Below are 72,089 nucleotides of genomic sequence, written 5' to 3' on the forward strand. Positions count from 1 at the left end.
TTTTTTTTTTTAATTGGAAATACTTTCAGTGAAGACAGCCAAGGTAACCACTTCTCAAACTTACCCAAAAGCGCTTGAAAAGTAACCTACAATAATCACAAAATGTATTTTAAAATAACTGTAAATGAGATGAGTGAAGAGATGGAGGTGGGAAGTGAAGAGAAGCCATAAAGTAATATGTGTATGTAAGATTGCTGTATGGTCGTTTAGTTAGAAAATATCACCAGCTCAAACTCTGTGTCAACATAATTCCAGTGTTTAAAACAATGATTGGGCCAAGTTGATGGTAATTCGGTTTTCATGTGCTCTCTCTTCTCTCTAAGATCATCTTTTCAGCAGTTTGTTTTTTTTTTACATATCATTTCAAAGTCCTTTTCATGCCTGAGATGTACCATCACTACCAATAACTAACCCAGATTCTCTCCAAAGACACCTAAGTGCTAATTTTCTTCATGCTTCCTCCATATCTGTCTGCCATTGTATAATTTTAAAATATGTGATGGCAGAATGTTTAAGGAGGAATAAACCAAAACTGATAGAGCCTTATAAATAAATATCACTAAGTTTATAAAGATATTTCTCCAAGAAAAGTTGAGGGCATATAATTACCCTCTTAGGCTATGGCAGTAAACGAGTGAGGGTATTGTGATGGTGTTACCATCCATTGCTACAATCCATTGTAGATGGATGAGTGTTGTTCCCATTTGAAGGAGTGAAATGTGCTGAAGGAAATGACAAAGGAGGTATTTCTGTCAAAGAAAATTGAGAAAAGTGTTATCATACACTGAGAAAAGTGTTATCAGTCTTTACAATATGGCTGAATGTTATAAAAGGAAGATAATCATATTAGAAACACCACAATTTACCACTGTTCACCTTATCATCTTCTTTCTTCCAGAATATTAAGCCTTTTATAAATTGAAATCTACAGGACAATGGAGGAAAGCAACAACAGTTCTGAAAAGGGATTTCTTCTGCTGGGATTCGCAGATGATCCCCAACTAGAAAGGATCCTTTTTGTCATAATTTTGCTTTTCTACATCTTGAACATTCTGGGGAACACTGCCATCATTTTGGTGTCTTATTTAGCCCCCATACTCCACACTCCAATGTACTTTTTCCTTAGCAATCTCTCTTGTGTGGACATCTGCTTTACCACCAGCGTTGCCCCACAGTTGCTGGTTACCATGAATAAAAAAGAAAAAAACATGAGCTATGGTGGATGTGTGGCCCAGCTCTATGTGGCTATGGGGTTGGGATCCTCTGAATGTATTCTTTTGGCAGTCATGGCTTATGATCGATATGCTGCTGTCTGCCGGCCTCTGCAATACACAACTATTATGCATCCTCAGCTTTGTGCTTCCCTGGCCATCATAGCATGGCTCAGTGGTCTTATCACCTCCTTAATTCAATGCTCCCTTACTGTGCAGCTGCCCCTTTGTGGTCATCGCAAACTGGACCACATTGTCTGCGAGGTTCCTGTGCTCATCAAACTGGCCTGTGTGGACACAACAATCAATGAAATAGAACTCTTTGTGGCCAGTGTGATTTTTCTAATTGTCCCTGTGTCACTCATCCTAGTCTCCTATGGCTTTATAACAAAAACTGTGCTGAGGATAAAATCAGCAGCAGGGCGCCGGAAGGCCTTTGGGACTTGTTCTTCCCACCTGATTGTGGTCATCATTTTTTATGGAACCATCATCTTTATGTACCTTCAGCCAGCCAAAAGTAGCTCAAAAAACCAGGGAAAGTTTGTTTCTCTTTTCTACACCATAGTCACCCCAGTCTTAAACCCCATTATCTATACTCTGAGAAACAAAGATGTGAAAGGGGCCTTGAGAACACTGGTGATGAGAAATGTTTTAGTTTCAAAAAATACATGACTCCTAAGTATGATCTTAGTGGCTGTTCTTAGCGCATGGATTGTTTGTTCTAAGTTTTGGGATACTTGTACATAATACAGGAGTAGTAGTAAAGAAGAAGTAAAACCACAGAATCCTGTAAGAAACTAACATATTCCAGTCACAAGAGTGTTTCATTCTTCCCAAGCATTTTTTGCATGAATCCAAGATCCTGTGTTTACAGAAACTCTTTGCTCTTCTTCATCCATGCCATCCACTTTCATTCACAAACCATTTCACTCTGTAATATATATTTATCTGGCATATTATTCCTAAAAGCTCAACTGAAATGTTACCTACATTCCCTAGCTTACCTGAAATGATATTCATCTCACCCTCTGTGAAGAATTGTGTTATAATATATATTCCCATAAAAGATGAAACATAACTTTATTTCTACATTTTCACACACATTGTGTATTATACACACACAATAACATATATAAGTTATATATCATGTCTTATATATACATATTATATATATAAACATATATATATATATAACAAACTTGGAAATAACATATAATATATAGCCATTTCCTCATTAGTTTAAACCAGAGAATGGACAAGTTTCACTATATCAACTTATTTATATTATGAAAAACATAAATATAATTCAGAATTGTGATATGTTGATTACATTTGTAATGTAAATTATGACTTTATTGTGAAAGCAATGAAACAAGTAAGCTTCTATTAAGTTGATCAATTCAGGGCAGCCCTGATGGCTCACCGGTTTAGCATCACCTTCGGCCCAGGGTGTGATCCTAGAGACCTGGGATTGAGTCCCACGTCAGGCTCCCTGCATGGAGCCTGCCTCTCCCTCTACCTGTGTCTCTGCCTCTCTCTCTCTCTCTCTCTCTCTCTGTGTCTCTCATGAATAAATAAATAAAATCTTTTAAAAAAATTTGATCAATTCACATATTGTTTATTCCCATTCTCTTGAAAGAATTTTAATAATTGAGTGAAAGTGAAAGAAAGTGTGTATCATTCTTTCTGTCTCTGTCCAAAGAGAGTGAAATATGTCAATTGTCAGTCTCAAGTATTTTAGCAGAATTGTACAGGTATAGAAAAATTGATTTTTTTAAAAGATTTTAAAATCTTTATGATCCTGAACTTCAGGATCATGCCCTGGGCCAAAGGCAGGCACTAAACCACTGAGCCACCCAGAGATCCCCGAAAAACTGATTTAATCTATAATCTTACTCATTTTTTATTATGACTCCCACAAGGCAAAAGGAATCATCAAAACATCAATGAAAATAAAAAGTACTCATACTGTGTGGGCTTTCATGTCATTGAAACTTACGACAAAAAAACAAAAAAAACAAAAAACCTGAGGCTCACTTAAAATTCATCTTTGTATTAAAATAACACTGACAGTCTACAAGAGAAAATTTAGACTTGTGTCTACTTCCAAAGACTAATTTGAAGATTAAAAGGCTGCACACATAAGAATGAAAAAAATCAGGAAAATTTTCTGAGTAAATCAGTGATCAGTGATGCCTTTCCAAAAAATACTTTGTGCACTTTATACCCTGTAAACATCTTGGTAGCAGCTGAAATAATGAATATTCAGTTTATGAGAAATAAAAGGCATAAAAGACTAGTTGAGGGATCCCTGGGTGGCGCAGCGGTTTGGTGCCTGCCTTTGGCCCAGGGCGCGATCCTGGAGACCCGGGATCGAATCCCACGTCAGGCTCCCGGTACATGGAGCCTGCTTCTCCCTCTGCCTGTGTCTCTGCCTCTCTCTCTCTCTCTCTCTCTCTCTCTCTCTGTGTGACTATCATAAAAATAAAAAAATAAAAAATTAAAAAAATTAAAAAAAAGACTAGTTGAATTTGCCTTCCAGAATTTTCAAATATGAATAACACACTCACTAATGGAGGAAGTTTTGGGAACCTAATGGGACATGTTAAGAAGCACAAGCTTTCATTTATAATATGCAAGGTGAGAAGTTGTACAGGCAACCTCATGTTTATAGAAGCTTTATTTCTTTATACCCAGTAAAGCTTGACAAGGGAAAAAAAAACCCACATCAGAACATAAATGTATTTAAATGAAATTTGGCATCCATGACACAAATAAGATTACATTTAATAAAATAAACTGTAAAAAAAAAATGAAAAGAAAACCAGATATAAAATAAGGAAAGTAACAGAGTGGCCCAGACAGTTAAGTGTCTGACACTTGATCTCAGCTCAAGTCTTGACCTCAGGGTTGTGAATTCAACCAATTCACATTGGGCATCATGCTGGATGTGGAGTCTGACGGGCACTGAGGGGGGTACTTGATGGGATGAGCACTGGGTGATATGCTATATGTTGGCAAATTGAACTCCAATAAAAAAAAAAAAGATCCCTCTTACTACACTAGTTAAAGTAAAAAAGTAAAATTAATTAATTTAAAAAGTCATACAAAATTTACAAAGAACTACTATAAAAATGCAGAGACAAATTTAAAACTTACTTAAGGGTAATATTGCTGTCCGAGAAACCACCAAGGAGTCGACACCGATGCAAGTACATGAGGGTTTATTTACAAGCTTGAGCTTGGGTCCAAGTATACTCCACACAGCAGAGCAGGGGCTTGGACCCCAAAGTGAGTTACTGCTTGGTTTTTTATGGGCTGGTCTAGAGGATTTTCAGAAGGGGTGGAGGAATTTTTTTCCATTCCAGTATGGGGGAAAGAGTGGGGGAGTTTCTTAAGATTTGATATGGGATTCTCTGCTGAGGGCATTCTGAGCTCTGCTGTCTTTCTGATATGGGATTCCCTGCCGAGGACATTCTGCAGTTTTTCCTGTAAAGTTCAGCTCTTATTCACAGGGGCCTAAGATGGCTGTACTTGTGCTAATGCTAAACTTGAGGTGGAATGGCCTTAATTTTCTCGGCCTCCACAATATGGAAAAGAATTTCTGTGGAAAAAAATAAATAACTACTATACACAACAAATTACTGCCAATGTAGTTTATTAAATACAGTAAAATAGCTAAATATGCTATTCTATACAACAAAGAGATAATAGGCAAATCCTGCAAAAACAAAGCAGAAATAATATAAGAGGAACAAAAGACACATGGAAAGGAAGTTTACTAAAATGACTTAATAAAAATAAAAACAATTTTTAAAATCCAGTTACTTTTTTTTTAATGTAATGCCAAGTTTTTCTAAGATGGTATAGTTATATTGCTTTTGCTGTCGTGGTACATATACAATTCTATATTATCTTTTTTACTTATATTATTGTGAGCTTTTCTATTATGATTTAGTAGTCTCAAAAAAATCCACAATTTATTATTTTTTTTCCTTACTATTGAAGGGTTTACATTTTTTCTTTAATTAATAGCTGCATTGAGTACACCTCCACATTTTTAGACTATGTTTATTATTATATGTTTATATGGAATTTTTAGAAATGCAATTGGTAAGCCAAAAACGGGGATACATAAGTCAATTTACACATATTAACAACTTACTTTCTAAAATGGTTTTCCATGTTATTCCCACAAGAAAAAGGCAATATTGCCTAGCTATTTAATCATACAATGTTATCATTTTTAAAAACTATACAATGAAAAAAAAGGTGTAATGCATATATGGTTCCAACATTCCTTCAAATACTATGAAATGGCAGAAATGTAGTTTTTTTATTTTTAAAGATTTTATTTATTTATTCATGAGAGACATAGAGGAGAGAGGTAGAGACAAAAGCAGAGGGAGAAGCAAGCTCTCTGCGGGAAGCCTGATGTGGGACTTGATCCCAGGACTCCGGGATCACGACCTGATCCAAAGGCAGACACTCAAACACTGAGCCACCCAAGCGCCCCTGAAATGTGTTTACAGGCACTGAAGGGGGGCACTTGATGGGATGAGCACTGGGTGTTATACTGTATGTTGGCAAATTGAACACCAATAAAAAATAAATTTGTTATTAAAAGAAAAAATAAATAATAAAATAAATAAATATAAATAAAAATAATAATAAAGTAAGAAAATGATGCCCTTTGTCAGAATACTGAAGAATCCAAGGAACAGAGAAAACGTATAGAAGATTTCATTTTTTTTTATTTTTTTAGATTTTATTTATTTATTCATGAGAGACACAGAGAGAGAGAGGCAGAGATATAGGCAGAGAGAAGCAGGCTCCATGCAGGGAGCCTGATGTGGGACTCGATCCTGGGACTCCAGGATCATGCCCTGGGCCAAAGGCAGATGCTCAACCACTGAGCCACCCAGGCATCCCCATAGAAGATTTTAGAAACAGAACCTGCAGCACAAAATCTAGCCCAAATTATGAGGAAAATAAGTGGAAATACTTTGAATTTTGAAGTTCATAGACACAGATACAGGAATTAAAAAGAGGCTCATTTAGAATTATTTTAGGGGGGAGCTGAGGATCATGACTGTCATTCTACTTATGTACCAAGAAAAGTCATTTAGTTCAAGCAATGAAAAAGAAAGAAAAGGAATCTCCAAAATGAAAAGCAAATAAAAGTCTTACCTACATATGAAACAAAGAGTCTCAGAAAGCAGATGATTTATATTTACTTCTTGGAAATCTCGTGTATGGAAGTTAATTTCTCTTACACAGAAATATTTTCTTACATTTTTATTTCTTTTTTTTACATTTTTATTTCAAGAGAAACAAATTTTTATAATTTTGTAGCTGTCATGTTGTATCTTTTGTGCTTTTTAAATAAAAAGATTTTATTTGTTTATTCATGAGAGACACAGGCAGAGGGAGAAGCAGGCTCCATGCAGGGAGCCTGACGTGGGACTCGATCCTGGGACTCTAGGATCTCACCTCGAGCTGAAGGCAGATGCTTAACCACTGAGATACCGAGGCATCCCATATATTGTGCTTACATAGTGCTATTTTTTTATATATGATGTGCTCTAAAGTGAAATATTTTATATTTTAAAGAGAAGTCTCTATTCCTAGATAACAGCATATATCATATGGAAATTGGTTTCAGTTCCCACTAGAACTTTTATATATTCTATGTATCCTACAATGCTTTCATAGAACAATAGCTAATTAAATGTTCTTTTTCTTCATATACATATGTTACTCATCATTATATGCCTGAGGCAAAAATTAATTGTATCTTTTATCATATTCTTAAAAAACCTCGGTTTTATCATTTATTTTATCCTGTGCAAATAAAATTTATTTTATCCTTGCTTCAAGTTCTTCAATCTCCTTCAACTATATTTAATTACCTATAGCATATGCAAGTGACTTCAGACTCATAAATTTCATCTTAATCCTCTTTTCTTTCTTATCTATCTCTTACATCTTCAACGACTAACACAGGGACAGGACAGGGACAAGAGAGACGCAGTGACATATGCAGGGTGAAAAAGTAAATCAACGACTGTTGAAGCTTATAGCATATATAATCAATATGCTGATGACTTAATTCAGCTAATGACACATTACCTGAAAACAACGTGGTAAAGATCCATTTACTAGAAACAAGCAAAGCTTTTTTTTTTTTTTTTTTTTTTTAAATTTTCTATGCCTTTGCAATATATCTAGACTAGGAGCTGCAAGTATAGAACGCCTCAATATCTCCTAAGGATCTGAGTTTCCTGTGTGCCTTCCATGCTCTTTTCCAATAGGAAAGTGCTCACATCTTTTCTGACATCTAATGAGCACAGAATGCTATATATTTAACTCGGGAGTCAGTAAGAATGGAGATGCCAGAAAAAAGACCTCAGGCAGGAAAGTTTGCAGGCATCTCCTAAGCAGTTTCATCTGTTGTCTAACCCTACCGCTGATTTGCTTTTTAACCAAGTATGTCACATTAACTTCTGAGATGGAGCAGTTAGAAAATGAAGAAAGACAAAAATCAGAATGCATAAATTTTGTAAGTATAACATTTCCCTGGATTTGAAGAGAGCTTTTTAATTTTTTAAAAAATGTTTAATTAAAGATTTTTATTTATTTCTTCATGAGACACACAGAGACAAAGGCAGAGAGGGAAGCAGGCTCCTCACAGGGAGCCTGAATGAGACCCGATCCCCAAAGTTTCACACCCTGAGCCAAAGGCAGACACTCAACTGCTGGGCCACCCAGGCGTCCCTGAAGAGAACTTAGAATACATAAGAATTATGTATTATGCTTAAGGTATGAGAGGTATTTTAAGATGCACAAATTATTATTATCCTCTTTACTTCCTCAGAGATCTTGTGCTATAAATGTCAAATTTCTGAGTTAAAAGAAACACACAGAGGAGGTGGAGCAAGATGGCAGAAGAGTAGGGTCCCCAAGTCACCTGTCCCCACCAAATTACCTAGATAACCTTCAAATCATCCTGAAAACCTACAAATTTGGCCTGAGATTTGAAGAGAAACAGCTGGAATGCTACAGAGAGAAGAGTTCACGCTTCTATCAGGTAGGAAGACGGGGAAAAGAAATAAATTAAAAAAGCTCCAAGGGGGAGGGGCCCCGCGAGGAGCCGGGCTGAGGCCGGGGCGAGTGTCCCCAGGACAGGAGAGCCCCGTCCCGGAGGAGCAGGAGCTGCACCGACCTTCCCGGGCGGAAAGGGGCTCGCAGGGAGGTGGAGCAGGACCCAGGAGGGCGGGGATGCCCTCGGGCTCCCGGGGACACTAACAGACACCTGCGCCCCGGGAGAGTGCGCCGAGCTCCCTAAGGGCTGCAGCGCGCACGGCGGGACCCGGAGCAGCTCGGGGGGGCTCGGGCAGAGGAAGAGGCTCCGCGGAGGGGGCTGCGGGGCGGGAGCAGCTCGGAGGGCTCGGGGGCGGCTCCGCGGAGGGGGTTGCGGGGCGGGAGCAGAATCCAACAGCGCAGGCCCCGGAGCACAGGGAGCACAGGAGCCCAGGATCCGGCCTCCTCCAGGGACAGGCAGAGGCGGGGAGGGCCCAGGACAGCAAGGACGCTCCTGCCCCGAGCTGAGCAGATCAGCGGCCCCGCCCCGGAGCCTCCAGGCCCTGCAGACGGAGAGCTCTGGGGTTACTGCGGGAGCTGACTCCAGGGCTCCAGAGCTGGCCCCGCCACTGGGATAGTTCCTCCTGGGGCCTCACGGGGTAAACAGCCCCCACTGAGCCCTACACCAGGCAGGGGCAGAGCAGCTCCCCCAAGTGCTCACACCTGAAAATCAGCACAACAGGTCCCTCCCCCAGAAGACCAGCTAGACGGACAAGTTCCAGGGGAAGTCAAAGCTCTTAAAGTAGACAGAATCAGAAGATACGCCCTCGTGTTTTTTTTGTTTGTTTTGTTTTGTTTTGTTTGCTTTTTGATTTGTTTTCTTCCCCCACCCTTTTATTTCATTTCTTTCTTTTTCTTTCTCTTTCTCTTTTTCTTCTTTTTTCTTTTTTTTTCCTTCCTTTTTTTTCTCTTTCTCTTTTCTTTCCTTCTTTCTCTCCTCTCTTTTTCTCCTTTTCCCAATACAACTTGTTTTTGGCCACTCTTCACTGAGCAAAATGACTGGAAGGAAAACCTCACCTCAAAAGAAAGAATCAGAAACAGTCTTCTCTCCCACAGAGTTACAAAATTTGGATTACAATTCAATGTCAGAAAGCCAATTCAGAAGCACTATTATAAAGCTACTGGTGGTTCTAGAAAAAGCATAAAGGACTCAAGAGACTTCATGACTGCAGAATTTAGATCTAATCAAGCAGAAATTAAAAATCAATTGAATGAGATGCAATCCAAACTAGAAGTCCTAATGAGGAGGGTTAACGAGGTGGAAGAACCAGTGAGTGACATAGAAGGCAAGTTGATGGCAAAGAGGGAAACTGAGACAAACAATTAAAAGACCATGAGGATAAGTTAAGGGAAATAAATGACAGCCTGAGGAAGAAAAATCTATGTTTAATTGGGTTTCCCGAGGGCGCCGAAAGGGACAGAGGTCCAGAATATGTATTTGAACAAATCATAGCTGAAAACTTTCCTAATATGGGAAGAGAAACAGGCATTCAGATCCAGGAGATAGAGAGATCCCCCGCTAAAATCAATAAAAACCGTTCAACACCTCCGCATTTAATAGTTAAGCTGGCAAACTCCAAAGATAAAGAGAAGATCCTTAAAGCAGCAAGAGAAAAGAAATACCTGACTTTTATGGGGAGGAGTATTAGGGTAACAGCAGACCTCTCCACAGAGAACTGGCAGGCCAGAAAGGGCTGGCAGGATATATTCAGGGTCCTAAATGAGGAAAACAAGCAACCGAGAATACTTTATCCAGCAAGGCTCTCATTCAGAATGGAAGGAGAGATAAAGAGCTTCCAAGACAAGCAGGAGCTGAAAGAATATGTGACCTCCAGACCACCTCTGCAAGAAATTTTAAGGGGGACTCTTAAAATTCCCCTTTAAGAAGAAGTCCAGTGGAACAACCCACAAAAACAAGGACTGAATAGACATCATGATGACACTAAACTCATATCTTTCAATAGTAACTCTGAACGTGAACGGGCTTACTGACCCCATCAAAAGGCACAGGGTTTCAGACTGGATAAAAAAGCAGGACCCATCTATTTGCTGTCTACAAGAGACTCATCTTAGACAGAAGGACACCAACAGCCTGAAAATAAAAGGTTGGAGAACCATTTACCATTCAAATGGTCCTCAAAAGAAAGCAGGGGTAGCTATCCTTATATCAGATAAACTAAAATTTACCCCGAAGTCTGTAGTGAGAGATGAAGAGGGACACTATATCATACCTAAAGGATCTATCCAACAAGAGTACTTAACAATCCTCAATATATATGCCCCGAATGTGGGAGCTGCCAAATAGATCAATCAATTAATAACCACAGTTAAGACATACTTAGACAATAATACACTTATACTTGGTGACTTTAATCTAGCGCTTTCCACACTCAATAGGTTTTCTAAACACAACATCTCCAAGAAACGAGAGCTTTAAATGACACACTGGACCAGATGGATTTCACAGATATCTACAAAACTTTATGTCCAAACTCAACTGAATACACATTCTTCTCAAGTGCAAATGGAACTTTCTCCAGAATAGACCACATACTGGGTCACAAATCGGGTCTGAAACGGTGCCAAAAGATTGGGATCGTCCCCTGCGCATTCTCAGACCATAATGCCTTGAAATTAGACATAATTCACAACAAGAAGTTTGGAAGGACTTCAAACATGGGGAGCTTAAGGACCATCCCGCTAAAAGATGAAAGAGTCAACCAGGAAATTAAGGAACAATTAAAAAGATTCATAGAAACTAATGAGAATGAAGATACAACTGTCCAAAATCTTTGGGATACAGCAAAAGCAGTCCTGAGGGGGAAATACATGGCAATACAAGCAGCCATTCAAAAACTGGAAAGAACTCAAATACAAAAGCTAACCTTACACATAAAGGAGCTAGAGAAAAAACAGCAAATAGATCCTACACCCAAGAGAAGAAGGGAGTTAATAAAGATTCGAGCAGAACTCAACGAAATCGAGACCAGAAGAACTGTGGAACAGATCAACAAAACCAGGAGTTGGTTCGTTGAAAGAATTAATAAGATAGATAAACCATTAGCCAGCCTTATTAAAAAGAAGAGAGAGAAGACTCAAATTAATTAAATCATGAATGAGAAAGGAGAGATCACTACCAACACCAAGGAAATACAAACGATTTTAAAAACATATTATGAACAGCTATACGCCAATAAATTAGGCAATCTAGAAGAAATGGACGCATTCCTGGAAAGCCACAAACTACCAAAACTGGAACAGGAAGAAATAGAAAACCTGAACAGGCCAATAACCAGGGAGGAAATTGAAGCAGTCATCAAAAACCTCCCAAGACACAGAAGTCCAGGGCCGGATGGCTTCCCAGGGGAATTCTATCAAACGTTTAAAGAAGAAACCATACCTATTCTACTAAAGCTGTTTGCAAAGATAGAAAGAGATGGAGTACTTCCAAATTCGTTCTATGAGGCCAGCATCACCTTAATTCCAAAACCAGACAAAGACCCCACCAAAAAGGACAATTATAGACCAATATCCCTGATGAACATGGATGCAAAAATTCTCAACAAGATACTTGCCAATAGGGTCCAACAATACATTAAGAAAATTATTCACCATGACCAAGTAGGATTTATTCCCGGGATGCAAGGCTGGTTCAACACTTGTAAAACAATCAATGTGATTCATCGTATCAGCAAGAGAAAAACCAAGAACCGTATGACTCTCTCATTAGATGCAGAGCAATCATTTGACAAAATAAGCATCCATTCCTGATCAAAACTCTTCAGAGTGTAGGGATAGAGGGAACTTTCCTCAACATCTTAAAAGCCATCTACGAAAAGCCCATAGCAAATATAATTCTCAATGGGGAAGCCTTTCCCCTAAGATCAGGAACAAGACAGGGATGTCCACTCTCACCACTGCTATTCAACATAGTACTGGAAGTCCTAGCCTCAGCAATCAGATAACAAAAAGACATTAAAGACATTCGAATTGGCAAAGAAGAAGTCAAACTCTCCCACTTCGCCGATGGCATGATACTCTACATAGAAAACCCAAAAGAACGTAAAGACTGCAAACTCTGGGAAACGAACTAGGGGTGGTAGAAGGGGAGGAGGGCGGGGGGTGGGAGTGAATGGGTGACGGGCACTGGGAGTTATTCTGTATGTTAGTAAATTGAACACCAATAAAAATAAATTAAAAGAAAACAAAAGAAAACCCAAAAGCCTCCACCCCAAGATTGCTAGAACTCATACAGCAATTTGGCAGCGTGGCAGGATACAAAATCAATGCCCATAAGTCAGTGGCATTTCTAGACACTAACAATGAGCCTGAAGAAAGAGAAATTAAGGAGTCAATCCCATTTACAATTGCACCCAAAAGCATAAGATACCTAGGAATAAACCTCACCAAAGAGGTAAAGGATCTATACCCTCAAAACTATAGAACACTTCTGAAAGAAATTGAGGAAGACACAGAGAGATGGAACAATATTCCATGCTCATGGATTGGCAGAATTAATATTGTGAAAATGTCGATGTTACCCAGGGCAATTTACACATTTAATGCAATCCCTATCAAAATACCATGGACTTTCCCCCAAGAGTTAGAACAAATTATTTTAAGATTTGTGTGGAATCAGAAAAGACCCCAAATAGCCAGGGGAATTTTATTTTATTTTTAATTTTTTTTATTTATTTATGATAGTCACAGAGAGAGAGAGAGAGAGAGAGAGGCAGAGACACAGGCAGAGGGAGAAGCAGGCTCCATGCACTGGGAGCCCTACCTGGGACTTGATCCCGGGTCCCCAGGATCGTGCCCTGGGCCAAAGGTAGGCGCCAAACCGCTGCGCCACCCAGGGTTCCCAGCCAGGGATATTTTAAAAAAGAAAACCATAGCTGGGTGCATCAAAATGCCAGATTTCAGGTTGTACTACAAAGCTGTGGTCATCAAGACAGTGTGGTACTGGCACAAAAACAGACACATAGATCAATGGAACAGAATAGAGAATCCAGAAGTAGACCCTCAACTTTATGGTGAATAATAGTCGACAAAGTCGGAAAGACTATCCATTGGAAGAAAGTCTCTTCACTAAATAGTGCTTGGAAAATTGGACATCCACATGCAGAAGAATGAAACTAGACCACTCTCTTGTACCACACACAAAGATAAACTCAAAATGGATGAAAGATCTAAATGTGAGACAAGATTCCATCAAAATCCTAGAGGAGAACACAGGCAACACCCTTTTAGAACTTGGCCACAGTAACTTCTTGCAAGATACATCCACGAAGGCAAAAGAAACAAAAGCAAAAATGAACTATTGGGACTTCATCAAGATAAGAAGCTTCTGCACAGCAAAGGATACAGTCAACAAAATAAAAGACAACCTACAGAATGGGAGAAGATATTTGCAAATGACATATCAGATAAAGGGCTAGTTTCCAAGATCTATAAAGAACTTCTTAAACTCAACAGCAAAGAAACAAACAATCCAATCATGAAATGGGCAAAAGACATGAAGAGAAATCTCACAGAGGAAGACATAGACATGGCCAACATGCACCTGAGAAAATGCTCTGCATCACTTGCCATCAGGGAAATACAAATCAAAACCACAGTGAGATTCCACCTCACACCATTGAGAATGGGGCAAATTAACAAGGCAGGAAATCACAAATGTTGGAGAGGATGCGGAGAAAAGGGAACCCTCTTACACTGTTGGTGGGAATGTGAACTGGTGCAGCCACTCTGGAAAACTGTGTGGAGGTTCCTCAAGGACTTAAAAATAGATCTGCCCTATGACCCAGCAATTGCACTGCTTGGGATTTTCCCCAAAGATATAGATGCAGTGAAACACTGGAACACCTGCACCCCAATGTTTCTAGCAGCAATGTCCACAATAGCCAAACTGTGGAGGGAGCCTCAGTGTCCATGGAAAGATGAATGGATAAAGAAGATGTGGTTTATGTATATAATGGAATATTACTCAGCCATTAGAAACGACAAATACCCACCATTTGCTTCGATGTGGATGGAACTGGAGGGTATTATGCTGAGTGAAATAAGTCAATCTGAGAAAGACAAACACTATATGGTCTCATTCATTTGGGGAATATAAAAATTAGTTAAAGGGAATAAAGGGGAAAGAAGAAAAAAATGAGTGAGAATATCAGAAAGGGAGACAGAACATGAGAGACTCCTAACTCTGGGAAACGATCTAGGGGCGGTGGAAGGGGCTGTGGGCGGGGGGTGGGTGTGACTGGGTGACAGGCACTGAGGGGGGCACTTGATGGGATGAGCACTGGGTGTTATTCTGTATGTTGACAAGTTGAACACCATTAAAAAATAAATTTATTTAAAAAAAAAAAGGAAAAACAGGTTTTGGCAAGGGTGCGGAGAAAGGGATTTCTCTTCCGCTGTTGGTTGGAATCCAAACATGTAGCCACTCTAGAGAACAATCTGGAGGTTCCTCAAAATGTTAATAAAAGAACTACCCTATGATCCAGCAATTGCACTACTAGGTATTTACCCAAAAAAAAGAAAAATAAATATTTGAATGGGTGCATGCTCCCCAATACTTATAGCAACATTATCAACAATAGTCAAACAATGGAGAGAGCCTACATAATATTATTCAGCCATCAAAAAGAGTGAAATATTACCATTTGCAATGATGTGGACCATCATTCAGATGTATGTATTATGAATGTATTATGCTAAGTGAAATAAGTCAGTCAGAGAAAATCATATGCCATATGATTTCACTCATATGTAGAATTTAAGAAAGAAACAGTGGCACCTGAGTGGCACAGTCTGTTAAGTGTCTGGCTCTTGGTTTTGGCTCAGGTCATACTCTCAACGTCCTGGAATTGAGCCCCACATTGGGCTTTGTGCTGAGCATGGAGTCGACTTAAGATTGTCTCTCTTGGGGAATCCCTGGATGGCTCAGCAGTTTGGTGCCTGCCTTCGGATCAGGGTGTGATCCTGGAGACCCGGGATCAAGTCCCACGTCGGACTCCCTGCATGGGGCCTGCTTCTCCCTCTGCCTGTGTCTCTGCCTCTCTCTCTGCGTCTCTCATGAATAAATAAATAAAATCTTTAAAAAAAAAAAAAAGAATGTCTCTCTCCTTCTGTCCCTTCAACATGTGCTGTCTTTCTAAATTAAATAAATAAAATTTGAAAGAAAGAAAGAAAGAAAGAAAGAAAGAAAGAAAGAAAGAAAGAAAGAAAGGAAGGAAGAAAGGAAGAAGAAAGAAAACAGATGACCATATGGAAAGGGGGAAAGAAAAAAAAGGAGAGTGGGAAACAGATCATTAAAAGCCTCTTAATGATAGAGAACAAACTAAGGGTTACTTGAGGGAGGTGGATGAGGGATGGACTAGATGGGTGATAGGTATAAAGATGGCACTTGCAATGAGCAGTGGGTGTTGTATGTAAGTGTCTAATCACTGAATTCTACTCCAGAATTGTATGTTAACTAACATTTAAATTTAAAAAGATAATTTTTTAATTATATTTTTTCTTTGTTTCTAGTCAGTATTTATCTGGATCAAAATTAAAGTCTGTTTTTGTTTTACGTTTCTCTTTGTATATCTCACATATAGTATTTGAGTACTATTTCACAGAAATACCATGTTATTACTTATTTAAAGAAAACAATCTCAGGGGCACCTGAGTGGCTGGCTCAGTGGGTTAAGCATCCAACTCTTGATTTCAGCTGAGGTCATGATCTCAGTGTTGTGAAATTGAGCCCCATGTGGGGCTCTGTGCTCAGCAGGGAGTCTGCTTGAGATTGTCCCTCTCTTTCCCTCTGCTACTCCCTTTGCTCACCCTCTCTCACCCTCGTTCTCTCTTAAAAAGGAAACTATTTTAAATATTTTTGTGCATGTTGTAATTTTCTAATGATTATACCTTGCCTTATTATTTTTATTTATTAATTTTTGCTTTTGATATATAATGTTGCCTAAAAGTAAATATTTTATACTCTAAAGCAATTAATTGCTTTTCTCAGCTATTATTGAACTGTAGCCAGAAACTGGTTTTGTCATTATATGTTCTCATTCATTTGGGGAATATAAATAATAGTGAAAGGGAAAATAAGGGAAGGGAGAAGAAATGTGTGGGAAATATCAGAAAGGGAGACAGAACGTAAAGACTGCTAACTCTGGGAAACGAACTAGGGGTGGTAGAAGGGGAGGAGGGCGGGGGGTGGGAGTGAATGGGTGACGGGCACTGGGTGTTATTCTGTATGTTAGTAAATTGAACACCAATAAAAAAAAAATAAAAAAATAAAAAAAAAAAGAAACTGGTTTTGAGAGGCACCTGGGTGGCTCAGTGGTTGAGCATCTATCTGCCTTTGGCTCAGGGAGTGACCCAGGGGCCTGGGATCAAGTCCTGCATTGGGCTCCTTATCAGAAGCCTGCTTCTCCCTCTGCCTATGTCTCTGCTTCTCTCTCTCCATGTCTCTCATGAATAAATAAGTAAAATCTTTAAAGAGGAAAAAAAAGAAATTGGTTTTGAAATATGTTTAAGCCTTTTATATAGTGTATGCAGCTCTCATAAAACAATTAATGAACAATTTAACAGTCCTGTATATATTTGTTACACATCATTGCATTCCCCTCTGATTATTTTTGTAATAAAAAGCACTTGTAATTAATTTCAGACTGATAAAGAATATTGTCTTGTTTCTGTTCCTCTTTTGTTCCAATTATATGACCAATACAGAGATGGTCATGCAACAGCGATTTAATGAATATTTGTAGTGTGAGTAAATAAACCAAAGAGTAGTAAACCATAGAAGATATAATTAACAAATTGCTTTATTCAGTTATTGAGGACCACTTTAAAATAGTCTACCAAAAACACTTAATGTGTTATCTCAGTTCATTACTGAAAACAAGGGAAGAATATTTTTCATTTTCTCTATTTCTGTAACATTTGGGAACTGATAGTTAATTACCTGCATGGATAGATCCCCAGGGACTTTCTGAGAATCCCAGTCCCCTCTGTGTTCATACTAAATGTATAGTATGTTCATACCTTTTCTTCCTATCTCTTAATGTCTACATGAGGCCATATATTTAACTGAGCAGCCACTAAAAATGAAGGAGCCTAAGATAAGATCTCAAGGTAGGAAGGTCCACAGGTGACTCAGTAGCAGGCTAATGTTTGCCCAGTTCTGCCACTAATCTGCTTTCCAACCAGGTAATTCCATTTTTGGGATCCAACAGCTAGAATATAAAGAAGTAAAAGAGTCAGAGTTACATAAAGCAGAAGGCATAATATTTCCCTGGGTTTGAAGAGAATCTATGCTAATTTCTGTGGAGTTTTATGGAAAAATATGTATTTTAAGATGCACATATCATAATTGTGCTCTGTTCATCATTAATTCATGCTGTATATTTACTGTATATTTACTATATATATAATACCGTATATTTACTAATTTGTACGTCAAAACACACAAGTAACATTGTTTCCATGATTGTTTCTTCATAGTGTTTCATTTATCATACTGGAATGGTGAATTTCTTAAAATTGCTTATATTGAAAAAGGCAGAAAGTATTAAGAAGTGGATTGTTTAGTAAAATATATTTCAAAAGAACTCTAGTGTTTATTTTGTGTTTAGATATTTATATACGCTAACAAGAAAAAGGCTAAGCTTTAGGAACGCTATGGCATAGTTCAAACTAAAATCTACATAATTAGCTACTTAATAAATACTACTGAATGACACCAGTAAAAGTTTCCTGTGCCATAATTTTGAAAATATACCAGAGATAGAGGGAGTGAGCATGAGTGACAGAATGTTTTCCTCCAAACAGATTGGTTAAATTTTGGTCATATCAATAAGAATGGAATAAACTGCTCCCTACCATAATGATAGCAGAGTTCTCTGAAAATACAAGCAGCAAATGGGTGTCTAGGTGGCTCAGTCAGTTAAGAATCAAACTCTTGGTTTTGGCTCAGGTCACGTTCCCAGTATTTTTAAATCAGGCTTGGTGCTGAGCAGGGAGGCCACTGGAGATTCCCGCCCTCTCCCCCTCTGCGCTATCCCCCACTCCTGTGTGTTCTCACTCTCTCTCTCTCTCAAATAAAGTTAATCTTTAAAAACTTTTTTTAAATGCAAATGTAAGCAGCAAAATTGATTTTAATATTTAATTTAAATAATTAATTTAAATTGATTTAAAGGTTTAATTGATGTAAACATCTAATTGATTAAATGAAACTGTTAAATAGGCAATTGTGTGGGTAAAGATTTACCTAAACTATGAACAATGCCAATGTAGAAAATATCATGAAAAATTATTTAAGATTTGAAAAATGAAAAAAATGCATACTTCTGAGGAGAAAAGGAGATTGACCCTATTAAAAGATCCTTTAAAGTTGAATCTAATGACAAATCATAAGCTAAAATTCTGCACTAAGAATCTCTTAAATATTAATTAAAAAACATTAATTCATCAAATTTTAAAATGACACAAATTTTTTGTGAAGACTTTGCAAACAACTTGTAAATACCAAACCACACATTATCACAAAAATGCAAATTAAATCCACAATAGGTCCCCATTATTACTTGCTAAATTATAAAGAGAAAAAAATAGAGGATTATCAGTGGCAATGTGAGTAAAATAACTAACTACTGCCATCTGGGGGTCCATCTAGTTAATCTTTGATGGGAAGCAACCTGACTGCATGAATCAGAAAAGGATACGATTATCTTAATTAAAAAATGTAAGCACAGAAGCAAGGAATTGTTTATAGAGAAATCATCTCAGTGTTTTTTAGATTAGCAAAATTTTGGAAGAAATTTACATTTAAAATAATAGAAAAATGTTTATAATTTCTATTACTAAGGCAAAATATTAAAAGCTTTGTATTAAAAAGTTATCTTCTAAAGCATTCAGTTATGAGAATATATACATGATTATACTATGTAGAGAAATATTGTTATATACAGTGTGACTCTTTTCTGTATCTGATTTTATACACTACATCAATCAATATGTTATTAAACTATATATTGAAAATAAGAAACCAAATTTGTATAGTATATATTATATTGATGGGAGGATGAGAGTTGCCTTCATTTCTTTTCTGTTTCATAAATATCTTAAGTCATATTACATTGTTTTTGAAATGCATTCAATGAATGGAAAAGACAATTTTTACAAACATAAGTCAACATAAGTTTATCAGAAAACAGTACATAATACCATCAATCTGATTTTTTTTTTTTTTTTTTTGCATAAGGAAAAACTGAACCCTGGTCACTTCAAAAACAACTGAACGACTTGAACATTCTTATCCAAATGCCACAGTTTAATGCAACATTGCATTCTTAAGTGAAGATAAATTGATAAAATAGAACTGCAGAAACAGAGAACTAAAGAGATGGAGGCGATACAGTCTGATGGAAGAAAATAGGCATTTTGTATTTAACTCAGAGTGCTTTGCAGAGAAAAAAAGGGATATCAGTTCGGGGTATGATCATGAGAACTTTGAATGCAGAAGGTGAGTTTGCGACATCTAACATTTGCAGTGCACAGGGCCTAGACCTCCCAGTCCATGCTGGAGCTCTTAGAGCTGACAATTCCTGCACCCAGCCACATGCTCTCCTTATTCCCCTAGAGTGAAATAATCTTCCTTTGGGTCTTCAATCTTCCACTGATACCCTGACTTATAATACCCTGATTTCCTCCCTTTTTCATGGTAGTTATTATCAGAAATAGTTGAATCCTTATAATTTGCTCATTTATTCACGTTCTTTTCACATTAATTGAACTGTAAGTTTTTTCTTATCAGTTTCAGAGGCAGAGGTCAGTGATTCATCAGTTGCATATAACACCCAGTGCTCCTCACCTCACATGCCCTCCTTACTGCCCATCACCCCCATTACCTGATCCTCCAACCCCCTCCCCTCCAGCAACCCCCAGTGTGTTTCCTAGAGTTCAGACAGAACTGTAGGTTTGGTAAATCAAAGATTTCATCTCTGTGTTCACAGTATATTCCCTCAGTATCATTCAGTGTGTGGCACAGGATAGGTATTCAATAAATATCTGTGAAGCTGCTATTTAATAAAATCAGTCTCAAAAAAAAAAAAGGAAAAAAACTGGAATCTGCCTCCCATAGTGTTTTGATTTTTGCATTGGTTGCTCACTTTCGAATTTAAATTTTTACTATATGCAAACTCTGTTTCTTTCACCAAAGGGCAACTTTTTGCATCCTATGTCTTACATTCTTGACTTTTTCTTGAACTATTCTTCAGTTTTTCAAATATATAAAATTAATATTAAAGGAAATTTTTCCTAAATCGTACTCTGCAGGTTTGTATTCTTTAGATAATGGTAATGCACCATCTTTCTCTCCTGCCCATGAAACAAAATTTTAAAATAATCAAATTTCATAATTTTGTTACTTTGATTTACTTACATCTTTTAGTTATGATTTTTGGAAATTTATTATTCCCTATTGATTACTGAAGAAAACTAATAAGAGAAGTTTACAGGGTGGTAATTATATAGCATTTATACAGCAATTAGAGTGCTTTCTGTTCTCCTAGTTTATAATGTTAAATGTTTTTATCTCAAAGGGACAAGTACTGTTATAACATTATCCCCATTAATCTGGGCCCAAATTCTCTGAGATGAGAGTTACTATAACTGTTACTAAGATAAGAATAGTGTCAGAATTTTAAACTTGTTTACTTAAAGTAACTAGAGTTAATTTAGTTAAGGTTAAGCAACCAGGTATTTCCAACCTAACATTGCTTCATTTAAAAACTAGTGTGTTTCCAAAAGTAATAAAAACTAATAACAAAATTAAAAATTAAAATAAATAAAAACCGGTACGTTACCTATCCCAAGGTGGCTTTTTTTTCCAAAGTGGCTCTTCAGACATTCAGAGGATGATTTATGTTCAAAGTTTCACTGGTTAGTGTCTGTATTTAGAGCACAAGGTCTTTGTTCCTAGGATAATCTCCATTTCTCGTGTTCTTACTAACGTCACCAAATAATGCAAATTAAACCCAAGCAATACTGGGGACTACTTTGTATGCAACATTTTATTCCAAATATTCTGAAGAGATACTGTATATGTGGCTAAAAAGAAAATCTGGGAAGAACATGAATATGATCTATGGTAATCACATAAGGGTATATATTGGGATTGATGTGAGTATATCCCAGAGAGAAATCCTCTGGGTAGTATTGATGCAAGGCCTTTTATCATAGCATGTGGACAGGACTTGTGAGCAGAAAGAATTGCATTTGTGATTGTGAGAAGAGAATGCTTATATACCTTTAAGTTTGTGGATGGAGCAGGGGTAGAGATAAGGTAAGTTTCTAAGGAATTTCTATATGGTGAAAATATTCTACAGGACCTTGGAGGTCTGACAATTAATAAGGTTGCTTTTAGTCTTTAATGAAATATCAACATTGAGGCAGCCAAGAGTCCCTTGAAGAATGTCATAGTGTGCATGCCTCAGGTATTTATCAGCAAGCTGTAAGTCGTAAGGAGATTTAATTTTAACTACATTTTGTTGTGCCCGAGATTGTGAATCCGAGAAACCACCGAGGAGCCCACACCAATGCAAACACATGAGGGTTTATTTTTATTTACAAGCTCGAGCTTGGGTCCAAGTGTACCCACACAGCAGAGCAGAGACGTGGACCCCCAGGTGGGTTTCAGCTTAGTTTTAAGGGCTGTTCTCAGGGACCTCCAGAAGGGCTGGAGCAATTCTTCAAGTTCTGTTTACATTTTGATATAGGGCCTTCAAGGGCATTGAGCTCTGTTCTTATTTTAATAGGGGCTTCCTGCCACTGGCTTGGACTCTGTTTTCATTCTAATAGGGACTTCCTGCCCTTGGCTTGGGCTCTGTTTTTATTCTAATATGGGGCTTTCTAGGACGTTAAACTGTAAGCTGTTTTCTTCCTGTAACTGAAGTAAGGTAAAGTTCAGCTCTTATTCACAGGGGCCTGGGATGGCTGCACTTGTGATAACGCTGAATTTAAAGTGGAATGGCCTTAATTTTCTCTGCCTCCACGCATTTCTCTTGCCTTTGTTCTCCTCATCAGTATCTTACAAATATCCCTTTTGTATAAAAGCCACAACATTATGGAAGAGAGATTGTATAATATTGCTGATTATATATGGGAAAGCACATATATGTTCTATGACCCAAAACCCCCTGGAAAACTAATAATGCTTGTAGTACAGCTTTCTTTAAAAATTCATTCACAAAATCTTACTTACAATTATGTCCCCACCCTAATGCCAAAAGCACTAGGAATTACAAACAACAGTTTCCAAGTTGGCTTTATACTTCTGGGCTTCTCTGAATGGCCCCATCTAGAAATGATTCTCTTCTGGATTGTGATCATCTTGTACACCATGATCATCCTCTCCAACTCAACCATTATCTTGCTCTCTTATGTGGACCCTCATCTCTACACCCCCATGTACTTCTTTCTTAGCAATCTTTCTTTCTTGGATCTCTGCTTCACTACAACTGCTGTGCCCCAGATGTTGTACAATTTGTGGGGGCCAGACAAGAGCATCACCTACACAGGCTGTGTCATCCAACTCTCTGTGTTGCTCTGTCTTGGTGCCACAGAAGGTGTCATGTTGGTGGTGATGGCATTTGACCGCTATGTAGCTATTTGTCAGCCCCTGCACTATACAATCATCATGCATCATCAGTTCTGTTGGAAGCTGGTGCTCATAGCCTGGATGTCTGGATTGATGGAATCTGTGACCCAATCCCCCATCACATTCCAACTTCCTTTATACACCCACCACCATTTGGATGATTTTATTTGTGAAGTTCCTGCTTTCATACGCCTGGCATGTGGAAATACCTCTGCCATTGAATGGCAAATGACCATCTCTGCTGACCTTTTCACCATTGTGCCAATGGGGTTAATCCTGACTTCTTATGGCTACATAGCTCAAGCCTTAGGTAAAATCCAATCCAAGGATGGAAGGCAGAAGGCCATTGCCACCTGTTCTTCTCATCTCACTGTGGTCCTCATGTTTTATGGGACAGTGGCCATGGTTTATACAGACCCTAAGAATGACTTTGCTTCAAATTATGGCAAGTTATTCACTTTCTTCTACACTTTAGTCACACCATTGTTGAACCCTCTCATCTATACCCTAAGGAACAAAGAAGTGAAGGATGCTCTGCAAAGACTCCTGAAGAAGTGGATGTGTAAATGGAAAAAGTAGAAATTGATCTTTTGAACAAAAAAAAAGTTGAAAATCATGATGTTCACATGCTCTCCATTAGAGATGCTTTGAATCATTATTTTACAAAAGAGTAATTTTAATATGAAGGCAGTAATTTGTGACTTATCCTTTATTCCTATGATTTTATGTATCATTTTGTTTTAAAAAAAAATCTGTACAGAAACAATGCCAGCTTTTTACATATAATAAGTAACTCAGAATATCTTTGCCTAGAAAGAGACACTATTCTCAGAGTTAACATTTAAAGCAACATAAGCACCATGAACTAGACAGCTTTAGAAATATAATAAATCATCTGTTATATGTTTTTAGGAGTATAAAGGACTGTTTACTATGGATTGATTTATGTAGACTTGAATGGAATAAAATTTCCCTGGAGCTTCCCTTGGTTTCTAATACACATGCAATGTTTCCTTTTTAAATTTAACTCTTAATAACAACTGGAGTATAAGAAAAGTTATGCTAGTTTCAGATATTGTGCTATTTTCTCCTTTTTTTTGGAATTTACACAAGATGAAGCCATGATGGTGAAGTGCCATGGAGACACATGTATTCAGAGGAGATCTCTTATTCCATGAGACACATATATCATTGAATGTCATCCATACTTAATTTAATCTCCACTTGATTACAAATAAGGTAACCATTCAAAAGTATTTATGTATCTGCAAAATTAATAATATTTAATATTTTTAAATTAATAACATTTGAAAATTATACAAATAAGTATAAAAACTGTCTCATGGTTTCTCTGTTATCTTCTTTGTTATGAAATTATACAAAAATAATTTTGCCTATGTCTAATTAATATTTTTCCAGTGAAACTGAGATGTTAAAAAGTAGTCCTGGAAGTTTCCATTAACATTTGCTGAAATATTCTAAAATACCATAGAGTTTGTAATATATATCTATTCTCTGATTTATCATAGGATCTTCGGGGTTGTTATCAAATATCATTATCATGAATTAATTAAGCTAGAGGTCTGTGTGTGACATTGATGGAAAAACCTATAGAAAACAGCTTAGAGCTAGAAGCTAAAATTAATATTTACAAGAGACCCTTATAAAGGGTTATATTAACATATTAACAATGTGTATGAGGATACCAAGGTAAAAACAACAGATTGTCAATGCCTTAAAAACATAGGTTTATTTCTTAAACATTTAAAGTCCAAATTGGGTGACCATGACCTTCTGGGGCAGTGTCTTTTATTTGTTATCTGACATTCCAAGTTGATTTGTCCTTAGGATGTCTCCATTTTTACATGTTCCCAAGACAGAAGACATGACTGGAGGGTCAAGTTCTGATTACTAAATACTTCCTCTCAGAGGTTCTTTGTATCACTCCCTCTCATATTTCCTGGGCTGTAACAAGGCATATGGTCATAACTAACTTGACTTGAGAGTTTTTTATATTTCCCATACTCTAAATGTAGAACAGAAGCAGATGTTAAGAAATAGTGTGATACCTATCACATGGACAAAAGATGTAAGAGGTCTCTCTTTTAAGCTGAAGATGTTTTCTAAAGATGACAAAAAGGGTTATGTTTATTAATAAAGTTGTAGGTTAATCAAGAGTTTCTTCTTCAAAGTAGTTGTATGGATTGAGTGTTTTTGTAAAATCCTAAAAAAAACTTCAGAGAAGAAAGAATCCCAGAATAACTGCTTGTTGCAGTTTCTGGTGACCAATGCAATAGTATTATCTGTTATCTATATAAATTGATGCTTTTGAACTGAATTCTATCACTGCTTTCATACTGAGTCAATATTAATAAGCACAAGGAAAGATGAAGGGTTAGAATTGCCCAACAGATGGAGTATTGATTATTATTATTACTATTTTAGATGTAAGCTCAGTTTACAAAGTGCCCAAAAAGAATTCTTCAAATTGACACTGACATTTCCTTACTGAAAGATTCAAAAGAGTGATTAAGAAACATTCTGAAAAATGAGTAAATATATACATACATACATACATAAAAGCTTGGCCTTATGTAGGCTGGGAGAATAATGTGAATGAAAGATTCTACCAAACAAAAACAGAAAATACATATTTTTTTTCAAGCACCCATTCATTAATAGGCCATATGCTCCACCATAAAATAAGGATGATCATTTTTTAAAAACTGAAATTATATACATTTTTTATAATTTAATGGTACCTATGTGGAAATCAAAGATACAATTTTTAACATTTTTAGAAAAAATCTCTAAACATGTGGAAATTAAACATATACTTAAATAAATAATACATAGACCTAAGAGGGAGTCTTAAAAATATACTGAGAAAATAAAACTATCAATCCTGAATTGCAAACCCAGGTAAATTACCATTCAAAAGCAAGGACAAATTAATTTATTAAAATAATTTTCAGATATTTTTTAGACCTGGATGTTTACCACTTCCTGAGGGAACTACTACGTTAAACGCATAAATACACAGACCAAGAGGCTGAGAGAAAACAGAATAGTAATAAAGTTTTAAAAGGTAGAAAGCAAAGCAAAGAGATACCTAATATTAGGCTTAATAGATCTAAAAAGGAATAAAACTAAGTTAACACTGGGGAAACCTCAAAAATCAAGTTAAATTATGCTAGAATAACTCTTCTAATAGTGCAGACTGTACAGCCTTTAACCATCCAAAGAGCCTAATTAACAGAAATCTCACAGAGGAAGACATAGACACGGCCAACACGCACATGAGAAAATGCTCTGCATCACTTGCCATCAGGGAAATACAAATCAAAACCACAATGAGATACCACCTCACACCAGTGAGAATGGGGAAAATTAACAAGGCAGGAAACCACAAATGTTGGAGAGGATGCAGAGAAAAGGGAACCCTCTTGCACTGTTGGTGGGAATGTGAACTGCTGCAGCCACTCTGGAAAACTGTGTGGAGGTTCCTCAAAGAGTTAAAAATAGACCTGCCCTACAACCCAGCAACTGCACTGCTGGGGATTTACCCCAAAGATACAGATGCAATGAAATGCCGGGACACCTGCACCCCGATGTTTCTAGCAGCAATGTCCACAATAGCCAAACTCTGGAAGGAGCCTCGGTGTCCATCGAAAGATAAATGGATGAAGATGTAGTTTATGTATACAATGGAATATTCCTCAGCCATTAGAAATGACAAATACCCACCATTTGCTTCAACGTGGATGGAACTGGAGGGTATTATGCTGAGTGAAATAAGTCACTCGGAGAAGGACAAACATTATATGGTCTCATTCATTTGGGGAATATAAATAATATTGAAAGGGAATAGAAGGGAAGGGAGAAGAAATGTGTGGGAAATATCAGAAAGGGAGACAGAACATAAAGACTCCTAACTCTGGGAAATGAACTAGGGGTGGTGGAAGGGGAGGAGGGCGGGGGTGGGGGTGACTGGGTGGCGGGCACTGAGGGGGGCACTTGACGGGATGAGCACTGTTATTCTGTATGTTGGCAAATTGAACACCAATAAAAAATAAATTTATTATTAAAAAAACAAAGCCTAATTAATTTAAATACGTAGCTATTGAACATCTATTATAAGTGGCAAAGTATAGACATTGGAAAACCATAAATAAATACATGGTTCCCTCACAATAGGAATACTGAGTCTGTAGAAATAGGGATAGGAAGGATTATTTATGTAATTAATTGTATTTACATTCTATCTGCTAGGCATCCTGATAAGAACACCAAATGGATAATCTAATAATCATGCTTAGTGAAATTCATAAATTGAACCTCAGTTGGGTTTCCTAAAGTTGTTGTACAAACCTAAAACCTCTGTTTAGTTCATTGACCCTCCTGGTCTCTGAGATGTTTTTTTTCCTCTGAACTATCTGCTATTAACTTATAGACACTTTCCTTGATTATAATTCCATTGAAAAAATAAAAGTAATCAGAGGAAAGCTTACTTGTATCACACATGCTGTGCCTTATTTCTTACTGTGTAGAGCAAACTGGATATGCCCTTACAAAATATTAACCTCTCCACTTCACACTGGTTTCTTTGCTCTCCACCACTCTCAAAGATATGCTTCTGGAAGGTTTTCCATTTTTCATCCATGATAATTCTTCTCTCTTTTTTTTTTTTTTTTTTTTTTTTCCGGAGAACCTATTTTTATGCCCGGTTGAGACCCTGAGTTTCTTCTCTCCATGTAGAAGGGTACAGCAGTGTCAGGGCACAATGAGGTCAGTATCTGCTCCTCACCAAACCACCCCCACCAGCTGCTGGGCCACCGCTCTAATGCCAACTGATGAGGAGCTGAGCCAGCCAGCTTTCCTCAGGATGGACAATGGCTTCATGAGAAACACAAAAATATTCGCAGTAAAATAAGGAGTCTCTATCTTAACCAGAAAGGGGGTGCGAATGGTGGCATCTCAGGCACTGAGGCAGGCGAGGGGAGATGGGGTTTGAGGATTAAGGGTCTCCCGCGGTGCGGGGGGGGGGCTGTCCTCCCCTCTCTGTATTGACAGTATCTGATCCCCATCAGGCTGCTTCCCACCTACTCTCCTCTCGAAGTGCAGGTACCTCTGAAACCCCCTCAGAGAGCCCAGAAGGTGGCCACATGTCTGACACACAGGCCCCAGATCCTGCTCGCCCTTGGCTTGGTTAACATTTTGATTGTTAAAACTTTTCTACTTTCTGCCCTAAAGTTTTCAGTATGTAATATAAATTTATTATATATACTTTATACATATTTGTAATTAATCTAAACCCACATTCAAATGACATTATACTGTTTCATGGGTAGTGCAGATACCTTAGAACATAGTTTTCCCAACTCCTCTCACCTCCTCTCTTATTACATCACTGTCATTCACTTCACTGTCCCTAAGCTATAGTCAACTATCTTCTTGCTACCATTATTTTAAACAAAGTGTTTAAAATCAAGGTTTGTATTTTATCATTGTTTATCTGTTCTTTATTCTTTTATTTATATAATTCCAAATCTCTGAGCTCTGTGATTTGTTGTTCTCTATGAAGAGCATCATTTGACATTTCTCAAAGGCAGCTTTTTTGGCAATAAATTTTCTCCATTTGTATCTGAGAAAGCTATTATCTCTCTTTCACTCTGGAAGTTACTTTTACTGCATACAGAAGTATAGGGAGTTTTTATCTTCCAATACTGAAATATTTATTTCACTCTATTTTCTTCTTGCTTAAATGGTACCTGTAGAGAACTCCAATGCATTTTTTTTATCCTTGCCCCTTTATTTGTAAGGATTCTGCCACACATAAGGTTATTATTTGTATTTGATATTCTGAAGTTTTAAGGTAATATACATTAGTATAGATTTTTTTTGTCTTTATATTGCTCAGAGTTCTCAGGGTTTTCAGATTTTTATGGATTGGTTGTTAGTAATTCATTTTGGGGGAAAAAATCAGCCATTATTATCCCAAATATTGTTTCTGTTTCTCTCATTCTCTTTTTGGTATTTTCATGATGTGCATGTTGCATATTTTGTCTTTGCTCTACAGTTCTTGAAAATTTCCTTCTGTCTTTCTTCTTTTACCTTTCAATTTCAGTTTTTGAAGTTTCCACTGACAAATACTCAACCTGAAAAATTCTTTCCTTAGCTATGCCCAATCTACTGATGAGCATAAATTATGCAACCTTCATTTCTGTTATACTGTTTCAATTTCTAGCTTTGCCTTTTGATTCTTTACTGGAATTTGCATCTATGCTTACATGATCTATCAATCTTGAATGTTTTCCACTTGTTTACCATTAGAAATTATAACATATGTTTATAGTATTATAAAATTCATAGTCCTATATTTCCCAAAATGCTACCTAAGTCTCGTTGTGATACTTATTCTTTCCTTTCAGGCTGTTTTTAAAATGCCTTATAATTTGTGTTCAAAGTCATTGTATCTCTTTTTTTAATAATGATAACATGCCAAATATAAACAAATTGGACACTATTAACATGATAAGGATAAACTATTACAAAAGTGAAAGGTCCAAGGACACCTGAGTGGCTCAGTCAGTTAAGTATTCAATCTTGATTCAGGCTCAGGTCAGGATCTCAGAATTGTGAGACTGAGCTGTCAGGTTCTACAATGGGCATGGAGCCTGCTTAAAATTCCCTCTCTCCTTCTTCCCTACCCCCTAGTCCCTTTCTTTCTCTCTTTCCATATCTAAATAAATAAATAACAAGGTTTACAGCTTGAATTGAACTCAATTTGATGTGTACAAGGGTTATTTAGTATTTTAAAGAGAATATGAGAAATAATGGTGAGAGTGAACAGAGACTCACTAGAGTCTTGGTAGCAAAAAATGTCACATACATAAAAAAATAAAAGACAATAAAAGATAAGATATTAGTACATATGAAACACATGGAAGTATATGAAAAACATACAGTTAATATCATTTTCAATGGGAAAAAACTGAGAGCTTTTTCTCATGGTCAGGAAGAAGACAGGGATGCCCACGCTCACCACTGTTATTTAACATGGTACTGGATGTTCTAGACACAGCAATCAGATAGCAAAAAGAAACAAAAAGCATCCAAACTGGTAAGGAAGAAGTCAAACTCTCCCTATTTGCAAATGACATGATACTTCTATAAAAAACCTGAACGTCTCCACCAAAAATTTACTAGGAATGATATATGAATTCAGTAAAGTTGCAGGATACAAAATCAACTTACAGATACCTTTTACATTTACATACACCAATAACGAATCAGTGAAAGACAAACTAATGATTAGTCACATTTAAAATTGCCCTCAAAATAATAATATAACATGGAATAAACCTAACCAAATAAGTAAAGGCCTGTACCCTGAAAACCATAAAACATTGATGAAAGAGATTGAGGATGACACAAAGGAGTGGAAAGGCATTCCAGGCTCATGAAGTGAAAGAACAAACATTGTCAAATTGTCTAGACTGCCCAAAGCAATGTACACACTGCATACAATCACTATCAGAATGCCACTGGCGTTCTTCACCGAGCTAGAACAAGATGCAGAAGAGGAGAACACAAGTAGTATCTTCTTTGACATCAACCATATAAACTTCTTTTTAGACACATATCCTGAGGCAAGGGAAACAAAAGCATAATAGGCTATTGGGACTTAAAAAAAAAAAAAAAGCTTTTGCACAGCAAAGTAAGCAATCATCAAAACTGAAAGGTAGCACATGGAATGGAAGAGGTTATTTGCAATGATGTATCTGAAAAACAGATAGTATTCAAGTATATAAAGAATTTATATAACTCATCACCCATAATACAAGTATTCCAATTAAAAAATGGACAGAAGGCAAGAAGACTGAAGAGTAGGGTCCCCAAGCCACCTGTCCCCACCAAATTACCTAGATAACCTTCAAATCATCCTGAAAATCTACGAATTCGGCCTGAGATTTAAAGAGAGACCAGCTGGAATGCTACAGTGAGAAGAGCTCGCGCTTCTATCAAGGTAGGAAGACGGGGAAAAAGAAAGAAAGACACAAAAGGCCTCCAAGGGGGAGGGGCCCCGCGAGGAGCCGGGCTGAGGCCGGGGCGAGTGTCCCCAGGACAGGAGAGCCCCGTCCCGGAGGAGCAGGAGCTGCACCAACCTTCCCAGGCGGAAAGGGGCTCGCAGGGAGTTGGAGCAGGACCCAGGAGGGCGGGGATGCCCTCGGGCTCCCGGGGACACTGACAGACACCTGCGCCCCGGGAGAGTGCGCCGAGCTCCCTAAGGGCTGCAGCGCGCACGGCGGGACCCGGAGCAGCTCGGGGGGGCTCGGGCAGAGGAAGAGGCTCCGCGGAGGGGGCTGCGGGGCGGGAGCAGCTGCGGGGGGCGGCTCGGAGGCGGCTCCGCGGAGGGGGTTGCGGGGCGGGAGCAGAATCCAACAGCACAGGCCCCTGGAGCACAGGGCGCCAGACACAGCCCAGGATCCGGCCTCCCCTGGGACAGGCAGTGGCCGGGAGGGCCCAGGACCCCGAGGACGCTCCTGCCCCGAGCTGAGCAGATCAGCAGCCCCGCCGGGAGCCTCCAGGCCCTGTAGACAGAGAGCTCCGGAGTTACTGTGGGGGCTGACTCCAGGGCTCCAGAGCTGGCCCCGCCACTGTGGTTGTTCCTCCTGGGGCCTCACGGGGTAAACAACCCCACTGAGCCCTGCACCAGGCGGGGGCAGAGCAGCTCCCCCAAGTGCTCACACCTGAAAATCAACACTACAGGCCCCTCCCCCAGAAGACCAGCTAGAAGGACAAGTTCCAGGGGAAGTCAAGGGACTTTCAGTATACAGAATCAGAAGATACTACCCTTTGTTGTTGTTTTTTTTTTTCTTATGATTTCAATTGGCTACCCCGCCCCTTTTTTTCTTTTTCTGTTCTCTTTTTTTTTCTTCTTTCTTTTTTCTTTTTCTTTTCTTCTTTCTCTTCTCACCTTTTTCTCCCTTTCCCAATACTCCTTGTTTTTGGCCACTATGCACTGAGCAAAATGACTAGAAGGAAAACCTCACCTCAAAAGAAAGAATCAAAAAAAGTCCTCTCTCCCACAGAGTTACAATTCAATTGTAACTCTGGATTACAATTCAATGTCAGAAAGCCAATTCAGAAGCACTATTACAAAGCTACTGGTGGCTCTAGAAAAAAGGATAAAGGACTCAACAGACTTCATGACTGCAGAATTTAGATCTAATCAGGCCAAAATTAAATATCAATTTCATAATATGCAATCCAAACTAGAGGTACTAATGATGAGGGTTAACGAGGTGGAAGAACGGGTGAGTGACATAGAATACAAGTTGATGGCAAAGAGGGAAACTGAGGAAAAAAAAGACAAACAATTAAAAGATCATGAGGGTAGATTAAAGGAAATAAGTGACAGCCTGAGGAAGAAAAATCTACTTTTAATTGGGGTTCCTGAGGGTGCCGAAAGGGTCAGATGTCCAGAATATGTATTTGAACAAATCATAGCTGAAAACTTTCCTAATCTGGGAAGGGAAACAGGCCTTTAGATCCAGGAAATAGAAAGATTCCCCCCTAAAATAAAAAATAGTGAATAGGGAAGCTTGCAAATTCCAAAGATAAAGAGAAGATCCTTAAAGCAGCAAGAGACCAAAGATCCCTGACTTATATGGGGAGAAATATCAGATTAACACCAGACCTCTCCACAGAGACCTGGCAGGCCAGAAAGGTCTGGCAGGATATATTCAGGGTCCTAAATGAGAAAAACATGCAGCCAAGAATACTTTATCCAGCAAGGCTATCATTCAGAATAGAAAGAGAGATAAAGAGCTTCCATGACAGGCAGGAACTGTAAGAATATGTGACCACCAAACTAGCTCTGCAAGAAATTTTAAGGGGGACTCTTAAAATTACTCTTTAAGAAGTCCAATGGAACAATCCACAAAAACAGGGACTGAATAGGTATCATGATGCCACTAAACTCATATCTTTCAATAGTTACTCTGAGCGTGAATGGCCTTAAAGACCCCATCAAAAGGTGCAGGGTTTCAGACTGGATAAAAAAAGCAGGACCCATCTATTTGCTGTCTACAAGAAACGCATTTTAGACAGAAGGACACCTACAGCCTGAAAATAAAAGGTTGGAGAACCATGTATCATTCAAATGGTCCTCAAAAGAAAGCAGGGGTAGCCATCCTTGTATCAGATAAACTAAAATTTATCCCGAAGACTATAGTGAGAGATGAAGAGGGACACTATATCATACCTAAAGGATCTATCCAACAAGAGTACTTAACAATCCTCAATATATATGCCCCGAATGTGGCAGCTGCAAATATATCAATCAATTAATAACCAAAGTTAATACATTCTTAGATAATAGTACACTTATACTTGATGACTTCAATCTAGCGCTTTCTGCACTCAATAGGTCTTCTAAGAGCTTTAAATGATACACTGGACCAGATGGATTTCACAGATATTTACAGAACTTTACATCCAAATGAAACTGAATACACATTCTTCTCAAGTGCACATGGAACTTTCTCCAGAATAGAACACATACTGAGTCACAAATCGGGTCTGAACCGATACCAAAAGATTGGGATCGTCCCCTGCATATTCTCAGACCATAATGCCTTGATATTAGAACTAAATCACTACAAGAAATTTGGAAGGACCTCAAACACGTGGAGGTTAAGGACCATCCTGCTAAAAGATGAAAGGGCGAACCAGGGAATTAAGGAAGAATTAAAAAGATTCATGGAAACTAATGATAATGAAGATACAACCATTCAAATCTTTGGGATGCAGCAAAAGCAGTCCTGAGGGGGAAATACATCGCAATACAAGCATCCATTCAAAAACTGGAAAGAACTCAAATACAAAAGCTAACCTTACACCTAAAGGAGCTAGAGAAAAAACAGCAAATAGATCCTACACCCAGCAGAAGAAGAGAGTTAATAAAGATTCGAGCAGAACTCAACAAAATCGAGACCAGAAGAACTGTGGAACAGATCAACAAAACCAGGAGTTGGTTCGTTGAAAGAATTAATAAGGTAGATAAACCATTAGCCAGCCTTAGTAAAAAGAATAGAGAAAAGTCTCAATAAAATCATGTATGAGAAAGGAGAGATCACTACCAACACCAAGGAAATACGATTTTTAAAGCAAATTATGAACAGCTATACACCAATAAATTAGGCAATCTAGAAGAAATGGATACATTTCTGGAAAGCCACAAACTACCAAAACTGGAACTGGAAGAAAGGGAAAACCTGAACAGGGTGATAACCAGGGAGGAAATTGAAGCAGTCATCAAAAACCTCCCAAGACACAAAAGTCAAGGGACAGATGGCTTCCCAGGAGAATTCTATCAAACGTTTAAAGAAGAAACCACACCTATTCTACTAAAGCTGTTCAGATAGATAGAAAGAGATGTAGTACTTCCAAACTTGTTCTATGAGGCCAATATCACCTTAATTCCAAACCAGACAAGGACCCCACCAAAAAGGAGAATTATAGACCAATATCCCTGATGAACATGGATGCAAAAATCTCAACAATACTCCTACTGCTAGCAAGTAGGTTACAACAGTTCATTAAGAAGATTATACACCATGACCAAGTAGGATTTATCCCCGGGATGCATGGCTGGTTCAACACTCATAAAACAATCAATTGATTCATAATATCAGCAAGAGAAAAAACAAGAATCATATAAATCTGTCAATAGATGCAGAGAAAGCATTTGACAAAATACAGCATCCATTCCTGATCAAAACTCTTCAGAGTGTAGGGATAGCGGGAACATTCCTCAACATCTTAACAGCCATCTATGAAAAGCCCACAGCAAATATCATTCTCAATGGGGAAGCACTGGGAGCCTTTCCCCTAAGATCAGGAACAAGACAGGGATGTCCACTCTCACCACTGCTATTCAACATAGTACTAGAAGTCTTAGCCTCAGCAATCAGACAAGAAAAAGACATTAAAGGCATTCAAATGGGCAAAGAAGAAGTCTAACTATCCCTCTTCACCGATGACATGATACTCTACATAGGAAACCCAAAAGATGCCACTCTAAGATTGCTAGAATTCATCCAGCTATTTGGCAGTGTGGCAGGATACAAAATCAATGCTCAGAAGTCAGTGGCATACCTATACACTAATAATGAGACTGAAGAAAGAGAAATTAAGGAGTCAATCCCATTTACAATTGGACCCAAAAGCATAAGATACCTAGGAATAAACCTAACCAAAGAGGTAAAGGATCTATACCCTAAAAACTACAGGACACTTCTGAAAGAAATTGAAGAAGACACAAAGAGATGGAAAAATATTCCATGCTCATGGATTGGCAGAATTAATAGTGTGAAAATGTCAATGTTACCCAGGGCAATGTACACGTTTAATGCAATCCCTATCAAAATACCATGGACTTTCTTCAGAGAGTTGGAACAAATTATTTTAAGACTTGTGTGGAATCAGAAAAGACCCTGAATAGCCAGGGGAATTTTAAAAAAGAAAACCATAGCTGGGGACATCACAATGCCAGATTTCAGGTTGTACTACAAAGCTGTGATCATCAAGACAGTGTGGTACTGGCACAAAAACAGACACATAGATCAAGGGAACAGAATAGAGAATCCAGAAGTGGACCCTCAACTTTATGGTCAACTAACATTCGATAAAGGAGGAAAGACAATCCACTGGAAGAAAGACAGTCTCTTCAATCTATGGTGCTGGGAAAATTGGACATCCACATGCAGAAGAATGAAACCAGACCACTCTCTTGCACCATACACAAAGATAAACTCAAAATGGATGAAAGATCTAAATGTGACACAAGATTCCATCAAAATCCTAGAGGAGAACACAGGCAACAACACCTTTTTGAATTCGGCCACAGCAACTTCTTGCAAGATACATCCACAAAGGCAAAAGAAACAAAACCAAAAATGAACTATTGGGACTTCATCAAGATAAGAAGCTTTGCACAGCAAAGGATACAGTCAACAAAACTAAAAGACAACCTACGGAATGGGAGAAGATATTTGCAAATGACGTATCACATAAAGGGCTAGTTTCCAAGCTATTGAAAGAACTTATTAAATTCAACACCAAAGAAACAAACAATCCAATCATGAAATGGGCAAAAGACATGAAGAGAAATCTCACAGAGGAAGACATAGACATGGCCAACATGCACATGAGAAAATGTTCTGCATCACTTGCCATCAAGGAAATACAAATCAAAACCACAATGAGATACCATCTCACACCAGTGAGAATGGGGAAAATTAACAAGGCAGGAAATCACAAATATTGGAGAGGATGCGGAGAAAAGGGAAACCTCTTGCACTGTTGGTGGGAATGTGAACTGGTGCAGCGACTCTGGAAAACTGTGTGGAGATTCCTCAAAGAGTTAAAAATAGACCTGCCCTACGACCCAGCAATTGCACTGCTGGGGATTTACCCCAAAGATACAGATGCAATGAAACGCTGGGACACCTGTACCCCGATGTTTATAGCAGCAATGTCCACAATAGCCAAACTGTGAAAGGAGCATCAGTGTCCATCAAAAGATGAATTGATGAAGAAGATGTGATCTATGTATACAATGGAATATTACTCAGCCATTAGAAATGACAAATACCCACCATTTGCTTCAACGTGGATGGAACTGGAGGGTATTATGCTGAGTGAAATAAGTCAATTGGAGAAAGACAAACATATGATCTCATTCATTTGGGGAATATGAAAATTAGTGAAAGGGAATAAAGGGGAAAGGAGAAAAAATAAGTGGGAAATATCAGAAAAGGAGACAGAACATGAAAGACTCCTTATGCTGGGAAATGAACTAAGAGTGGTGGAAGGGGAGGTTGTAGGGCTGTGGGGGTGACTGGGTGGCAGGCACTGGTGTCAGCACTTGACGGGATGAGCACTGGGTGTTATTCTGTATGCTGACAAATTGAACACCAATAAAAACTAAATTTATTAAAATAATAATAATAATAAAGATACAAAAAAAATAAATGGACAGAAAACATGAATAAACATATTTCCAAAGACACACAGATGGCCAACAAACACATGAAAAGGTGCTCAACATCACTGATCTATCAGCGAAAATACAAATTAAAACTACAAAGATATATTACCTCACACCAATCAGAATGATTAAAATTGAGAACACAGGAAACAACAGATTTTGGAAAGCATATGGAGTCAGGGGAATCCTCTTGCACTGTTGGTGAGAATAAAACTTGTGCAGCCACTGGAGATAACACTATGGAGGTTCTTCAAAAAATTAAAAATAGGGATCCCTGGGTGGTGCAGCGGTTTGGCGCCTGCCTTTGGCCCAGGGCGCGATCCTGGAGACCCGGGATCGAATCCCACGTCGGGCTCCCGGTGCATGGAGCCTGCTTCTCCCTCTGCCTGTGTCTCTGCCCCCCTCTCTCTCTCTCTCTGTGTGACTATCATAAATAAATAAAAATTAAAAAAAAAACATGTATAGTTATAAAAAAAATTAAAAATAGAATTATACTATCCAGCAATTGCACTATTATGTATTTACTCAGAGAATATTCACAAATTAATCAGCATAGTACATTACATTAATAAGAAAAAAAATTATATGATCCTTCCAGTAGATGCAGAAGAAACATTTGACAAAGTACAAAATACATTGATCATAAAAATCCTTCAACAAAATAGGCTTAGAAAAAACACAACTCAACATGATAAAGGCCATATATGAAAAACCCACTGCTTACATCATACTGAATGGGGGAAAAACTGAGAGGTTTCTCCATAAGATCAAGAACAATGGTAATATGTCAATTTTCACTTCTATTCAACCTAGAACTGGTAGTCCTAGCCACAATATTCAGGCAAAAAAGAAATAAAAGGCATCCAAATTGGTAGGAAGAAGTAAACCTTGAAGTATTGGCAGATGACATGATACTCTATATAAAAAACCTGACACTCCATCAAAAAACTACTAAAACTGATAAGTGACTTCAAAATGGTCACAGGATACAAAATCAAGGTACACCTGTTGAATCCTTTTACACTAATGATAAAGCAACAGAAAGAGAAATTAAGAAAAAAAATCCCATTTACAATTACAGCAGATAAATAAAATAAAATAAATGAAATAAAATAAAATAAATAATAAAATACCTAGGAATAAACTTAACCAAGGAAGTGAATCATCTTTATCCTGTAAACTACAAAACTTTAATGAAAGAAATTGAAGGTGACACAAATGGAAAGATATTTCATGCTCATGAATTGAAGAATAAATATTGTCAAAATGTCTATATTACCCAGAGGAATACACATAGTTAATATAATCCCTATCAAAATGCCAACAGCATTTTTCACAGAACTAGACTAATAATCCATCCAGAAATTTTAATTTCTATGGAACCACAAAAGACCTCAAATAGCCAAAGCAATCATGAAAAAGAAAAAAAAAACTGGAGGTATCACCATTCTGACTTGTTACAGTGCAAAACTGTATTGGTCAAAATAGTATGGTATTGGCACAAAAATATACACACAAGTCAATAGAACAAAGGGAAATAAAAGCAAAAATAAACTATTGGGACTACATCAAAATGAAAAGCTTATGTACTGTGAAGGAAACAATCACCCAAATTAAAAGGCAACCTATGAACAAGAGAAGATATTTGCAAATGAGATATTCAATAAAGCATTAGTATCAAAAATATATGAAGAACTGAGACAATTCAACACCCTTAAAAACAAATTTTTCAATTTAAAAACTGGGCAGATGACATGAATAGACATTTTGCCAAAGAAGACATACAGATAGCCAACAGTCACATGAAAAATGTTCATCATTACTCACCATCAGGGAAATGCAAATCAAAACTACAATACCTAATACCTGTCAGAATGGCTAAAATCAAAATGCAAGAGACAAGTGTTGATGAGGATGTGGAGAAAAAGCAACTCCACTGTTAGTTGAAGTGCAAATTGGTACAATTACTGCATAAAACAGTATGGAGTTTCCTCAGAAAGTTAAAACTAGAACTACCTTGATCGAGTATTCACACTACTGGGTATTTACCCAAAGTATACAAAAAACACTATTTCAAAAGTATATATGCACTCCTAAGTTTATTGCAGCATTATTTACAACAGCTAAATTATGGAAGCAACCCAAGCATTCATCAATAGATGAATGGATAAAGAATGATGTGTGTGTATACATACATCCATACATATATTCATATATGTATACATATGTATACATACAGATTGTATGTATGTATATACACATATGAATATATGGATGTATGGATATTATTCAGCCACAAAAAAAATAATAAAAGCTTGCCATTTGCAACATCGATGAAACTAGAGAATAAAATGCTGAGTGGGATAAGTCAGTCATAGAAAGACAAATACCATATGGTTTCACTCAAATGTGGGATTTAAAACAACTTGGAAAAAAGAGAGAGGGTGTGGCAAGATGGCAGAAGAGTAGGGGTCTTCATCTCATCTATTCCTGTTAATTTAGCTAAATAATTATCCAATCATCCTGAACGCCTAGGAATTCAACCTGAGATATAAGAAAAGAATGACTGGAACTAAACAAATAGAAAGTGACCACTTTTTGCAACATAGGAGTGTGGAGAAGAGAAACGGAGGGAGTATGTGAGAAGATAAATGGCAGGGGAAGGGAGCCCTTGTCCCTGGCTACTAGAACGTGATATGGCCCTGCAGCCCGACCTCAGGACCTTCCGAAATCTGCTCCAGTGAGAGATTTCCCTTCTGGAAAGGTTCTCAGTGGTGAAGGAGGGCAGAATCACAGCTGGGATGGTGGGTCTCAAGATCCCCAGGGTCAGAAAAAACAAGGATGCCTGAGCTGGCAACATTCCCCAGCATTGGAGCAGGGAAACTGGTTTAGGTCAGCGAGGCTGGGAGGTGGCTCTCAGCTCCCTTTGTCATGAACCACAAACCCTGGATGCTCTGGTGGCCACTCTCCACATTGGGACCCTGCAAAAGATGAGAATGCACTAACCCTCCCACCTCGTCAGGGAGAGGCAGAGTGGGTGCTCACTCCGCGAGGTGAGCGATCTCCATGCCAGGGCCCTGAAAAGGACAGGAACGGTATAAGCTTCTGCTTCCTCCAAGAGGGGCAGGCCAGGTGAGCCCACAATCTGGCAAAAGGTCTCCCTGCTGGGGACCTGAAATTGCACAAGTCAGTGACCCTCTGACTTCCCCAGAAAGGATCAGAGTGCTGGGGCACCATTGTAACCCACAGAGTTTAGCACACATGGCCATCTTTCAGCTCCTGGTCTGGAGATCAGTATGGCCATTTTGATTTTCACTCTATAAAGAGGTGTGGAAAGCCTTCAGAAAACAAAAGCCACACACAGCAGTTTACACTGGGCCAGGCAACTCTCCCCAGGTACAGACACCTGAGGATCACTGCAGCAGGCCCTCCCGCAGAGGACCAGCAGGAAGAACAAGTGAACAGCAAGTTTCCAGGCCACATAGGACTCTAGAACTCCAGGGCTGGGGAAAATAGTGTATAGAACTCCAGGTTTTTTCTTATGATTTGTTTATCTTTCAATTAAAATTTCTTAATTTTTTTTCATTTTTTCCAATTTCAATTAATTTCTTATTTTATCAACTCTTTGATTTTAAGTATTTCTTTTAGCTTTCATTTTTTACAAAAATATGTTATATTCTTCATTTTTGGCTTCCTTTCACTGTATTCAATAAAATTTTTGTATATATATGTAAAAGTATTGTTGTCTTTATAATTTTGGAATGTAGTATCTTCTAACACATGGACCAAAATACACTCAGGACCAAGAGGATCACACTGTTTTGTCAACTTGGTGAGATTATATTCTCTATTCCCCATCCCACTACCCTCCCCCTTTTTTCGTTTTGTTTTTCTTTTCCTTAGTTGTTTTCTTCTCTGGTTTCTGATTTCTTCAGCTTTGTCTACAGTGGGCATTTTGCTTGGGTCATGGTTGGTATTTTTTATTAGATTCACTCGTTTCAGCCTGCTTTACTGGAAAAAATGACTAGAACAAGGAATTCAAAACAACAACAAAAAAAGAACCAGAGGTAATACTATCACCACAGAACTAATAGATATGGATTTAAGTAAAATGTCAGAGATGGAATTCAGGATAACAATTATAAAGTTTCTAGCTGGGCTTGAAAAAAAAATAAAAAACTCTAAAGGATTTCTTAGTGCAGAAATTAGATTTAAGCAGGTAGAAATTAAAATACTCTGAGATCCAGTCTAAACTGGATGCTCTAATGGCTAGAGTAAATGAGGCAGAAGACAGTATAAGTGTCCTAGAAGACAAGTTGATGGAAAGGAAGGAAGCTGAGGAAAAGAGACAAAAACAACTAATAGCCCAGAGTAAAGGCTTCAAGAAATCAGTGATGCCATTAAAAAAAAAAGAACATTAGAATTATTGGAATCCTGAGTGCACAGAGAGCAAAGGAGGGCCAGAAGGTATATTTGAGCAACTCATAGCTGTGAACTTTCCTAATCTGGAGAAGGAAATAGGCATTCATATCCAAGAGGTAGAAAGGACACCTTCCAAAATCAATAAAAACAGGAAAACACCCAACATGTAAGAGTGAAGCTTGCAAATTTGAGAAATAAAGAGAAAATTCTCAAAGCAGCTTGAGACAAGAGATTCCTAATCTACAGAGGTGGGAACATTAGATTGGTGGCAGACCTATCCACAGAGACCTGGCAAGCCCGAAATGACTGGGATGACAAATTCTTTTTCTTCAGTTTTTGTGTAGTTGTTACCATTTTTTAAATTGTGGTTTCCATAAGTTTTAATTTGACATTCCATCCATATAGCAGTACATATTAAGTTGATGGTTGCTTAAGTTTGAACCCATTCTATAAGCAATAAACTTTTACTTCTCCTTTCATCACATTTTAAGGATATGATGTCATACTTCACATCTGTGTACATAAATCTCCTGACTGACTTCTTACAGATATCCTTAATTTTACTGCTTTTCTGCTTCCTACATTTTTTTCTTTTTACTTCTGCTTAAAGTCTTTCTTTAACATTTCTTTATTCCATTAAGTCTTGTTTAGTGGTCATAAATTCCTTTAACTTTTTTTTTTTTTTTTTTTTTTTTTGGTGTGGGAAAATTTATGTCTCCTATTCTGAATAATAGCCTTGCTGGATAGAGTGTTATTGGTTGTAAGTTCTTGTACTTCCAGCACTTTGAAGACATCATGACACTCCCTTCTGACCTACAAATTTTCTATTAAAAATCAGCTGATAGCCTTCTGATGTTTCCCATGAATGTGACTATTTTCTTTTCTCTTGCTGCTTTAACAATTCTCTTTTTCACTACTTTTCTTGCCATGTCTTACCATGTGTCTAGATGTGGTCCTTCTTGGGTTGATTTTCTTTGGTGATCTCTGTGCCTCCTGAATTTGAATTTCTGTTTTTCTTCTCAAGATTTGGGGAGTTTTCAGCTATTATTTCTTCAAATGTATTTTCTGCTCCTTTTTCCCTCTCTTCTCCTTCTGAGATCCCTACAATGCAAATGCTATTGTGCTTGATGTTGTTGAGTTCCATTTAATCTATCATTTTAATTATTCTTTTGTCTCTCTCCTGTTCAGCTTGATTTCTTTTCATTACTTTGTCTTCCAGGTCACTAATCCATCCTTCTTTCCTGTATCCTAGTACTTAGCCCACTACTGTATTTTTAATTTCAGTTATTGAGTTCTTTATCTCTGATTGTTTTTTTTCATTTTTCAAGTTTTTATTTAAGTTCTAGTTAATTAACATACAGTGTAATATTAGTTTCAGTAGTACAAATTAGTAATTCATCACTTACATATAAAATTCATTGCTGGGATCCCTGGGTGGTGCAGCGGTTTGGCGCCTGCCTTTGGCCCAGGGTGCAATCCTGGAGACCCGGGATCGAATCCCACATCGGGCTCCCGGTGCATGGAGCCTACTTCTCCCTCTGCCTGTGTCTCTGTCTCTCTCTCTCTCTGTGACTATCATAAATAAATAAAAAAATTTAAAAAAAAATTTTTTAAATAAAATAAAATTCATTGCTCATCACAAGTGCCCTCCTTAATACCCATCACTTATTTAGCCCATCCCCTGCCCACCTCCCCTCCAGTAACCCTCGGTTTGTTTCCTATAGTTAAGAATCTGTTTTCTGATGAGAGACACCTAACTCTGGGAAACGAACAAGAGGTAGTGGAAAGGGAGGTGAGTTGGAGGTTGGGGTGACTGGGTGATGGGCACTGAGGGGGGCACATGGCAGGATGAGCACTAGATGTTATGCTATATGTTGGCAAATTGAACTCCAATAAAAAAAATTTAGGGAGGCGAGGCAAGAGGGCAGAAGAGTAGGGTCCCCAAGTCACCTGTCCCTACCAACTTACCTAGATAACTTTCAAATCATCCTAAAAACCTACGAATTCGGTCTGAGATTTAAAAAGAGAACAGCTGGAATGCTACAGTGAGAAGAGTTTGTCCTATCAAGGTAGGGAGACAAAAAAAAGAAATAAAAAAGCATCCAAGGGGGAGGGGCCCTGCAAGGAGCCAGGCTAAGGCTGCAAGGCAGTGTTCCCAGGACAGGAAAGCCCAGTCCCGGAAAGCAGGAGCTTAACCAACCTTCCCAGATGGAAGGCACTCGCAGGGAGTTGGAGCAGGATCCCAGGAGGGGCAGTGGAGCCCAAGATTCCCAAGGGCACTAACAGAGGAACTGCCCCAGGGGGAGGGCGCCACACACCATGGGCCTAACTCCCAAAAGGACTGGAACACGTGCCCGGCACAGCCTCTGGAGCAGCTCAGAGGCGGCTCCGGCAGCGGCCCGGCGGGGAGGGGCTGTGCAGCCCGGGAGCACATTCCAATGGCAAAGGCCCCAGAGCCCAGGACGCTGTGGAACACAAGCCAAGAACTGGCACTCCCCCCGGGACAGGCAGAGGCTGGGAGGACACAGGAAAGCAAGGACGCTCCTGCCGCTGCGCAGCCCGAGCTGGGCAGATCAGTGCCCCCGGCCCCTGAAGCATTGAGGCCACTGCGGACTGGGAGCTGCAGTAGTTCCTGCAGGAGCTGACTCCAGAGTTGGAGAGCTGGCCACCGCCACTGATGTTGTTCCTCCTGGTGTCACCTTGTACCTGGGACTGAGCAGGGGCCTCACAGGATAAACAGTTCCCACTGAGCCCTGCACCTGACAAGGGACTGAGCAGCTACCCCAGGTGCACACACCTGAGAAGTAGCACCGCAGGCCCCTGCCCTAGAAGACCAGGTAGAAGGACAGGGGAAAAGCCAGTTATTGACCAAGTGGCACAGGAAAGTTCCAGGGGAAGTAGAGGGATTTACAGTATACAGAATCAGAGGATACTCCCCTTGTTTTTTGTTTTCTATTTGTCTCCCCTCTCCCCCCCCCCCTTTTTTTCTCTTTTTCTCCTTTTTCCAGTACAACCAGTTTTTGGCCACTCTGCACTGAGCAAAATGACTAGAAGGAAAAACTCACCACAACAGAATCAGAAACAGTCCTCTCTCCCACAGAGTTACAAAATGTGGATTACAATCCAGTGTCAGAAAGCCAATTCGGAAGCACAATTATAAAGCTACTGGTGGCTCTGGAAAAAAGCATAAAGGATTCAAGAGACTGCATGACTGCAGAATTTAGATAAAATCAGGCCAAAATTAAAAATCAATTAAAGGAGATGCAATCCAAACTGGAGGTCCTAAAAACGAGGGTTAACAAGGTAGAAGAATGAGTAAGTGACATAGAAGACAAGCTGATGGCAAGAAAGGACACTGAGGAAAAAAAGAGAAAAACAATTAAAAGATCATGAGGATAGGTTAAGGGAAATAAATTACAGCCTCAAAAGGAAAACTCTATATTTAATTGGGGTTCCTGATGACGCCGAAAGGGACAGAGGTCCAGAAACTGTATTTCAACAAATCATAGCTGAGAACTTCGCTAACTTGGGAAGGGAAACAGGCATTCAGATCCAGGAGATAGAGATATTCCCCCCTAAAATCAGTAAAAACCACTCAACACCTCGACATTTAATAGTGAAACTTGCAAATTCCAAAGATAAAGAGAAGATCCTTAAAGCAGCAAGAGACAAGAAATCCATAAACTTTACGGGGAGAAGTATTAACAGCAAACCTCTCCACAGAGACCTGGCAGGCAAGAAAGGGCTGGCCAGATATATTCTGGGAACTAATTGAGAAGAACATGCAGACAAGAGTACTTTATCCAGCAAGGCTATCATTTAGAAAAGGAGACATAAAGAGCTTCCAAAATAGGCAGAAACTGAAAGAATATGTGAACCCCACACCGGCTCTGCAAGAAATATTAAGGGGGACCCTGTAAAAGAAAGAGGAACTCCAAGGAAACAAATCACAGAAACACGGACTGAATAGGTATCAAGATGACACTAAATTCATATCTCTCAATAGTAATTCTGAACGTGAATGGCTTAATAACCCCATCAAAAGGTGCAGGGTTTCAGACTGGATGAAAAAGCAAGACTCATCATTTGCTGTCTATAAGAGACTCATTTTAGACCTAAGGACACCTACAGCCTGAAAATAAAAGGCTGGAGAACTATGTACCTTTCAAATAGTCCTCAAAAAAAGGGGTAGCCATCCTTATATCAGATAAATTAAAGTTTATCCCAAAGACTGTAGTAAGAGTTGAAGAGGGACACTATATCATACTTAAGGATCTATCCAACAAGAGGACCTCACAATAATGAATATTTATGTCCTGAGTGTGGGAGCTGCTAAGTATATCAATTAATAACCAAGTTAAGACATACTTAGATAATAATACACTTATACTTGGTGACTTGAATATAGCGCTTTCTATTTCTATTGATAGGTCTTCTAAGCACAACATCTCCAAAGAAACAAGAGCTTTAAATGACACACTGGACCAGATGGATTTCACAGATATCTACAGAACTTTACATCCAAACTGCAACTGAATACACATTCTTCTCAAGTGCACATGGAACTTTCTCCAGAATAGACCACATACTGGGTCACAAATCAGGTCTGAACCGATACCAAAAGATTGGGATCATCCCCTGTGTATTCTCAGACCATAATGCCTTGAAATTAGAACTAAATCACAACAAGAAGTTTGGAAGGACCTCAAACACGTGGAGGTTAAGGACCATCCTGCTAAAAGATGAAAGGGTCAACCAGAAAATTAAGGAAGAATTAAAAAGATTCATGGAAACTAAAGAGAATGAAGATACAACTGTTCAAAATCTTTGGGATGCAGCAAAAGCAGTCCTGAGGGGGAAATACATCGCAATACAAGCATCCATCCAAAACCTGGAAAGAACTCAAATACAAAAGCTAACCTTACACCTAAAGGAGCTAGAGAAAAAACAGCAAATAGATCCTACACCCAGCAGAAGAAGGGAGTTAATTAGGATTCGAGCAGAACTCAACGAAATCGAGACCAGAAGAACTGTGGAACAGATCAACAAAACTAGGAGTTGGTTCGTTGAAAGAATTAATAAGATAGATAAACCATTAGCCTGCACCCCGATGTTCATAGCAGCAATGTCCACAATAGGCAAACTGTGGAAGGAACCTCGGTGTCCATCGAAAGATAAATGGATAAAGAAGCTGAGGTTTATGTATACAATGGAATATTACTCAGCCATTAGAAACTACAAATACCACCATTTGCTTCAACATGGATGGAACTGGAGGGTATTATGCTGAGTGAAATAAGTCAATCGGAGAAGGACAAACATTATATGTTCACATTCATTTGGGAAATATAAATAATAGTGAAAGGGAATAGAAGGGAAGGGAGAAAAAATGAGTGGGAAAAGTCAGAAAAGGAGACAGAACATGAAGACTCCTAACTCTGGGAAACGAACTAGGGGTGGTGGAAGGGGAGGTGGGTGGGGGGTGGAGGTTAATGGGTGACAGGCATGATGGGGGCACTTGACGGGATGAGCACTGGGTGTTATTCTGTATGTTGGCAAACTGAACACCAATACAAAATAAATTTATTATTTAAAAAACAAAATGGATGAAAGATCTAAATGTAAGACAAGATTCCATCAAAATTGAACTGCAATAAAAGAAAAAGAATACACACAGAAAATCAATCAATATCAGGAAACAGAGAGATATATCCAAAATGAAACAACAGGACAAAATCACAGCAAAAGAACTAAATGAAATGGAGGTAAGTGATACACATGGCAAAAAATGTAAAGTAATGCTCATAAAGGCACTCACTGGACTTGAGAAAAGAGTGGGGGACTTCAGTAAGACCCGAGACAAGAGATGAAAAAAAAAAATCCAATGTGGAATTTAAGAACAAAACATGGTGGAAAACAGAAAAGCAAAACATAAACAGATTCTTTTTATTTAATTTTTTAAAATTATTTACTTACAATTATTTATTTTTTATTTAACTTTTTATAAGAGTTCAATTTGCCAACATATAGCATAACACCCAGTGCTCATCCAACCTAGTGTCCCCCACAGTGCTCATCACCCAGTCACTCCAACCCCCCACCTGCCTCTGTTTCCACTACTCCTTGACTGGATCCCAGCGTTAGGTGTCTCTCATGTTTTCTCACCCTCACTGATATTTTCACACATTTTCTCTCCTTTCCATTTATTCCCTTTCATTAATTTTTATATTCCTCAAATGAATGAGAACATATAATGTTTCTCCTTCTCCGATTGACTTACTTCACTCGGCATAATATCCTCCAGTTCCAACCACGTCGAAGCAAATGGTGGGTATTTGTCGTTTGTAATGGCTGAGTAATATTCCATTGTATACATAAACCACATCTTCTTTATCCATTTATCTTTCGATGGACACCGAGGCTCCTTCCACAGTTTTACTATTGTGGACATTGCTGCTATAAACATTGGGGTTCAGGTGTCCCGGCATTTCACTGCATCTGTATCTTTGGGGTAAATCCCCAGCAGTGTAATTTCTGGGTGTAGGGCAGGTCTATTTTTAACTCCTTGAGGAACCTCCACACAGTTTTCCAGAGTGGCTGCACCAGTTCACATTCCTACCAACAGTGTAAGAGGGTTCCCTTTTCTCTGCATCTTCCCCAACATTTGTGGTTTCCTGCCTTGTTAATTTTCCCCATTCTCACTGGTGTGAGGCGGTATCTCATTGTGGTTTTGATTTGTATTTCCCTGATGGCCAGGGATGCAGAGCATTTTCTCATGTGCTTGTTGGCCATGTCTATGTCTTCCTCTGTGAGATTTCTCTTCATGTCTTTTGCCCATTTCATGATTGGATTGTTTGTTTCTTTGCTGTTGAGTTTAATAAGTTCTTTATAGATCTTGGTAACTAGTTCTTTATCTGATATGTCATTTGCAAATATCTTTTCCCATTTTGTAGGTTGTCTTTTAGTTTTGTTGACTGTTTCTTTTTTGTTTTTTGTTTTTGTTTTTGTTTTTGTTGTTGTTTTTTTTTCTGTGCAGAAGCTTTTTATCTTGATGAAGTCCCAATAGTTCATTTTTGCTTGTTTTTTCCCCTGCCTTCATGGATGTATCTTGCAAGAAGTTACTGTGGCCGAGTTCAAAAAGGGTGTTGCCTGTGTTCTCCTCTAGGATTTTGATGGATTCTTGTCTCACATTTAGATCTTTCATTCATTTTGAGTTTATCTTTGTGTAGGGTGCTGGTCTACTTTCATTCTTCTGCGTGTGGATGTCCAATTTTCTAGAGCCACCAGTATCTTTATAATTGTGCTTCTGAATTAGCTTTCTGATATTGAATTGTATTCCAAATTCTGTAACTCTGTGGGAGAGAGGACTGTTTCTGATTCTTTCTTTTGAGGTGAGTTTTTCCTTCTAGTCATTTTGCTCAGTGAAGAGTGGCTAGAAACAATTTGTACTGGAAAAAGGAGAAAAGGAGAGAAAAGAGGACAGAACAAACAAAAAGAAAAAACAAAGAGGGGTATCCTCTGATTCTATATACTGTAAGTCCCTAGACTTCCCCTGGAGCTTTCCAGCGCTGCTTGGTCAAGAACTTGCTCTTCCCCTGAACTTCCAGCTGGTCTTCTGGGGGAGGGGCTTGCTGTGCTGATTGTCAGGTGTGTGCACCTGGGGGAGCTGCTCCACCACCTGCCAGGTGCACTGTTCCATGGTAGCTGTTTATCCTGTAAGGCTCCAGCTCCCTGGTGGCCATGCTCAGTCCCAGGTACAAGGTGACACCAGAATGAACAACAGCAGTGGTGGCATCCAGCTCTCCAGCCCTAGAGTCAGCTCCAGCAGTAACTACTGCAGCTCCCAGTGCACAGGGGCCTGGATGCTCCAGGGACGGGGTTGCCGATCTGCACAGCTTGGGGGGCACCCAGTGGCAGGATTGTCCTCGCTGTCCTGTGTCCTCCAGGCCCCCACCTGTCCCAAGGGAAGCGCTGGATCCCGGGCTGTGTCCCTGGTGCCCTGGGCTCTGGGGCCTGTGCTGCTGGAATCGCTCTCCCGGGAGGCGCATCCCCCTCCTCGTGGAGCTGCTGCCCGAGCCACCACCTGAGCTGCTCCCAGGCTCTGCTGGGCACACGCTCCAGCCCTCTAGGGAGCTCGGCCTGGGGTGTGTGGCATGCTCTCCCCCGGGGTGCAGTTTCTCTGTTAGTGCCCCTGGGAGCCTGAGGACATCCCTCCCCCTCCTGGGATCCTGCCCAAGTTCCTTCCACCGCCTTTCCGACCGGGAAGATTGGTACAGTTCCTGCTTCTCCAGGACGGGGCTTTCCTGTCCTGGGGGCACCCGCCACGGGGCCTTAGCCCGGCTCCTCTGGGGCCCCTCCCCCTTGGATGCTTTTTTATTTCTTTATTTTTTTCCGTCTTCCTACCTTGATAGAAGCGTGAACTCTCCTCACTTAGCATTCCAGCTGTTCTCTCTTTAAATCTCAGGCCAAATTCATAGGTTTTCAGGATGATTTGAAGTTATCTAGGTAAGGTGGTGGGGGCAGGTGACTTCGGGACCCTACTCTTCCGCCATTGTGCCCCGCCTGATCTCTGGGTGTATTATGTGTTTGGAAAGTCAGTTATATCTCCTGCTCTTGAATGTATTGCCCTTGTGAGGAAGAGGCCCTATACTTCCCTGCAGTCCAACGTTTCCTGTTCACTAGAGCCTGACACTTCAGTGGTGTCTCCTATGTGTGTTTCCTACACCCTCCTATTGTGGCTACATTTGCCTTCAGTCCAGTTGTCTGTGATGAGTCTTTTTGGCTGTTGTGGGCAGGGTCTTGTCTCTGTGTTGGTGGTGGGCTAGTCTGGGGCTGCCTTGGACTTGAGCTGAGTCAGACCAGGCATTTGCCAGAGCTCTGGTAGCACCACTGTGTAGAGCACTCTCACTGTGTTGTCCCATGAGAAGCTTTCATTGGTGGGCAGTTCTTGCAGTCAGACAAGTTGTCTGCCCACATCCCACTGTTGGGGTGCAGCTGGATTGGTGTGTGTGGCTGTCTTCCCCCTCTGCTCAAGGCAGGAGATTCTTTAAAGTAGTAGTAGGCTGGCCCCTATACATGCTACTTGCATACTGCCATGTTCATGTCTCAGCTTTGGATGAATCCATGTGGAGGACAGATCCACAGAAAAGCATGATGGTGGGGTGCAGTTAGGAAGATTTGTGCATGTCCACTGTGGAAGGGAATCTTGATTCACTTTAGAAAACTTCTACTATATGCATAGAGAGGGCAAGTCTGCAGAAGAATATTTGTGTGTGTGAAACATGGTGCCAGCAAGATTAATGCAGGTCACTGAAGGAGGAAATGCAGGAAAGCCCCTGTCCAGATGGGCTGGGTTGGAGAGTCAGATCTGCAGAAGCACTCAAAGGGCCAGGCACACTATTAATAAGCTAGGTGGAGAGTGTTCCCACAGGTGTCTTTGCATTTAGATTGGGGGTGGGAGAGGAAAGTGGCACCTGCCAACTCTGTTATTTTTGAAGTCTCCTGAAGATCCTTGCACCTCCAGAACATGCTTTGAGATTAGTAAACAAATCTCCCTCCCATATACCCTAGGTGTTTTTCAAACTGATGCTTTTATGCTGTGTTTCAGTATGACTGTCTGTTGTACCATCTCTTTAGGGACAGGGACTCCATTTCTTATTACCCTCCTAGCTCTTCCAGTTCTGAGCCCACTCATCTTTTTTTTTTTTTTTTTTAGTTTTAAACACATCTCTATTACTCAGAGGTTGCCACATAATTGGATATTTCTTTACTTGTTACACAATAATTCTTACTCTCCACAGAAAAGCTGCTTCGTAACTTTTCATCTGGTGATGACAAGAACTAAAATCTTGATTTTAACAGAATAGTGGTAAAAATGCCTCAGTGATTTAATTTGAAAATAGTACACTGGTACATGGCTCTTGAATTCAGTTATCAAGAATGCACAAATGTCTTTTTCATTCAAAAATACAAAATAAATTATCTTTAGGCATGGACAATGACCGTAGTAAACCATTATACTTTGCCAAGTGAAACCATCAACTGATGATTATAGTAATTTTCTTAAACATTAGCCAGGCTTTTCTTCAGTCATTTACTTCAACTGGCTTCTCTGCAGTTATTACTGAGGACCACTCTCTTGAGCTTCCTCTCACAATTCATTAATAATAGTAAAGCACTATTCTAGGAACTGGAACATGCCACCTCCTATAATACCTCCCATTCTACCAATTCCACCCATTCCAGGGTCCTTATCTTCTTTAGGAATTTTGGTGACCACCATTTCTCCTATGATTAACAGGCCATTCCAGGAGAATCCAATTAAGCAGTTCTTACAACCTTAGCGGGATCAATGATTCCTTTTTCCAACATATTCACAAAATCACCAAGCATAACATCATAACCAACTTCTGGGGAACTCTGCATAATTTTCTCAACTATCAGTGATTTTTCAGCACTTGTGTTCTTAGGAATGGTCATTGCAGGAATTCTGAGTGTTACAATAATTTCTATACTAATTTTTCTACCTTCATTAGCTGAAATTATTGAATCCAAGGCTGAAATGCACTGAATCAGGGCACAACTCCCAGAACAATACATTCTTCAACAGGAGCTCATATAGCATTGAGGGCATTTAAAACTCTTTCTTATCATTCACTTCACTGTCCCATCAACTTTCAGCACAGCTACTCCATCTGAGAGTTTTGCTAGATGTGCATTCAGCTTTTCCTTTTCATATTCACTAGTTGTGATATCTAGTTGTTCAATGATTTCTTGAATATGTTTTTCACTTTGAGACATGTCATCTTTTCCTTTTAATAGCATGGCAGCATCTTTGGTCACAATGACCTCTCCAACTTTTCCTAAGTTGTGAGACTGAACATCTTTGAGAATTAGAGTCAATACTTCTCCAAACATTGCGCCAACCAGTAGCAATAGCCATGTCTTTAAGCTGGTTCTTTCTATTGTTTTTTGTTTTTTTTTTTTAAATTTTTATTTATTCATGATAGGCACACAGTGAGAGAGAGAGAGAGAGGCAGAGACACAGGCAGAGGGAGAAGCAGGCTCCACGCACCGGGAGCCCGACATGGGACTCGATCCCGGATCTCCAGGATTGCGCCCTGGGCCAAAGGCAGGCGCCAAACCGCTGTGCCACCCAGGGATCCCGGTTCTTTCTATTGTTATCAAAACCTTGTTAGCGGGGGATCCCTTTTTTTTTTTAAAAAAAAAAAAACAAAACCTTGTTAGCAATGACTGCTACAGTCTGAAGACCAACTTTAAGCCTATTCAAAATGAACATACTCAGAGCTTCTCCATCAACTTATTCAGCAATTATGCCCAAGGATTTACAGTGAGCATTGGCAATTCAAGAACAGGTACAATAGATTGGACACTAGAAATTTTCTTTTCACTCAGCAGAATGTAGGCATCTTAGAATTCACATTTCTGACCCTTTTATGTATTAAAATAGTATGGGAAAATGTAACCTCAATCAAACTTCATGCCTTCAATAATTTCTAATTTATTTAGTATTTTCCAATCTTTTAACGTCATGACACCCTTTCTTCCAAACTTTTTACTTTGCATCAGAAGTAATGCTACCAATTTCTTTGCCTCAATTTGCAAAAATCATAACAACTTTAGCAATTTCTTCAGGGTTGTCACAAGTTTAGACTGCTTTTTAAGTTCAGCGATTACATCATCAACAGCTAACATTACAACTCTCCTGATTTCCACAGGATTAGCACCTTTGCTAATCTTCTCAAAGCCCTCCTTGGCAATAGAGTGTGGCAAGACAAAAGCAGTAATGCCATCCCCAGCTTCTCCATTTGTGTTATTGACAACATCTTGAAGAAATTGAGTGCCAATATTTTCATATTCATCTTTTAAGTGAATTGATTTTGCAATGGTCACACCTTCTTTTGTTACTTTGGGACTCCCCCAGATCTGTTCAATAATCACTGTTCTTCCTTTTAGCCCCATAGTAACAGCTACAGCATTGACTAAAATGTCTACACCATGAAGCAGTTAGCCTTCGGCATCAACACCAAATTTTATATCTTTGTCATAAGCACAAATGAGATGAAAACTGAGTGCCCTGAACCCTCTTACACTGTTGGTGGGAATGTGAACTGGTGCAGCCACTCTGGAAAACAGTGTGGAGGTTCCTCAAAGAGTTAAAAATAGACCTGCCCTATGACCCAGCAATTGCACTGTTGGGGATTTACCCCAAAGATTCAGAAGCAATGAAACCCAGGACTCCTGCACCCCAATGTTTCTAGCAGCAATGTCCATGATAGCCAAACTGTGGAAGGAGCCTCGGTGTCCATCGAAAGATGAATGGATAAAGAAGATGTGGTTTATGTATACAATGGAATATTACTCAGCCATTAGAAACGACAAATACCCACCATTTGCTTCAATGTGGATGGAACTGGAGGGTATTATGCTGAGTGAAGGAAGTCAATCGGAGAAGGACAAACAGTGTATGTTCTCATTCTTTTGGGAAATATAAATAATGGTGAAAGGGAATATAAGGGAAGGGGGAAGAAATGTGTGGGAAATATCAGAAAGGGAGACAGAACGTAAAGACTGCTAACTCTGGGAAACGAACTAGGGGTGGTGGAAGGGGAGGAGGGCGGGGGGTGTGGATGAATGGGTGACGGGCACTGAGGGGGGCACTTGACGGGATGAGCACTGGGTGTTATTCTGTATGTTGGTAAATTGAACACCAATAAAAAATTAATTTATTAAAAAAAAGAAAAAAAAAGAAAACTGAGTGCCCTGGACACTGATCTAATTTGGTGAAGGACTTCAGGTAATCAAAGCAGTTCTGTGGGGCAGTAGCAGGGCATGAGGACAGTGAGACAGGCCACTGGGGTGAGTGAGGGCCTGAGCCCACTGATATTTTTTTAAAGATTTATTTATTTATTAGAGAGAGAAAGAGAAAAGGAGGAGAGACAGATGGAGAGGGAGAGAAAGAATCCCAAGCAGACTCCTTGCTGAAGGCAGAGCCTGACATGGGGCTTAATCCCATAGCCCTGAGATGATGACCTGAGCTGAAATCAAGAGTTGGATGCTTAACTGATTGAGCCACCCAGGTGCCCCTGAGCATGAAGAAAACAATCAATAAAATTAAAAGGCAATGTATGGAATAGGAGAAGATATTTGCAAATGACATATCTGATAAAGGGTTAGTATCCAAGAACTATAAAGAACTTATGTAACTCAATACCCAAAAAAATGAATAATGAAATTTAAAAACTGAAAAAGGACATGAATAGACATTTTCCCACCAAAGATATACAGATGGCCAACAGACACATGAAAAGATGTTCAACATCATTGATCCATCAGGGAAATAGATACTAAAACTACAATGAGCTATACCTAACACCAGTCAAAATGGCTAAAACTGACAACACAAGAAACAATAAGTGTTTGCGAGGATGCAGAGAAAGGGAATTCTCTTACACTGTTGGTGGAAATGCAAACTGGTGTAGCCACTCTGGAAAACAGTATGTAGGTTTCTCAAAAAAAAATTTTATATAAATTTATTTTTTACTGGTGTTCAATTTGCCAACATATACAATAACACCCAGTGCTCATCCTGTCAAGTGCCCCCTCAGTGCCCGTCACCCAGTCACCCCTACCCCCCGCCCACCTCCCCTTCCACCAACCCTAGTTCGTTTCCCAGAGTTAGGAGTCTCTCATGTTCTGTCTCCCTTTCTGATATTTCCCACTCATTTTTCTCCTTTCCCCTTTATTCCCTTTCACTATTTTTTATATTCCCCAAATGAATGAGACCATATAATGTTTGTCCTTCTCCATTTGACTTATATCACTCAGCATAATACCCTCCAGTTCCATCCACGTCGAAGCAAATGGTGGGTATTTGTCGTTTCTTTTTTTTTTTTTTAAATAATAAATTTATTTGTTATTGGTGTTCAATTTGCCAACATATAGAATAACACCCAGTGCTCATCCCGTCAAGTGCACCCCTCAGTGCCCGTCACCCATTCACCCCCACCCCTGCCCTCCTCCCCTTTCACCACCCCTAGTTCATTTCCCAGAGTTAGGAGTCTTTATGTTCTGTCTCCCTTTCTGATATTTCCTACCCATTTCTTCTCCCTTCCCTTCTATTCCCTTTCACTATTATTTATATTCCCCAAATGAATGAGAACATATAATATTTGTCCTTCTCCACTTGACTTATTTCACTCAGCATAATACCCTCCAGTTCCATCCACGTGGAAGCAAATGGTGGGTATTTGTCGTTTCTAATGGCTGAGTAATATTCCATTGTATACATAAACCACTTCTTCTTTATCCATTCATCTTTCGATGGACACCGAGGCTCCTTCCACAGTTTGGCTATTGTGGACATTGCTGCTAGAAACATTGGGGTGCAGGTGTCCTGGCGTTTCATTGCATCTGTATCTTTGGGGTAAATCCCCAGCAGTGCAATTGCTGGGTCGTAGGGCAGATCTATTTTTAACTCTTTGAGGAATCTCCAAAAATTTAAAAATAAAACTACCCTATGACCCAGAAATTATACTACTAAGTACTTATCCAAATAATACAAAAATACTAATTCAAAGGGATACATGTACCCTAATGTTTGTAGTAGCATTATTAACAATAGTCAAAGTATGGAAAGAGTCCAAATGTCCATTACTGATGAATGGATAAAGAGGTGGTATATAGATATAATGGAACATAACTCAACCATCGGAAAGAATGAAATCTTGTTATTTGCAACAAAATAGATGGAACTACAGAGCATTATGCTAAATGAAATAAGAGAAAGATAGATATCATAGATTTCACTCATATGTAGAATTTAAGAAACAAATGAGCAAAGGGGAAAAAAGGAGAGATGCAAATCAAGAAACAAACTCAACTACAGAGAACAAACTGATGGTTACCCGTGGAGACAGGTAAAATAAGTGAGGGGGATTAAAGGGTACACTTACTGTGATAAGCACCAGGGGTTGTATGTAAGTGTTGAATCAGTATGTTGTATATCTGAAACTATTATTACTCTATATGTTAACTAACTGCTATTTAAATAACTATAAAAAAAATAAAGTTCCTATTGGTAAGCCATGCTGAGTATAAAAACGTGCAAAATTTGGCCTCTCTAGTTTTCAAAGCCAAATTCTGTGGAGATCTGACTTCCTAGTGCAGTGCAGTTCCTCTGTACCTCGGCTGCCTGGTATGGAGATCTCTTCCTCTCTCTTCTCCATGCCTGTGGCATCTCTCATTCCCGTGGACAGCTCAGTGGGTTATTTTGGCTCCTGACCACATGGCCATCCTTTCTATCCTCTTTGATGTGGCCTCTTCTCTATATTTAGCTGTGGATAATCTGTTCTGCCAGTCTTTGGTAGTTTTCTGGGTTATTTATACTGATGTAGGTGTTATTGAGTTGTATCCATGGGACAAGGTGACCATAGGGCCCTCCTACTTTGTCATCTTCCCCAGCAGTCTCCCTTTGATATCTGATTCATTTTTAAGATTGTTTGTTTGTTTGTTTGTTTGTTTGTTATTTGTTTGAGAGAGAGAGAAGGCATGAGTGGGGGACAGAGGCAGAGGGAGAGGGAGAAGCAGACTCCCTGCCAACTAGGGAGCCCAAATGGGATCCCAGGACCCAGAGATCATGACCTGAGCTGAAAGATGGTTGACTCACTAAGCTGCCCAGACACCCCTCCCCTCTGAGATTCTTATGTGCTGCTCCTCTAGATTTTTTCTGCCTGAGTGTCATAGAGACCCTCACTTAGTACTCTGAATAGGATGAGAGAAAAAATGAATTATTTTGTTAGCGTCCCACACACCTAGGAAACTGGATTCTTATTCATATATATTGTCCATTTATAGCCCAAATAAATCACAGGTTGTGGAAGATCTTTATGGTCCTAAGCTATGCTGACTTAGGGGATGAGGGATGTGGGTAAAACCAAACTATTCCACTTACCTATTCCAAAGTGACCAAAATTATTTTGTTTATTTGTTTCAACAGCGTGCTGCAATTTCTCCTCTGGAAGCGCTGACTTCCACAAAAACTGTCTTGTCCATAGGTGACTGCCCAAGTCAGTGTTCCTCAAGGGCCCCAGTCTATAGTGGAAAAAATTTCGTCCAGTTTACTGGTCATTACAAGATCCATGGATGAGTTGAGGTCTGGCTGCATATTACTTGACCCATTAGTGGGTAACACTCCTTCCAGATCATTTAAGATATAGTGCTTCCTCAAGGACAAACTTGCCTGTGAATGGATGCCAAAATTTTGTTGCCAGTGGAGAAAATAAAGAAATGTCTTATGTTGCCATCATACTAATACCACTCCTACAATTGCTATTCCTTCCTGTCATACATAATCCTATCCTTACTTTTGATATATGATGCTAATTTGAAGTATTTTATATTTTAATATGTTTCTGTTCTTAAATATCAATGTATTTTAATCAGGAGTTGGTTTTAAAGTATATTTAAAGATTTTCAGATCCTTTGTACACATTACACCTTTCCTAGAACAATTAATAAACTATTAAACAGTCCTATATATACTTATGCTACCTATCATTGCATGTCTGAAATAAAACTCGGTTGGTTTTCCTCCATTCTACCCTTGAGTGCCAAAACCTCATTTTTATAAACATTTTCTTTTGTGTAAACATTTATTTGAATTTTTCAATCTCCATGGACTATTTTTAGTTAACTACCAGCATGCACAAGGAATTTAAGACTGAAAAAGTATATTGTTCTTATTCTTTCTGATTTTCTTTCATCCTTACTGTCTCCAATGGATAGGCACAGAACAGAAACAAAACATTTGTGGAGTCAAGTAAACCAATGACTTCTTAAACTTTTAACGTATAAATCAATAAGCAAATTGCTTAATTATGTTAATGGATAATCAGTTAAACAGTTAACTGAAAACAGACAAATTGGTAGATCAATTTGCTCATTGAAAACAAGGAAGCATTTTTGTTATCATTCTTTAGTTTTTTTTGCAACATTTTGCAGTAAAAGCTAATTACCTGTGAGAATAGAACCTCCAGAGACCTCCAAAAACCCCAGTCCATCTGTACTCCTTTTGCTCTATCATTCAATTGAAATAAAACTGCTCACACCATTTTTGGAATCTCCTAATAACGCCACAATGTCATATATTTGACTGGAGAGTTACATGGAGTGTAGAACTCTGAGAAAAATTCAATGAATGGATGGTATGTAGATGACTGCTGTGCAGGCTTATATTTTTCCAAATTAATCACTGACCTGTTTTCCTACACAGGTAAGTTACTTACATTTTAGAAAATGAAGAAAAAAGGAAACTTCTGTTCAGATCTGTGAAACTTAGTTGAGCAAAGCTATATTTGAAGCACAAATTGTTGTGTTTTATCTAGCCTGAAAGATTCTGTTCTGTAAATTTATGTAGGATATTTATGGCAAAATCACACACACACAAACTTTTAAGTGGTTTTTGACTGTTTTGTTGCAGAAATTTTACTGCATGCTATTTCATTTTTCATATCACAGCACTGTATTTTTAAAATCTTCATATTGGGAAGCCTGGTTGGGTCAATGGTTGAACATCCGCCTTTGGCTCAGGTAATGATCCTGGGGTCCTGGGATGGAGTCCCACATTGGGTTCCTACAGGGAGCCTGCTTCTCCCTCTGCCAGTGTCTCTGCCTCTCTCTGTGTCTCTCATGATAAATAAATGGAATCTTTAAAAATAAATAAATAAAATCCTCAAAAGGATAAAAAGTTAGGTATTGGATTAATTTGTTAAATATTGTTTTATAATAAACCTTAGAGTTTAATGATCTCACATCTTTAGAATTTTTGTGTTAATATGAAACAGAGGCAGCCTTAAGGAACCTACAACCTATTTAGAACTAAAATCAGGGGTGCCTGGATGACTCAATTTGTCTGCCTTCTGCTCAGGTCGTGATCCCCGGGTCCTGGGATACAGCCCCACATCGGGCTCCCCGCTCAGCGAAGAGTCTGCTTCTCCCTCTGTCACTGCCCCTGCTCTTGTGTGCACTCTCTCTCTCTCTCTCTCTCTCTCTCTCACACACACACACACACACACACACTCTTTCTCTCAAATAAATAAAATCTTTTTTAAAAAAAGAACTAAAATCAACATATTAATTTATTAAATATACTAGGGACAACAGTGTAAGTGTCTAGTGATATAATCTGACAAAAGCAGGAGAGACAGAAGGAAAGATAGAAAGAACAGGGAACAAGAGAGAGATAGATGTGTTCTGATCAACATTTGGTTAACTTTGGGCCAAAACCATGAAAATGAAATCTGTGCTTCTTACCTGAAGCTGAATCTTCAATTATTCTGCTATCATCAGAGTTTATAGAAAGTAGAGGTAGCAAAGTCACCTTTGTGATTCAGTGAGGAGAGAATACTTCTGTAAAATTCTCTGAAAATTTAATAACAAATTAGTAATAATTTTTACTGTTTTGACATTTACAAAATGAAATTGATCAAAGGCTAGATATAGAACTTGAAAACCTAATATAAGTAGACAAATGTATACATAGAGGTTTATTTGAAGTATGAACAAAGGCAATAAAGAAAGTGCCATGGAAAGTAAATTAGAATTTTTAAAAGAAAAAAAAAACTTTAAGAAAAAATATCAAAAACTATACCAAATTTTTTTAATTAGAGAATTTATGTGGTTATATGACATATCAAAAGATAAAGGTCAGTAATGTATAAATCTCTTACATGATTAGAAGAAAAATATAAACATATTTTTAAGTGGCACAAATATTTTGATAAAGAAGCATTTACAGAAATAAATGAATAGTAATAAAAATGCAAAATAAATTCAGATTAGATGCCCACTTTTTTTCTTGCTGAATTATAGACCAGAAAAATGGATGATGTAGTCATGAAAGTCATGATGCTGTCATGACAAGAATGCTGACTGATATGTAAGGGTAGCTCTTTCATAGGATACAGCTACAATATATAACTCTGAAATAAACAATATTTTCTTAATAAAAATATATGATCATATAGAATCTAGGGATTTTTTTAACATAGATATTTTTCTCAGCATTGTTTTAGATTAGTAAAAGTTTCAAAAATATTACATTTAAAATTAACATAAAATTGTTATAGGAATTATTTTACTAAGATAAAATAATAGAGATCTTTATGTTCATAGGAATTATATTTTTAATTATTTAAATAAATGGAAATAGGTATGCAATTATAAGATTTAGGAAAATATATAGAACTATATATAGTGTAATTCTATATCTGATATATTTTATATAGTGTATCTATCTGCATACATTATTTATTAAAATATATATTGAAAAGAATAAATGAAACTTTAATAGCACATATTGCATTTAATTTTGGGATTGGATATGCCTCTATTTTTCTTTTGTTCCATGTGTGTTAAATTATCTATAGTGTTCATAATACAATTATAGAGTGAAAATAATATTTTTAGATAATTCAAAGTAAATTTAACCCAAAAAAGCATGATACCATTGATTTGAATTTGTTTTTTCTTTCCATAATGAAAAGCTGAACCCATGATGTTATTTCAAAACAAAAGCCAGATGAACAATTTGAACATTCTTCTCCAAATGCCACAGTTTAATATAGTATTGCATTCTAATCCAGGGGAAGGTAAACCCATGGGAAAAAAAAAAAAAACAACTAAACTCTTAATACTAAGAAAACTATAGAAGAAACACCAGTAGAACAAAATGGACATTGTGGTTAAATCAGAATATCTTACAGTGAAAAAATTAGATCAGTTCAGTTCATGATCATAAGAACTTAGAATAGAAAAAACTGAATTTGGCTGACATATGTGGCCATGTCCCATGCAGACAGCTCTGCATTTCCAGGCAGCTATAGTTCTTGGAGCTTGCATATTTCCTCAGTATTTGACTTTTTGCTCTTCTTTCCCCCCACCCCCCACATTGAAATCATATTCCTCTGCTTCTTACATCTTCCAATGTTTTCTGCAATTACAATATTTTTTCTTTTTCTTCTTTTTTTTTAAGAATTCCTCATTGAAATAATCAAATCCTCATGATTTACTTGCTCATTTCTTCACTTGCTGTCTCTGCCTCTCATAGGCCTTGGAGTACTGTATAAATATAATATTTAATTTCTCTTGTTCAAATTATATTCTACATCATAGCACAGGGCCTGCATGTCACTGAAAAAACCTATGAAGTTGCTTTTGAATAGAAGTAGACTCCTATAATGTTCTCCATATTTCTGCATTGTTTGGCTACTTGCAAAATTTAATTTTCACAATCTGATAACTCAGGTTCCTTCAGTTAACAGCATTTTTTTTTATTCTGTGCATCCCACATTGTTATATCCTCTGAACTATTCCACAATTGCTGGGAGACAGAAAATTAATAATATCCAGGACTATGTTCCCCAAATCCAATACCCTACTTTCATATTTCATAGCTCTGTATTCTCTTTTCCTTCTGCACATGAAGACTTAAAATAATCATATATTTCATAATTTTTTACTATAATTTATTTCTATTTTATGATTATTTCTGATTGAAATGTATTTAGGCTGATGATTGAATAGAAAATAATGACTTTTGTGAGACAAAAATTATACAGCATATGTAATGCTTTCTTTTCCTTACTTTTATCATATTTAGCATTTTGTGCTTAAAAGTAGAAGGCAATAATATACTGTTACTTCTATAATTCTCTGATCTGGGAATTATTATGGACATTTCTTAGATAACAATATTGAATGAAGATTTTTAAGTTGTTTACTTAAAGAAATTTGAATTACTTAAGATAAAACTTTAGTTGAGATTTTCCTCCCTTTAAAAACCTGTATTTCTCTTATATAAAGCTAGTTCTTCAGACACTCAGAAGAGAGAATAAAGGTTAAGATCTCATTGTTTAGAGCCTATATTGATAACAAAAAGGTCTTATTTCTGTGTTTCTATAAACATCAGCAAACAATGCAAATAACACTACAATACATTGGAGCACTACATACTTGAAAAATAAAACTGGGTTTTCAACACATCATCGCAAATGTTTTAGAGAGCTACTAGTATATAGCTGAAAGTACAATCTAGAAGAAACATAAACATAATCTAAAGTAATCGTATCAAATTGAATATTACTCAGCCATTAGAAATGACAAATACCCACTATTTGCTTCGACGTGGATGGAACTAGAGGGTATTATGCTGAGTGAAATAAGTCAATCGGAGAAGGACAAACATTATATGGTCTCATTCACTTGGGGAATATAAATAATAGTGAAAGGGAATAGAGGGGAAGGGAGAAGAAATGGGTAGGAAATATCAGAAAGGGAGACAGAACATGGAAGACTCCTAACTCTGGGAAACGAACTAGGGGTGGTGGAAGGGGAGGAGGGCGGGGGGTGGGGGTGACTAGGTGGTGGGCACTGAGGGGGGCACTTGACGGGATGAGCACTGGGTGTTATTCTGTATGTTGGCAAATTGAACACCAATAAAAAATAAATTTATTATTAAAAAAAGTAATCTTATCCGAGTGTCTATGAAGAATGTTATTTCAGATTTAGAAATAAATTTCAAAGATAATATCTTAACAAATATCTCTTTTGTATATAAAAAGAACAGACTTATGGAAGAGAAGTTGTATCTTGCTGGTCTGATATAAAACACTCATATGTCTCCTGTTCTAAGATCCCCTGGAAAACTAATAATGTTTGCGTTCATTAAATAAATGATAGAATAACCTTCAAACCTCAATTCACAAAACTTTTGTTACAATTATATTCAAATTCCAATGCCAAAAGTACCAGTGATGACCAACAAGAGTTTCCCAATGGGCTTCATTCTTCTGGGCTTCTCTGAATGGCCCCATCTAGAAATGATTCTCTTCTGGATTGTGATCATCTTGTACACCATGATCATCCTCTCCAACTCAATAATTATCTTACTCTCTTGTGTGGACCCTCATCTCTACACTCCCATGTACTTCTTTCTTAGCAATCTTTCTTTCTTGGATCTCTGCTTTACCACAACCACTGTGCCCCATATGTTGTCCAACTTGTGGGGGCCAGGCAAGATCATCACCCACACAGGCTGTGTCATCCAACTCTGTATGTTGCTCTGCCTTGGTGCCACAGAATGTGTCATGTTGGTAGTGATGGCCTTTGACCGCTACATTGCTATCTGCCAGCCCTTGCACTATACCATCATCATGCATCATCAGTTCTGTTGGAAGCTGGTGCTCATAGCCTGGCTCTCTGGCCTGATAGAATCTGTTACTCAAATTCCTGTCACACTTCAGCTTCCATTCTGCACCCACCACCGCCTAGATGACTTTCTGTGTGAGGTTCCAGCCCTCATACGGTTGACATGTGGAGACACCTCTGCCATTGAATGGCAAATGACCATCTCTGCTATTCTTTTCACCATCGTGCCACTGGCATTGATCCTGACTTCTTATGGCTACATAGCTCAAGCTTTAGGTAAAATCCAATCCAAAGATGGAAGGCAGAAAGCCATTGCCACATGTTCCTCCCACCTTACTGTGGTATTCATGTTTTACGGAACTGTGGCACCAGTGTATACATATCCTAAGAATCACTTTGCTTCAACATATAGCAAATTCTTTACCTTCTTCTACACTGTGGTCACACCATTGTTAAATCCTCTTATCTATTCCCTGAGGAACAAAGACGTAAAGAATGCTATGCTACAACTGCTGAGAAGAGGATCACCATGAGAAAAAGGTAGAATTTGATCTTTGAACCAGAAGGGAAGTTGAAAATCATGACAGTCACACATTCTTCACAATTTTAAAAGCATGGTTTGTTTCAAAGGCAGTAATCTTTTATTTAACATGATTTCACATGTCATTTTGTCAAAACAACAAATTGTACAAATACAATGCCAGTTTTTTGGCACCTAATATAAGTTTAATTGTTAAGTTGTAGAAATATGAGTTTCTTTTTCAAGCTAGTTGTATAAATTGGATATTTTTGGAGAATTTAAAAAATATCAGAGAAGGAAAAATTGTAGGAATAACTGTTTGTTTCAATATTGAATGCCCTGATGAAGTGGTAGCTATGTGTTTATGTTTTCTGTTTCTCTTCTAATTTCATTATTTTTTTACTCTTTTTGTTCCCCCAATATACAGTTAGTCCTTTTTAAGAATAATTACTATTTGTTCCATTCCCTTCCATTTTAAAATATTTCTTTCTTTAATAGTAGGCCTGTTAACTATGTTGAATAAAGCTTTTGAACTAAACTTGATCACTGTCTGCATACTGAGTCAACATTAATAATCACAAAGACAATAATAAGTGTTAGATTAGCTCAATAGATGGAATTTTAAGTACAATTTTATTTTAGACAAGGCCTAGTTCCAAGGTGTCAAAGCAGTCTCTGAAAATTGTCACTGGCCTTTTCTCACAGACTCAAAAGAGTCAAGAACAATTCTGAATGAAAAATGAAAATTAAAAAAGGAAGTCTGTCATTATGCAGAGTAGAAAAATAACAGGGTATTTCACCCAAGAAATTATGACAATAGAAAAATATCTTTTTCAAAAACACATAAACATTTATTAATAGACCACATCCTAGTCAATAAAATAAACCTAAACAAATAAATGAAATCCTAACAATGTGTCCTCTTGTAATAATGATGACAGGAAATTAATAGCACACAAATTTAAACAATTTAGAAAAATCTCTATTCCTGTGGAAATTAAATGTATTTCTAAAAATAGGAGGTATCAAATGAGAATCTTGAGAAAATAAAACTATTAGTATTGAATTTTAAACTCAAGTAAATTTTCCTTTAAAAGTAAGGGGAAAACAAAATTTATTTTTTTCTTTTTCACAATGAATTAAGCATACAGCTAGTCCCATATACTTCTACACATACCTTTACAAAACATATCTTAATGAAAGAAAATGTTACTTGAAAGACACTTTATATACAGTGCACTTTCATATGCTTCTACATATATGGTCTTATAATCATGACCCAATTGGTCACCAGATAAGCCATCACAAAGCACAGATTAGAGAGAGAATGTGTAGGGGTTGGAGTGTCGTTAATTTATGCATGACAGAATGCTGGTTATATGCCTTTACTTGCCCACGTAGACCAATTCAATTCATTTAAACAACCAGCTACTGAACAGCTATTATATGCTGCAAATTGCAGGCATTAGAAAAGCATAAATGGGGCAGTCCGCGTGGTTCAGCAGTTGAGCGCCACCTTCAGCTCAGGGTGTGGTCCTGGAGACCTGGGATCGAGTCCCCTGACTCCTGCATGGAATGGAGCCTGCTTCTCCCCCTGCCTGTGTCTTAGCGCCCCCCGCCCCCAGCCGTGTGTGTGTGTGTGTGTGTGTGTGTGTGTGTGTGTGTGTGTGTCTCATGAATAAATAAATAAAATCTTTAAAAAAAAGAAAAGCATAAATGAATCTGACATGTTTTCTCCATTCAAGTAATACTGTCTATAAAAGTAGTGGTAGCAGTTGCTGTTGTCATTATTACTGCCGTTGTTAGTTAACAGAATTAATGTAGTTAGCACACTGAGTGATTACTATTTGACAGACATCATGCTGACTACACTTCTTGGATTACCTACTGAATGTGCTTAATTAAATTTGTAACTGCAATCTAAGTTTTATGGTTGTCCTACAGACCTCATATTCTCACCTAGTTTATTAACCACTGTGTTCTCCAAAATCTCTCCTCCTAAAAAAAAAAAGAAAAAAAAAAATCTCTCCTCCTTCCCAAACACTTCTAACTATGAACTCTTAGCAATTCCTCAATTCTAAATGCACCTAGAAAATAGAAGTCACAAGGTGTCCAGTCCAAGGTGGTCACATAGGGGGACCCTGAACTGGCTTTCTCTATGGACACACACAAAATGACACCTATTGATAGAGCAATTCTTTTTGAAGAACTAGGGCTGACTTAAGAGCTTCTGCACAAGAAAAGATAGAAAGGCAAAAGAGAATAGCAAGAGAGATGCAGACACACTAATGAAGGGGATCCCCACATGCAATGCTGTGAACTGAAGTGAGCAGGGATAGTTCTCAGGGACCTGGAATAAACTTGTCTGTTCTTGGACACAGAAAACAAACAAACAAACAAAACACAATAACTGAGGTTTAAAAGAGTAAATAGAATGAATAGAATGTAAAAGAGTCAGCTCTAGAACTCTTACTAAATGTTAAGGAGCTGCTGGACTTCTCTCCGAGAAGGGGGAACTAACACACATGTTCTATTACTCCCCTTCCATCTTGAAAGCACAGGCATCCTAACTGACTGCCCTGGCCAAGACCAGGTTAGTGCTTACTACAGCTCCAAGCTTTGTGCTAAGGCAATACAGGTACAAAGCACCTGGAACACTCCACTTCAGCTCCAGATGGCTTTGCAGGGCACCAGCAGCACCCAATGCTCCAGAACCTCCCAACTGGCATCTGGTTTGGATCCAGCTGCCCCAACCAACACGAACCCTACACAGAGCAGCATGAAACACTCCTGCCTGTGGTGGCCTAACTCACCACCCAACCAGAGCACCTGCTGTGTTAAAAATTCTGAGACACACTGACATGACCACTTCAGCTTCAGCTGTCCAGCCATGACAGGAGACAACAGGTACCATAACAGCCCACCCATACTTTAGCTGTCCTGCCAGGGTGATCCCTGTGTGGGGCACCCCAGGAACTCTCAGTCACCACTCCAGTGAACACTCTCTACAGAGATCCCTGAACACCCTGCTTATGCCCATTTCAGATTCGGCTATTCTGCTAATGTGTCCCATGTGCATATAGCCCTGGGAGCCCAGGCTTGCATGCACTTCAGCTCTAGCTGCCCTGCCAGGACACTCCCTCGTGTGGAGCAACCTGGAACACACCAGGTTATACCCACTTTATTTTTTTAAGATTTCATTTATTTATTCATGAGAGACACACAGAGAGAGGCAGAGACATAGGCAGAGGGAGAAGCAGGCTCCATCCAGGGAGCCCAACATGGGACTCAATACCAGGACCGTAGGATCCTTAGGATCACACCCTAAGCTGAAGGCAGATGCTCAACTGCTGAGCCACCCAGGCATCCCTACCCACTTTAGATTTATCTGTCTGCCGGGGTGCCTGACGTGTAGAAAATACCAGGATCCCTCAGCTTATACCCACTTAAGTTTCAGCTGTACTGCAAGGATATTCTCTGTACACACAGCCCTGGGACAACTCAGATAACACCTGCTTCAGGCTCAGCCATACTTCCAAGACATTCTCTGCATTTTGAGTTTTAGAACACTCTAGCGGGACCTACTTCAGCTTTCACTCCCTTGCCAGGGCACCAAAAGTGGGAAGAGCACAAGAATTACTCTGACTATGCCCACTTTAGCCTTAGCACTCCTGCCAGGGTAAATACAGCATAGAAGGCCCTAGGACCTCCAGCCCATGCCTGTCACAGACCCAGCCAACCAGCACCACTATGAAACTAGGAGTCAACCATAAGAAAAATGTGGAAAGACCACAAATATATGGAAGTTAAATAACATGCTACTAAACAATAAGTGGGTTGACCAGGAAATCAAAGAAGAAATATTTTTTAATGAGAAAAATTGAAAATGGAAAATAATTGTCCAAAATCTTTGGAATGTAGCAACAGTGACCTAACACGGAATTATATAGCAATACAGGCCCACCTTAAGAAGGAAGAAAAATCCCAAATAAAAAGCCTAACCTTATACCTAAAGGAGCTAGAAAAAGAACAATAAATGAAGCTTAAAGCCAGCAGAAGGAATGAAGCAATAAAGATTAGAGCAGAAATAAATGATATAGAGACAAACAAAACAACAAAAACAAAAATCCAAAACCCAAAATCATAGTACAGACCAATTAAACAAGGATCTGTTATTTGAAAAAAAAAATGAATTAAATTGATAACCCCTAGCCAGACTTATCAAAAAGAAAAGAAAATGGACTCAAATAAATAAAATCACAAATAAGAGAGGAGAAATAATAAACAACACCACAGAAACACAAACACTCTCAAGTGAATATTAAATATATGCCAACAAATTAGACAAACTGGAAGAAATGGATAAATTCCTGGAAATATATAAACTAACAAAACTGAAACAAAAGAAATAGAAAACTTCAACAGACTGATAATCAGCAAAGGAATTTGAATCAATAATCAAAAAACTCCCAACAAACAAAAATTCAGGATCAGATGGCTTCACAGGTGAGTTCCACCAGACATTTAAAGAAGAGTTAATGGCTACTCTTCTCAAACTATTCCAAAAAGTATAAAAGAAAAGAAAGCTTCCAAATTCATTCCATGATTCCAGTATTACCCTGATACCAAAACCAGATAAAGACTCCACTAAAAAAAAGAGAATTACAATCTAAGATTCCTGATGAACATGGATGCAAAAATTCTCAATTCGGATTTGGCTGAATCCAAAATAGTAACAAACTGAATCCAATAATACATTTTAAAAAATAATTCACCATGATGAAGTGAGAATTATTCCTGGGCTGCAAGGGTAGTTCTATATTTGTAAATCAATCAGCATGATACATCACATTAATGAAAGGATGAGAACCATATGATTCTTTGAATAGATGGAGAAAAAGCATTTGACAAAGTACAACATCATGATAAAGACCCTCAACAAAGTAGGTTTAGAAGGAATATACCTCAACATAATAAAGGCCATATATGAAAACCCACAGCTATTATCATCCTCAATGGGAAAAAATCTGAAAAGAGTAAGACAAAGATGTTGATTGTCACCACTGTTATTTAACATAGGACTAGAAGTCCTAGCCAGAGCAACCAGACAACAAAAAGAAATAGAAGGCATTTAAATTGATAAGGTAGACAGAAAACTTCCACTAGTTGCAGATGACATGATACCCTATATACAAAACTCAAAAGACTCCACCAAAAATCTACTAAAGCTGATAAATAAATTCAGTAAAGTGGTATGATACAAAATCAATGTACACATATCTGTTGCATTTCTATACACCAATAATGAAGCAGCAAAAAGAGAAATCAAGGTATCAATCACATTTACAATTGCAGCAAAAACCATAAGATAAAGAAATAAACCTAACTTTGAGAACTATAAAACACTGATTAAAGAAACTAAAGATGACAGAAAGAAATGAAAAACATTCCATGTTTGTGGATTGGAAGAACATATATTGCCAAAATGTTTATACTAAGGCAGGAAACCACAAATGTTGGAGAGGATGCAGAGAAAGGGGAACCCTCCTGCACTGTTGGTGGGAATGTGAACTGGTGCAGCCACTCTGGAAAACCGTGTGGAGGTTCCTCAAAGAGTTAAAAATAGATCTGCCCTACGACCCAGCAATTGCACTGCTGGGGATTTACCCCAAAGATTCAGATATAATGAAACGCCGGGACACCTGCACCCCGATGTTTCTAGCAGCAATGTCCACAATAGCCAAGCTGTGGAAGGAGCCTCGGTGTCCATCGAAAGATGAATGGAGGGATCCCTGGGTGGCGCAGTGGTTTAGCGCCTGCCTTTGGCCCGGGGGCCCGATCCTGGAGACCCGGGTTCGAGTCCCACATCAGGCTCCCGGTGCATGGAGCCTGCTTCTCCCTCTGCCTGTGTCTCTGCCTCTCTCTCTCTCTCTGTGACTATCATAAATAAATTTAAAAAAAGAAAAAAGAAAGATGAATGGATAAAGAAGATGTGGTCTATGTATACAATGAAATATTCCTCAGCCATTAGAAATGACAAACACCCACCATTTGCTTCAACGTGGATGGAACTGGAGGGTATTATGCTGAGTGAAGTAAGTCAATCGGAGAAGGACAAACATTGTATGGTCTCATTCATTTGGGGAATATAAAGAATAGTGAAAGGGAATAGAAGGGAAAGGAGAAGAAATGGGTAGGAAATATCAGAAAGGGAGACAGAACATAAAGACTCCTAACTCTGGGAAACGAACTAGGGGTGGTGGAAGGGGAGGAGGGCAGGGGGTGGGGGTGACTGGGTGATGGGCACTGAGGGGGGCACTTGACGGGATGAGCACTGGGTGTTATTCTATATGTTGGCAAATTGAACACCAATAAAAAATAAATTTATTATTTAAAAAAATGTTTATACTACCCAAATCAATCTACACATTTAATGCAATCCCTAACAAAATATGAACAATATTTTTCACAGAACTAGAACAAACTGTCCTAAAATTTGTATGGAACCACAAAAGACCTTGACTAACCAAAGCAATTTTGAAAAAGAAAAGGAAATCCAGAGGTATCACAATTCCAGGCTTCAAGTTGAAATTGATTTCTTTGCTGGGGCACCTGGATGGCTCAGTCAGTTAAGTATCTGCATTTGCCTATGATCCCAGGGTCCTAGGATGGATCTCCACATTGGGGTCCTGCTCAGCAGGGATCCTGTTTCTCCTTCTCCCTCTTATCCTCGCCTCTGCTCATTCTTTCTCTCTCTCTCTCTCTCTCTCTCTCTCTCTAATAAATAAAAAATATTTTTTAAAAACTGATTTTTTTATTAATAAAAACTTCTCTGGAAAATACATTGTTAATGGGATAAAAAGACATGCCACAGACTAGTGTAAATAAGTTTCAAAACACATTTCATATAAGAGACTTGTATCCAAAATATAAAAAGAACTTTACAACTCTAAAATAGGAGGTGTGTTCACTTAAAACGAAAATTATCAAACTTTATCTCTTTATTATAGTAAAAATTGAGGGAGGAATTAAGATGGCAGAGCAGTGGGGGGGACCCTGGGCTTGTCTCATTCCTTGAACACAACTAGATTGGCATCAAAACATTTTGAACCACTAGGAAATGAATCTGAGAATTTAGAGAGCAATCAGCACAATTAGAGGAGAGAATGTGTCAGGTGTGATGTTTAGATTCACGAATTGGGGGAGAAAAAAGCTTCAGTGCTGTGGAGAGGGAAGACGGAAGCCTGAGAACAGATGGCAGACCATGTGGTGTGGGGATCCCCTGGGTCTTTCTGGGGGAGATCATTCCCTTTCCTGGCTTACATTTGGAAGAGGCTCGATTGCTTTTCTGAGGACAAGGGACCCGGTGGGTGCCACTGAGTAGCTGTCCAACAGCAGAGAACAGAATCATGCAAGGGCAGATAATCTGGGTTTGGCTTTCGCTGTGCCTCACTGTAGACTCCAGGAACCTGCACAACCATGAGACTGCTTTTTGGGAGACAGAGTAGCATGGGTACAGTGCTGTGAGGTTGCCCTCTGGAGGATGGAAGTGGATCCACACCTTGTTGGGTCCTTTTAGATTTAGAGTTTTGAATCCCAACCACTGTGAGAGATAAAACACCCAAGAACTGTGGCATGCAGACCGCCTGGGCATGGACAGTTGAGGGGAGGGAACCGACAGAGGCTTGGGCCACAGGATGGAAGACTCTTCACTTCTTAGTGAGGGCTTCCTAAGCTGTGGGAGCCCAAGTTCTCCTCCCCAGTGATGAGGGGGTTTGGGGGAGAGTGATGCCATCCTCCATCCCATGCCCACCAAACCATCTGGACTTCAGTGAGCAATGCAATGCCTCC

The 72,089-nt window shown here is 38.6% G+C and overlaps 3 protein-coding genes, 1 long non-coding RNA gene and 1 pseudogene across 5 annotated transcripts; 4 read left to right on the forward strand and 1 right to left on the reverse strand.

The window, feature by feature from the left end:
• The first annotated feature begins 935 nt into the window (after positions 1 to 935).
• On the forward strand, positions 936 to 1,883 carry OR2G6 (olfactory receptor family 2 subfamily G member 6). Its single transcript, NM_001388862.1, is given in 1 exon segment — positions 936 to 1,883. A coding segment is annotated over 1 exon segment (948 nt).
• A 6,357-nt stretch (positions 1,884 to 8,240) lies between these two features.
• LOC119876967 lies at positions 8,241 to 45,981 on the forward strand. 2 transcript variants are annotated; one of them, XR_005369278.1, is made up of 4 exons: positions 8,241 to 8,301; positions 19,615 to 19,875; positions 24,124 to 24,249; positions 45,922 to 45,981. It is a non-coding gene; the product is annotated as an uncharacterized LOC119876967 (long non-coding RNA). The 2 variants fall into 2 exon arrangements; XR_005369279.1 differs by lacking the exon at positions 45,922 to 45,981 and adding an exon at positions 24,859 to 25,051.
• OR2AX2 (olfactory receptor family 2 subfamily AX member 2) lies at positions 22,564 to 23,926 on the forward strand. Its single transcript, XM_038556460.1, has one exon. The coding sequence runs from the start codon at positions 22,564 to 22,566 to the stop codon at positions 23,587 to 23,589; it is 1,026 nt and encodes a 341-aa protein (XP_038412388.1). The 3' UTR covers positions 23,590 to 23,926.
• Positions 45,982 to 51,668: 5,687 nt separating the features above from the next.
• Positions 51,669 to 56,757, reverse strand: LOC100687038 (annotated as a pseudogene).
• A 6,567-nt stretch (positions 56,758 to 63,324) lies between these two features.
• Positions 63,325 to 64,517, forward strand: LOC482247 (olfactory receptor 2H1). Its single transcript, XM_038556372.1, has one exon. It carries the CDS (start codon positions 63,325 to 63,327, stop codon positions 64,249 to 64,251), a length of 927 nt encoding a protein of 308 aa, XP_038412300.1. The 3' UTR covers positions 64,252 to 64,517.
• The last annotated feature ends 7,572 nt before the right edge of the window (positions 64,518 to 72,089 follow it).

Source organism: Canis lupus, chromosome 14 (assembly GCF_011100685.1).
Source record: "Canis lupus familiaris isolate Mischka breed German Shepherd chromosome 14, alternate assembly UU_Cfam_GSD_1.0, whole genome shotgun sequence".
Classification (NCBI taxonomy): Eukaryota; Metazoa; Chordata; class Mammalia; order Carnivora; family Canidae; genus Canis; species Canis lupus.

What these genes read in the sequence shown, in the direction of transcription:
- OR2AX2 (XM_038556460.1), top strand. Translation starts at nt 22,564, where the DNA reads ATGCTTGTAGTACAGCTTTCTTTAAAAATTCATTCACAAAATCTTACT.
- LOC482247 (XM_038556372.1), top strand. Translation starts at nt 63,325, where the DNA reads ATGACCAACAAGAGTTTCCCAATGGGCTTCATTCTTCTGGGCTTCTCT.